The 72,089-nt window shown below is 38.5% G+C and overlaps 1 long non-coding RNA gene across 2 annotated transcripts; it reads right to left on the reverse strand.

Annotated features, from left to right (window-relative positions):
- Window positions 1–22,416: 22,416 nt before the first annotated feature.
- LOC146545808 (uncharacterized) lies at window positions 22,417–28,397 on the reverse strand. 2 transcript variants are annotated; one of them, XR_014881290.1, is made up of 4 exons: window positions 28,157–28,397; window positions 27,582–27,750; window positions 26,590–26,783; window positions 22,417–22,513 (listed from the first exon to the last, which is right to left on the reverse strand). It is a non-coding gene; the product is annotated as an uncharacterized LOC146545808 (long non-coding RNA). The 2 variants fall into 2 exon arrangements; XR_014881289.1 differs by having other exon boundaries at window positions 26,590–26,824.
- Window positions 28,398–72,089: the final 43,692 nt, after the last annotated feature.

The raw sequence follows: 72,089 nt of genomic DNA on the forward strand, positions 1-72,089 counted from the left end.
TTGAGACAGGGAGAAGAAAAATGTATAATAAAGGAGAAATTGGCAGCTTGACCCATCCCACCATCTGGTACATTTTTGACCAGATATCTGATTATTGTGGACAATACTCATTCATGGTTCAAAATATTGGCAAGGGATTCTATTGCAGGCATTCTGGCTTAGGTCACCCATTTCTGAATGAAGGAACGTCTAGTCATATTAATCCATGCAATGCTCTAGTGCTTGTCACCTTGGCCAGAAAATAAGCTCTGTGAACCTCAATAGCCCATATTAGCAAAGGGCTATTCTTTATACCACTTAGTATAGTTTGCTTTATTTTAGCTGGAGTGATTTAGGTAGCTCTCATGCAAACAGCCATCTGTGTATTAGAGCGGAAGGCAGTACCTGGTGTGGGAGCTGAAGTAAACAGCTAGTCATAACCCACTTGCTCATTTGATAGTACTCTTTTCAGTTAAAAAAAAAAAAAAACAAAAACAAACTCAATGTGAAAAAGAGCATCTGTACATAACCTAAATTCCAATACAAACTGCATAAACACAAGGATTACAGAACTCTTGAAAATGGATACATAAACAGAATATTCTAAGAGAAATGAAGTGGTGTTTTCATACATACAAATGTCTAACTTAGATCCTGTGATAGTTATAACATTTGAATTTAAGAGGGAACTGAGCTGTTCATATTGTCTGCTATTCAGAGATCGTCCTTTATGGTGTCCTGTTAGACATGCTGAGTCCCCAAGGTTTCTATCAAATATTTATTTGTTGGTAATTAAAAGAAGGTGCCAATCTCTACAGCTGTTTATGGATAGTGACAGGTGTGTCCACTGAGGAAAGACACAATACAAATCTGTACTGTCATTACTTTTACTTAATCTGTGACCTTTCTAAAATAGTAATTTACAAATACACCTTAATGATTGGCATTGTAGTGTTTCCAGATTGGACACTTTTTGACAGTAATATAAATCTTTAGTATCATCACTGACCTAGATGGAATTAAACTGATCTAATTTCACTGAATAATTCCTCTCTTACCCTCTATTTTTACCAAGTCTCGTGCCTACAAGAAGTGAGCTCTCTAGTAACATCTTTAGGAACCGAGAAGGAAAATGAAGGATTGAGCACATTATTTCTCATATAATTCGCTTTACCTGTGTATTTTTTCTTGTAACTGCAAAGAGTCAGGTAATTAAAGAACCCAAATAGTGTGTGTGTGTGCAAGTATATGCATGGAGCCACCAACAAGTATAAGATAGGAAACATTACTTAATGCCAGAAAAATGAGTGATGAGTCCAAAAGTCACACTAACAATGTCAAGCAAAGTTAAAACTGTCAAAAATACTCATAAAGCATTTCTATTAAAACTTACTGTAAGAATAATTGAAGACATTTAACAACCTAGTATAGAGAGCATTCAGTCTCCTAAAAATAATTTGTTCTACAGATAATTACCATTTGGCTGAACCATTTTTTATGGCTGTTAAATAATTATTCAAGTGTACAGCTTTGGATACCTAAATGTTCCATGCCTCCTGATGAAAAAGATCAGGTTAAATGCTAATTATGCACAACATAATATTCAATTCACTTACCATATTATGGAGCAGTAATAATCACCAAGATGAATGGCTAGTTTTCTATTTTCATTATGATTATTTTTATGGAAAGGAAAAATACTCCATTAGAAGGTTGCACTTTCTAACTTTATGAGTGGCATTTTACTTTTTCCTAAGACAAGAGACAAAATAATAAAAACTTTGTCCGAGTTAATCAAAAGAGCTATCAGTGAAAGGAAGTACTGACTCTTTATTTGATGTTCATTTTGTCTCCAAGCTCTCCTTGACTATTACTTTTGGACTTACTAGTTTTTGTTTTTTTATATATAAAATATTTTACCTCAAACAAATAACATCCCTCAAAGCTTAAGATATTGTTTTCTGACATCAGCATATTGTTAACAAATCCAAACTGTTTAATAGGCCTTCCACTTTTCAGTGCTCAATTCAAGTGTCCTTTTATCCCCTAGAACCTGGCAGCCAGTGATCAACTGAGTCACAGCAGTAAAGCATATTTTGGAGGAACAAGGAGGAGAAATCAGCAGAGATCTGTGTACATACATACGTGAAAAATAATTGACTTAATAGTACTTAATAGATCTTGGCTTTCTTTTTTTTTTTTTTTTTTTTTTATGTATCCAGACACCCAAACGAGTACACATTTTTTAATGTAAGAGTAGTGTGTCCAGCCATCTTATGTTCCATTATTATGCAGACATCATTGGTGTATTTTACGAAGTGTTCCTTTCCACTGAAGAGATCATTCTTACTATATATATCCTGTACAATACAGTTAAAATCACAGGGCCATAGAGAAGTATAGGCATTTCAAGTGTTTCCATAACTGCTTTTCATTCAATTTAGAACAGATTTATAAAGTTCGTGGAAACCAGAGAAACTCATAAAAATGGAAATACAAACATTAGAACAAATTAGCATGGCTTGTCTGAGAAAATCACATAATTAGCCATGCTTCTCAGCTTCAGGCTCAGCCATACTTTATTTACATAGCAACAGAGTATTTTAGCTTTTTGAAAGGCAGAGTTAAGAAAATGTTGCATCATTTATTTTCTTGCATTTTTCCTAATCAGTCAATTCTGTAGCATGTTTCAAATCATTCTATATCCAGTTAATCATATTTAGCTTATCTTACCATAAGGGCTAGAGTATTTTTCCCTATTTTCATGTAAAATTGGCTCCGAACATTTTTGACAGAATTTCTATCGACTAGACCGATTTTGTCTAAACCTTCAAGTACCTTCAAAAGAAATCTCTGTGATACATTTGAAAGAGAATGAGACAGTGATTATCAGAGAACAATAACACATATTGGCCTTCCTTTTCAAATTAAGCCCTTCTCTTCATAATCAAACAAAGCTCCTATTGAACACAACGCAAGTTCTGATTCAGAAAAAGAATGTGAAGAAAGATAGAGTCTGGAGTTAGCAATTTATTGAATGAGATAACCTGCAAGTAAGAGACGATGAGGATTCGTACCAGGGGTCTTTTCCATATTGATTGCAGGAACAAGTGAGCAAAATCCTGGCAAGACTGTCAGCCACCAGCACTAAAATCAGGACAGTAGCTCAGACTGAAACGAACAGCACAACAGACTGGTAGCTTGTTACTTTGTTCTAACCCCTAACTCATTCCTTAGGGCTTACTCCTCTTTCTCATCCTCCCATTCCAGCTCTGTCTGCTTGAAATCTGCGAGAACAGAGAGACGTATTCCAAAGCTCCCTGAGATCCATAGTCAGATTGCAACAATTCTTCTTTGTGCGTAAGTACAAAGCAAAAACATGGAGACAATTTTCAGCAGCAGCTGAATAGACCGAGACCAGAGCTAAAAGCAATGAAATCATCAAAAAGATAACTTTGATCCAAATTATGGCCAGATCCTGAACTTACCATCCTGAACGATAAGTTTCCTGATCTTCAAGGTGGTAAGCTCAAGACAGTGTGACACGTTCTGGGGACAACTGCTCATTCTGAATAAGAAGGCTCAGAACTGACTAATATGAATAACCGCTTCCTCAAACTACTGGCTTTGAAAGTCCCCCAACCTTCAGCTAACCCCTCTGTTTTCTGTTAGCAATAGTTACCGGCACTTAGGAGAGAACTCCCATCTTACTGCCTCTCCTTTGTCAACTCACTGCTTTCCTCCACTCTCTCACAACTGCCCCACATCATTAAGTACCATAATCAACACAATTGTTTTCACCTTCCAACTGTTTTAAAGGTTCTCTTTCAGGTTATTGCCTATCAGTTCCTTCATGTTTTCTATCTATCCTGTGCATTAATGGAAGTCACTTGTCACTTTCTAGACACTTTGGGCTGCTAAAATAAATTATGGAGGTTTACATCCTGAAGCGTTGCTTGAATTGGCATAAAGCTGTACTGGCACTGAAATGTAAGGTCAGATTTTCTGAAAAAAAATATTGAAAGGTCTTATTTCTTATCAGCTTAGAAGTAAATCAGAAGGTATTGTTCCAAGGACAGGACAGGAGACATTTTATTTTGAAAAGTGGTCCCAATGCTCTGCAGCACATTCTTTTTACATCCTATTTTATCCATTTCATTTAAGAGTTTAAAGAGAAAGTTATTACAGAAAATCTAATACTAAAAATATCCGTATATTCAGATATGTGTAGTATGAATTGTTCTTGGGGCTAACATTGTGTTTTTTTTCCTTGTGGCTAAAACTTACCCAGATTTTGGTAAGCCATCTGTCAAATAAAATAATATTGAACTCTTTCCAAATTGTAGGGATAGTAATAACAGCACATAGTAAGAAGAGATGAAATGTACACACTGAGCGAGGCTAGCAAAGTAATTATCAACTCCTAATATAGATAAGGTAGAAGATAATAGGAAACATTTTAAATGATTTCTTTTTTTTTTTTTTTTCCACCAATGAGAACAATTATCTGGACAATGACACCACAGATGAATCTGAGCACATTTGCCCACATTATCTTTAACATGAATCGCTGTTGACAGTGATACTGACAATAAAGTGGGAACACCTTCAATCTGCTTAATGGATTAAATGCAGTTTGTACAGAGGGCCAGCATGGGATAGACAAGAAATCTGACCACTGAAATTTTAAATAATGAAATAAAGAGGGATTCAGATTGAGTACACAGAGAATGCAGGCTCAAATTCCTCCTGAGTCTGACATATCACTAATTGAATGTTGTTTTTGAAACACAGTTTTCTGGATTCTTATCATGGCAGAATTTGCACTGGGGGCATATAGCTAACTCAGCAAAGCGAATTAATTTGTATATATTACATATAAATGGTCCCTAAACCTTAGCAAGGGAGCAGTATGTTCAAAAAAGGAGGAATTACATATGGCGCTTTTCTTTTTAATTTTTTTTTTTAATTTTTTTCTTGCACAGCCTTTTTATAGTGCCCTTCCAGTACCTGAAGGAGGCCTAAGGAATGCTGGGAGGGGCATTTTATGAGGGCATGTAGAGGCTAGATGAGCGAGAATGGCTTTGAACTGGAAAAGGGTAGATTTAGAGTAGATATTAAGAAGAAAATCTTGACTATGAGAGTGGTGAGACACTGGAACAGGTTGCCCAGAGAGGTGGTGAATGTCCCTTCTGTGGAAGTACTCAAGGCCAGGCTGGATGGGGCTGTGAGCAACATGGTCTAGAGGGAGGTGCCCCTGCTATAGCAGAGGTGTTGGAACTAGATGATCTTAAAGGCCCCTTCCAACCCTAACCATTCTATGATTTCGTTGTACTAAACTCTTTCTGTAAAACTGCTCACTGTCATTGAAGAAAATGCTGTTGAGTAGACTGAAGAGCACAGGAAGGAGTATGGCTTGTTCTGAGAGGGTTATTTCTGAGCAGACTCATCTGCTTCTGGTCCCAGGAAGATGAGCACGGGATGAGTGACATCATAGCACAGAACTTCGCAGGCACCTGGAGCATGTGGACAGCTGAAAACACTATTGAGGACATTTCAAAAAATACAGTTAAGCTAAATTGATGAAAAAATGCTATCTTAATTCAGCTGTATAATTCCTTCCTAATCTTAGTTATATTTGGCTTGTTATGTGACATACCTTTATGAGTCTCTTTAATTTCTTAGAAGTAATCATAATTTGAAACTTTCTGGAATTTAAATGTGGATGAGGGTACAGGAATTAGAGTTCATGAAAACTGCTTCTTACTCAATACATAAACATTACAGTATTCTCCTGAGGAAGCTGGCAGCCTATGGACAGATGCACTCTTTGCTGGAGAAAGAACTGGTTGGATGGCCATACCCAGAGAGTAGTGTTGAATGGAGTCACATCCAGCTGGCAACCACTTAAGATTGGTGCTCCCCAGGGGTTGGTGCCGGAGCCTGTCCTGTTCAATACCTTTATTGATTACCTAAATGAGGCCATTGAATGCACCCTCAGTAAGTTTGCAAATGACATCCAGCTGGGAGGAAGTGTTGATCTGCCTGGGGGTAGCAAGGTCCTAGACAGGAATCTGGACAGTCTGAATAGCTGGGCAGCCAATGGGATGAAGTTCAGCAAGACCAAGTGCCAGGTCCTGTACTTTGGTCACAACAACCCTAGGCAATGTTACAAGCTTGTGGCAGAGTGGCTGGAAGACTGCGTAGAGGAAGCAGACCTGGGGATATTGGTCGATGCTTTGCTGAACATGAGCCAGCAGTGTGCCCAGGTGGCCAAGAAGGCCAATAATATCCTGGCTTGTATCAGAAATAGTGCTGCCAGCAAGAGCAGGGAAGTGATCATCCCTCTGTATTCAGTTCTGATAAGGCCACATTTCGAGTACTGTGTCCAGTTTTGGGCCCCTCACTACAAGATGTTGAGGCACTGGAACATATTCAGAGAAGGGCCAGGAAGCTGGTGCAAGGTCTGGAAAACAAGTTTTATGGGAAGTGGCTGAGGGAACTGGGATTGTTCAGTCTGGAGAAGAGGAGACTGAGGGGAGTCCCTCAGTTGTTCCCTACAACTGCTGGAAGGGAGGTGGGAGTTGGCCTCTTCTCCCATGTAACTAGCAATAGGAAGTCAGGGAAAGGCCTCAAGTTGTGAAAGGGGGGGTTCAGGTTGGACCTTAGGAAATACTTTGCCAAAAGAATTGTCACACTGGAACGGGTGTTTTCCTTTTAATGAAAACAGCTCAGTTCTCTTGGCAGTCCTGAAAGTTCTCTCATTCACTTCTCCGAGTCTGAATTATCTTTTTTCCTTGAACACACTAAAAATTTCATGATATTCCTAAACTCACAGCTCCACTATGGCATATTTTTGTATATGAGCCCTAAAATTTTTTTTCTTTTCAGTCTCAAATGGATGGCTGAGTATTGTGATTGTCTCTGTGCTTGTTTTTTTTTTTTTCCTTCTCTGAATTATAGAAGATGAATTCTCCGTTTCTAGCTCAAACTTTTTGTTCCATTTCTGTGATTCCTCTACTTAAAGCTATTCCATTTTTTTTTCTGAATAATATTACTATTATTAGTCTCCATTTACCCTCTCACAGATCTATCATCAGACCATCACCTTCGAATTTGCAATTGTTTTGACTGTAGATTCACTGTGAAATTATATGGACCACTCCACAGTTATGTGAAGTTATTTCTTGTTCTCTATGCACAGCTTGGCACTGGTGACACAAGCTGATTGTTTGCATAATAAACAACAAAAATGTCTCATTGAAACATACACAGCAAAACTCCTCAGATTCCCTTAAGAAAATCTGCCATGAAAACCAGGAATAATGCTAAAAACTGCAAGCTGTGCAGTATTCTCTGTGCTCACTTTTCTTGTAAACTGTTTAGCATATTGCATTTTATGTTGTTGAATGGATATGCTATCATAAATATACATGGTAAATGCAGCACAACTATATTAATGTTCCTATTGGGATCCTAATTTTTTTTATTTTTCATTTAGGATTCTCTAAAACACTCTGGCATATGATTAGTGTTATTCATGTAAGCATTACCAGTGGAATGATTGAAACCAACCTCAGAGTGGAAGTTATGCATACCTACAAGTCCTTTCAAGACAAAGATATTACAGGAATCAACTCAGGAATCCACAGTCTGATCCAAATGAATTAAACTAAAAGGCTCAATGCATCACAATTTCTTATAACCTTCTGATGTTCCATAGGTTACTCTCACTGTGATGCCTCTCACTGTGAATTTCCTATTTGCTAACTTCAGTTTATGAGACTTCATGAAGAAAGTCATATATGTAACTTGAAATGACAGCAGAGAATGTTGAGAGCAAAGGCCATCTAATATATACCATAACAAAATTTTATGAATATTCTGAAATATCATTTGTTTTCTGTTTGTAAACAATAATTAAAAAAATTGATGAATTGACATGTAAAAATACTACCATGAATTAGTTAGCTTCTTATACTATTCTGAAAGTACCACATTGTAATGTATTATAGGCAAGAAAGATAATGAATGAATAACATACTGCCAGCATTCCAGATATGGATATGGAACTATGAAGTATGGCTATGAAAGTGCAGATTTTCAAAGGAAGTTTAAAATTGCACATACGAAGGTATAGAGATATAAATCCAATGTTGTGACAGTTTCTTGAATGAAAAGAGTGAAAAGAGTAGTGACTCTGAAGGAATTCCCTCATTCCATCACATTAGGAAGGAGGACAAAAATGTCGCATCTGAGAATATGAGGAGATAGCAAGCAAAACAATGGATGAGATGAGCTGTGAGCACAAAGCCTGGCCCTAGTTCTTCCAGAAGCTATTGTTGGAATCCAGCTCGGCTGTTCTCAGACATATAAAAGAGGGATTGATGTTTTCTGATCTATGGTAGAAAAAAAAGTATTGAGGCCTCAAGAGTAGAAATCCCTTTCTCACACTAGACTGGAATGATCAAAACAGAATTATTTTTTTCAGATACCCCAAAGGCAATTTTAGTAAGTTAGAAGTGAGTTAATCCTTCTTATTGCTCAGTGGGCATACAGTGTGGAGGAGAGACCCCTCGCATATCAAAAACAGAAGCAGACTGCAAAGAAGATTGACTATAAAATAAATGGGAGCTGAGACTAGGTGTACTGCTTCATTGAAGGTGAAGATACTTCTTCCCATGCTGAAAAATCATGCAGGAGGAGATAAGTGGGGCCTGAGATAGAACGTGTGTCAGATTGGGAAGGTCATAGGCTGACAATAGAAATGAGGAAGGGGTGAATAAGTGTCATGAATTTCTGCCTAATAATTCCCAGATAAGAATTATAACAACATGTCCAATCCTATCTATCACATCTTGTCATTTTTGTATGTGTCAAAGAAAAGAAAGCATGATACAGCTCCACAGTCACTAACTTTGCTGATATTGCTTAAGAAAAAACCTGGCCTGGGAGATTTTAGAGATCTGAAACTGAAAGAAAATTAATACCTCATGAAGATTCACAAAAACCCTTGCTCTTGCAAGATTGAGATACTAAAACTTACATGCCATGGCAATCCCATGTTGTCATGGTTTGTTTGAAATACTTGAATCTCAGGAAACACAGATTGTTTCAAATTCTTCACCCTAATTAAAATCTAATTATAAAAGATTTACTGGAAATTAAACACTTAAAACACATATGGATCTGAGCTTCAGAATTGGTCATTATATTGTTTTTGTTTATACCTTTGGGTAGAAAATAGCTTCTTCAGTTCTTCATGAAGAATGGTGAATCATCAGGCTGATGAGGCAATATAATGATACAACAGATTGATCATTATAATGCATGGGTCTCGCCTTCCTCTCCCCACCCCAACCCTGAATCTCTTCAGTTGACAATAATGTGCGCACTTTTGAACTAACGCTTAGCAGTTAGTTAAGAAGTTGACCCCTCACAGACTAAACTTCTGATCAAATGTACTGAGCCTCACAATAATAGTGCCCTCACTAACAGCCTAAGTGCCAGTTCTAAAATACTCATTGTTCTATCAATGATTCACAAAGGTCCTCATATCTACCTTATCTGTCACATTTTTAGTTTTCTTTCTATGCTATCTCAAAGGGTCATCCAACATTTTTATGTTTTGCTTAAAGTGCTAATAAGAAGCTTGTCTGAAAGCTCACTTAGATTTTATGGAAATGGGTATTACCCACAGAATCAGAGAATGAAATGACAGAAATTTAAAGCTAAAAAAAATAAACCAGGAAACCACTAGTCTAAGTCCTTGATTTTAACTGTGTCACTCTAGGACAAAAGTGATTTACCTGGTCCAGCATATGTCCACCTGGATCTGTCTTATGTCTGGATCTGTCTTATGTCTGTACGTTCCAATTTCTACAGCACTGAAGGCTCCCCAGCTCTTCCTTCTTAGCTTTGGACATGGTTGCACCAATAACTGTTGTAGAAAGCAATGGATTTCTCTCATCTCCATAATAGAGTTTCAGTATACAGAAGATTCTGACTGTGCTTTTCTGTAGTTTTCAGCATTTCACACTAACATAATCATAGCTTTACGGTTTTCTTCTAGGTCAAGTCTCCTTTATCTCTTCTTTTCTACATACACTCTAATTTGGCAACATGTTTGTCATGGTTCAGTTTTCCAGCTGAGATTTCACCAGTGGTGGAATTAGAGTGGATTAGTTGCCTCATTTCTTTCACAAACAGTATATCAAAAATTAGAGTCCAAAATAGCATTTGTCTTTGTGATAATGCAGAAATCCATGTATTTATCAGTCTTTGTTATCATTCTTTTTCCTTTTCAACCTTTCTAATTTCATGATGTTTTTATTGTTTCAGCAGACAAATTTTTATTCTGATTCTGAATTTTTTCTAATCCTAAAATTTTTTCCAATCCTGTCCCTGATATCACCTGAGAATAGCATCTTTACCCTCTTTAACGCATTCCATCACTATAGAGAGTTATCACGTAAGCTTAATAGAATACATTGTGAGACATTAAATGCCTTCTAATGCTGGTGACAAGCCATTGATAAGTATATGATCATAATGTTTTTTTTCTGGACAATGAATGCCTACCTGATGATAATATTGTCTTCAATATGCTTCCCTGGCATGCTTGAGAGAATGCTAGTTGAGACAATGCCACATAATTCTTACAAGATGCTACATTCATGTAACAACACATTATCTTACATTTACTATCTTTCCCTCCTTCTTTAAGTGATTTTTTTATCCAAACAAACAAACAAACCAACCAAACTAAAGCAAAACAAAACTGAGAACAAAATCCCCACAATTTGTTTGACTTGATTTATTCTTGAAGTATTAATGTTGGATAATTTCTATCATCATCTTACTGTCCAAATACTTAAACTGATTGTTTAATGATTTGTTCCAGGGATTAAGTTTAAGTGCTGTGAGATATAATTTTCCAAGTCCTCCACACTATAAATAATATGTTATTCAGCCCTTCACAATCCTTAAACATAAGTGCTAGTGATTCAGTTAATACATTGTCTAGCTCCTTTAATGCCTTAAGGTGAATCAGAACTGTCCTACTTCAATACCTTAAGCTCTTCTAAAATGTATTTATCCTAGATATTTTGTACAACTTATTTTTGAAATTATTGTCATTAAAGATCTGGTTAAAGTCAATGTTGTGTTTTGAAATGGAGACAACTGCATTTAATGTTTTATTCTGTCCCCTTCACTTACAGTTTCCCTTTCCTTTTTGTAACTGATCTACACTGGTTTTTATATTTTAGCTGTATTATGGAACTTTTTGGTCTGTTTCTTCCTAGAATGTGTAGAGGAATTAAATAAAATGTAACACCATCTTTCCACTTCTTTGTATTCCATATATGAGAGAAATATGTTGTGAACGACAGTATTGCCTCAATTGCTGTGTTGTCCTAAAAGATTAATCCTTTATATCATGAAATTAGTAGACTAACAACCTTTTACACTAAAAAATATACAAGAACACAGCCTATTGATTACATCGTTCTTCTGTGTAGTACTTCTCCACAACTGAGATTAGAATTGCATCAATTTACACATGAAGAAAATGTGTAGTTTTGTATCTTTCCAGAAGTGCATATCTGTTACTTAACAAAGAGAAAATATTAATATGCAGTTAAATAAAGGACTCTCTCCTGTATATTTCACATTTAACTTCTGGACCTTAAGCAAAGCATTTACAGACTGAATTCAATACAAAGCAAGCGTGACCCATAATTTGAAAGTACTTCGGAGTTTGTGCAGCTGTGCAACATAAAAGGCAATTAAATCAATTGGTTTCCAAGAGACATACAAAATTCTGAGTATTAAAAATCAAACTTTAATCCCTGGAAAGGCAAATAAGAACACAACTTCATTGTTCCAACTATCGCTTGAACGTCTTTAGTTTATTTTTCTGATCTTTTATTCTTACTTAGTGTGCCTATGGTTGTGGGTTTTTTTAGTAGTGTCACAGATTTTCCTCTGGACTAGAGAGATCTATGATGCTCTTCTGTGAAGAATAGGAAAGAAATATTCAAGGATATATCTGCCAGCTTAGATCTGTGCAGCTGCTGATGTGGACACTGATTTTGTCTATGTATGATAGATGCACTGCATCCATGCAGAGATATATTATACTTCAACTATATAGCTCTTTTTCAAGTCCATAACTTGGCTTAGGGAGTAACCTCCTTCCCCTGATTCCTTCTGCATACTTTCTTCAAAGCTCACATAAACTTGTACCGCATTCAACTTTGGGTCTTCCAGCACAAGAAGGAAATGGACTTATTGGAGACCAAAGGAGATCCGCAAGATTGGTCAAAAGGCCAGAACACGACTCCTATGAAGACAGGCTAGGAGAGTTGGGCTTGTCCGGTCTAGAGAAGAGAAGGACCCAGAACAGTATTACAGTACCTAAAGGGAGCCTACAAGAAAGCTGGAGAGGGCCTGATTATCAAGGAGTGCAGGGGTATGACAAGGTGTAACAGTTTTAATCTAAAAGAAGTAGATTTAGATTAAATATTGGGAAGAAGTTTTTTACTGTCAGGGTAGTGAGGCCCTTGGAACTTCCTAGATAAGCTGCAGGTGCTCCATCTCTGGAAGTGCTCAAGATCAGCTTGGATGGGGCTTTGAGCATCTTGGCCTAGTGGAAGATGCCCATGATAGGGGGCTGAAAGCAGATGATTTTTAAAGGTCCCTTCCAACCCACACCATTCTATGATTCTATGATTTTATATTACACCCTTTCCTTTTGCCGGTGAGAATTACACTACTAGATGAAAGTATTTAAGATCTTTTTACAAACTAAAGGGTTCAGCATAAATATATTGTGGGTAACATTTTAGTATGAACAGGACAGCATGCAGCTGCACTGAGGTATATGACTGGCATACATGAGTTCAATAGCAACATATGAAACAATATGAGACCAGGTCCAGGTCACAGACAAAAGCATCTCCTGCATAGGTAAGTTTCCTCCTTGAAACAGATCTGACCTTCCTAAAGGCTATAACCATTTCTTATCCAATTGAGTTGACAATGGGAGAAGTGAATGTGATAAGTTGAGGTACAGCAAGCACTGTTTGCGCTGTGCAAACATTACTGATGTAGGTTAAAACATGACCTAGAAAAATGACAAAGGCATGAAAAATTCAGAATCACAAGCTCAGCAAATCTGAAAGAAGCAAGAAAAATTCTTTTGCTATGTGAATCTACAAAATATGCTGAAAACTACATCAACATAATTCTATGGATGAGTACGGTGTATACTGCTTTAGGAATAGGTTTTATCCTAAGAACACATCATTCAATGTAAATACTTGTATGAAGTCATTTTTTGAGATATTGTTTTTGGTTCGGAAAGTATATATATTTATGTTTATATATATTTATAGTTCTGCTGGACTAGATGTCAAGCTACATGTAAGGAGTTTGTCCCTCATCAGATTTTTGTTATGTAAATCTATGTACTTAGTTCCTTAGAAATTTGTCTGCTACAAATTCCAGCTTCCGTTCTGAGCCAGCTACCTGATGAACTAAATTCCCATGCATGTTATCTATAGGTTAACATGATGGAGTTCAGAGATGTCTTTCCACTATGAGAGTTTTCTGAAAGAAATTTCATGAAGTTCAGCTAGGGTAAATGTTGTTCTTCTTCCTGCAGTACAAAAAACTCTCACAACAGTAGAGATTATTCTCCAGCTGACAGGAAAATACCTTTGTTGAGAATGACCTGGGGTCCATGTAGAGAATGAGGTGAACATGTGCCTGCAGTGTGTTTTTATAACAAACAAGATTACCTGCACAAAATACAGTGTTGACAAGGGAGCAATGAAAAGATCAGTGGAAGTGGTTATTTCCATCTTTTTGGCACTTATGATGCCTTGCCTGAAAACTATGTCTAGTTTGGGGCCCCACAGCTTAAGAGAAAGATCCAAAAAAAAGAGAGAGGCCCTGGATAAGTGGGCATAACATTGAAGTTAACATTGCTTTGGAGAAGACTTGGAAGTAAATCAGTCCCCAAAGTCACTTCCAATGCAAATTATTTTATGATATTAAATATGAAATCCTATTTGTCATAGAGAGAATTGCTCAGAGTTGTGGAGTGTCCTTCTCTGAAGACATTTAATACCCATCTGGATGCCTGTGTGACCTATTGGAGGATACTTGCTTTAGCAGGGCATTTGGACTCAATGATCTCTTGAGGTCTCTTCCAACCCGCACAGTTCTGTGATTCTGCAATTCTGACATTAATGGGACTTTTGAGGGAGGTGGCTATAACAGTTCCACACCAGCATGATGAGTTACTGTAAGGAAAAACCTGCTATTTTCATTTCAAGAGGAATATGGTAGCAAGAGAAGACATTCATGCATATGATAGAAAAACAACAACAGCAAAAAGCTGTTTGTGCCTAGCATGATGGAAAATTTGAGAGTTACTCATGCATGTGAATATGTATGCAAATCTGACCCTGGCAATACTACTAAGGGCAATGCATGGTGATTTGCTGAGTAAGAGCTAATCATTCAATTTGAAATGTGGCTTTATCAGAAAAGCAATTCTGTAAAAAAACATGTCATTCTCCAGTTCTTTTTCTCCTGTGATCTCTCATGCTTGCTCATTTATCAAGTTTACCTTCAATACTTTTCCTAGTGAAACATCTCTTTGTCAATCAAATCATGCTACTTGCTCTGTGTTGTTAATGCATCTGAGTTAACTTAGAGCTACTCAAGATCTTACTAGGGGAGTGACATCCTCCATAGGACATTAACATCTAAATAAATGGAAAAGTGATTGAACTTGAACAACTATTTAAAGTTCAAAACCAAGCTCTGTACTGAAAATGGGCAACACTAGACAATAGTCAGAATAATAAGAATGGTAATTCAGTTATTGATAAATGAAAACTGAAGTTTTACAGAAGAAGAGCTCATATAGTAGTGTGGTCTGGAAAATGTGACCACTGGGGAATCTAAATTCCAAAGCAAAAGGAACTGGGATAATTTATCCCCAAATACAGCAAAAATGAAGATTATTTTATTTCTTTGAGAGACTTAAGAACATCACTGTACATCATATTTAATGGCCTCTATTGTAGATCCACTTCAAGTAATATGGCAAAAACAATTTGTTATGATGAAATTATCTTTTCTCTACCATGTGATTATAGTAGAAACTAGGACCATGCTAGTTCCCTTTCTTAGGCACATTCACCTGCACATTCATGGCTTAGTTGTCATTGCTATTTCCTCCCAGGGAGAACTGCAGAGGCAAAGTAGGGTCCTCTTCCACAGCTATCCTGTTTCTTCGTGCTACAAATGCTTCTACACCAGTGGAGAACAGGAAAATAGTCCATTTATACATGCACTAACCCTGAAGAACTATTAGGAAGCGACTAATGTTAGTATTTACTGCCCAAAGCTCTGCGTACAGGAAGAAAGCTTGTGGAGCTGGGATGCAACTTCAACTGTTGAAATATTTTTCTCAAGAACTAGACAAAAAGGACACAGAAAAATGGTTGGCTGTTTTCATATTTAATGATGATTTGTCAAGATTCTGTGCTTAATAAATCTGAGTAGATAATTCCTATGTACTAAGTCATAAAACTAAAACCTCTTATCCAACATAAAACTATGAGACTTTTGAGCTGTTTTTTGTAGACTGTGACTGAAAAAACTAGCAGACAGGTTAAACTTGGAGGTGTGGATAAAATTTGAGATGCTTAAGTCATTGAATTTTTAAACAAAATGTTTACAACTTATCCATTGAATGAGATTAAGACAGGACTGAAATTATTAATGTATTAAAGCCAAAGTCTAGAATTTGAAGTAGCTGCAGGCTCTGAATACATACTTCAAGTACAGTATATTCATCACCAGAGATCTGAACAGAGACCAGCAGTAACCCTAAACAATGGTTGTTCCAAAATCCAACACACTTTTTAAAAAGGTGTGTTGCTGGTTTTTTTTTTTTTTTTTTTGCCTCTGCCATCATTTGGACTTCTAGAGACTATATAGATTAATAAGATTTCCAGTTGAATAAAAAACAAAACAGTGCTCAGCCAGGAGAGCAGACATAAAATTTGATGACATCTGTTTCTTCTACCCAAGGTATTACTTCTATCTTTATCCAACTTGATCTTCAGCTACAAACTTCTGTTTTGCTATGAATGCTTTTCTATACTCTCATGATTTAGCGTGAAAAATAGTTGTAAAACACACTTTACAGTTCAGGTTTACACAACTGAAGAAAGGAATATATTGAAAATGTTTGTGTAACAAAATTTCCTTTCCCTGCAGCTGCCAAGACTCCTTGACAGAAACAGTCTCAGGTACCAATTTATAGCCTCCTCCTGTTCAAAGAGTTATTCTCATAAATTCAGTGAACAGAAACAATATGACTCAACGTAGAATACTAGTCATACAGCCACTCTAAAACTTGCTTCCCATTTCAATTTTCATGTTGTTCTCATACAACAAGATCTGAAAAAGTAAGTGCCAATAACTCACAGAATAATTTAAGGAAATATCACATTTTCTGTATGATGTTTGTAAGTAACACTTAAGAAACACTTAACTAGATACTTATTTATGAGGACTGATCCAAAAGTGATGCCTTCTATTTTATGATGTTGGCCCACAATGTCAAAGATGGATGTTGATAGTATGGCAATACAGGTTGAACTTTCCTATCACTATTCCATTACATTTTTTTGCCATGTGACAGATGGAAGCAGAGGGGCAATCTGACAAAATGGGGTCTGACATGGAAATGGAGATGAAGCAAAGGTGTGGAACTGAATTCCTCCATGTGGAGAAATGGCATCCACTGACAGTCATTGACACTGAACATTTATGGAGACCAAACAGTGGATGCAAGCAAAAGGGAGATGGACGGTCCATTTAATCAGTGGTGATGGTGGGTCTCCTCCATGGGTTCAGATTTTTATGAGCTTAGTATGAAAGCTCTTGTTCATTACTGGCAAAAATGCATATCTAATGGTGATGGCTGTGCTGAGAAATAGTGTTTTGTAGCTGAGACTTTGCTCTATCAATTAGTGTTACTGCGCTCTTTGGATCTGTACCTGTGTACATTCAAATCTTTGGCTCTAAGATTAATAATTGCACAGTATTTGAACAGAAACCATGTGGGCCACAGAAGTAAAAATGTACTTGAACTGAGCAGTATGATGAACTATAACACCTCTATTAAGTGAACAATCTTAAATAGTTCTTTATAAGAAATTATTACATTATTAGTAACACACAGTATATACAGTATAACAATATAAAAATCATTCCATACAGATGAATATTAATGTAAAAGTTCTAAAAGATTAATGCTTATAATAGTTAATAAAGAAAACATCCTTTAAACCTCTTCACTTTTCACTTCCATAAATAAGAAAATGGTTCTGGAAACATATTTTTCTAATGTTTATTAAGAAGTTCTCTTTAAATATAATTTTTAATATATAATTAATAATTTAATTAATTAATTAATTAATATAATTTAATGGTATAAAAAAATTCTGGACTTTCTGTTTTGGAAGAACTGGAAAAATACAGCATATCACTGTCCCAGAGAGTCTGATGGAAGGGAGTCACTCACAGGGAGAGATCAGAAAGATATTTACCTCTATTAAATGCAGGCCTCTAGTCATTCTGTCAGACAATTTCTTTTGTATAAGAGAACATCGAAAAGCAAATGCTTTTTTAATGTGTAGCTCCATTTTCAATTATTTAGGAAAAGTGCATTTCCAAAGCCCATTTATCTTGAAAATGACATTGTCACCCTGTGCTGTTGTTTGCAGGGATGCAAAGAAAATAGCGATTAGAAATCAAAATACAGTTGGTTTTCCTTTGTTTAGGAGCTTTAACTCTAGAAAAACAAAACAATGCAAGAGGAGAAAAAACTTGTCTGAGTATTCTCCCTATGAACGTGAATAAGTCAGACTCTATCGAAGCAAAGTCATGTAATTAATTTCCCACCTGGTTCTCGTTCTCATTTAATGAGTAAAAAATCAAAATCTTTTGAGGAATATCGGAGTTAAAACTGGAGATGAGTTGCAGTTGACCCAGAAATTTTAATAGAGCTATTTTGTCCCTGATGGAATTGACTCACAACACCATAACTGTGCTTAAAAATCCTAAGAAGAAAAGACATACAGACATAGTGTCTCCATTTCACTAAGGGTAATAGAAGTCTTAACAATGTGATGGCAGTGCTTACTCTATACCTAGGTGATTGATATACTCAAGTGTATCATTATCTAGACTCTTAACAGTAGTCTAGTTCAGGAACAAGTACCCTAGATATTTCAGTTAATAAACCTTCAGATCTCTGAGATGATATCATTGATGGATTTCATGTGAGAATAAATACAAATATTTGAAGTGCAGAAACTTCTTAGTTACAAATTAAGTGCCTCATTATGTTTCCCAGGAGACATTCTGACAGGAGGGTACAAAATTGTCCTTGTCCATAGAGCTTTCATGGTGAGAAGTAGCAATGTCCTGTGAATCTTCCAGTTTTTAAGAACAGGGAGCAGAGGAGGAAGAATAACAGCAAAATAAAAATATACCAATATATTCTCAATGGATGAAAATATTTCTTGTATAAGAATATTAAAAATAACAATAAGATGCAGATATTAGGAGGGAGGGAAAGACCTTCAGACACTATCAAGAAGTGGAAAATCTCTGATTTAATTTTTCCTAGTGTCCTTAATTATTTATGTAAAAGGAAATACCTTGATTAAGATGAAGAATACTTTTCCAGTTCAGAGTATCCTACAATAAATTTGATTAAAGTCCTAATATGGATTAAAATTCTTTCCAGAAGGAAACTAAATTCAATAAGAGAATCCCACATCCTACATTAATGTCCTAATTAGTAGAACAACAGATGAAAAGGAGTTGATATCTTCTTGGGACGTTTTTAAATATTCTGTTTTCTCTCGGCAATCTAAAACTATCTGGCAAATTCGGGTAGCTTTCCCACGTTATTATTATTTTTTTCTGATTAAGGAAGAAGTTTCCCAGATTTGCCAGGAGAGCACCCTTATGGAAGACATTTCTGAGGCTTCTTGGTGGCACTGGAAGAACTGTTGTCTGAACCTCGTTTTCTTGGAAATTATGAACCAATATTTACTCTGAGTGAGCTGCTTTTTTGAAAAAATCAAAACCAAAAACTTTCTTGCGTACTTTCGTGAGGTTTATGTTACTGTTCACAGACTTTGTTCTGCACTAGGATGATGATAAATTTCAAAACCTCACAAGCTATCTCACACCTTTCCCAAAATTTGGTCACAGCTACAAATGAAAAGAAGCCCCAACAAGGGCTAGATTAAGTGTGTTGATCAGCTGCTTCTGATCAGTGACTGGCATACAGTATCCACATCCCTGCTCTTCAGCTATTTGTGTTCATTTTAATTCCTTTCTCCAGGTTGCTTCACACCTGGCCACCTCATCTAGGACACTGGGCCTCAATATAGGGCTTGCTTTCTGTGGCTGTACAACAACCAGCTTTGCATGATTAATGATGATGTTTCCTCAAAATGGAAACTATACAGTAGACTCTATGCAATGTTGATGAAGCATGCAACACAGCTATGGCTTTACCAAGACTCATGGAGCTCTTTGCTTCCCACTTGCCAGTGCTGTCCAGCATGAAACAAATATCAGATAAGAGAAAGACACCAAAACTCAACAGAGCTCTCACATCCATAATGAGGCTAGATCCTCCTACCTACAGCATGTGATTCTGAACTTTTCTTTATTCAGGTAAGTCCTCAATCTAAACATAAAGTCCGTGGAGCTCAACAAGACATACTGATAGAGCAGAAATAATGTAGAGCAAAAAGCTTTTATTTTCATCTTGTCTCTTATCAACCTAAAACTTATTAGACTGTAATGCAAGCTCAGCCCTTCTCTATTTGTTATTTATAGAAAAGATTTGTAGTTACTTTCTATAGCACAAAGTAGTACCTGATAGCATAAACTCCTTTTTGTTTTTACTCCACTGTCCAGAAAAAAAATAGGAAAACAAATGAGTTCCCTAAACTTCTGGCTTACTGTATCTTGAGTACATTTTTATGAAGAGTGAATTTATTACAGAAACTCAGCCATAGAATAAAGTCGCAGAGACTATAAAATGCCTATTTCAGTCCTACTCTGTTTTCAGATTTTTCTAACAAATAAAGAATTTGCTATGGCATGCATCCCTGTGGACTTGCAGAGTTCCCTGGTCTGGCAACCACTCTACCTCGTTCTGGAAATGATAGTAAAACACTCTGCATTGCTGATGGGCTGGTTTCTCTTTTATTTCTGTTCCTAAGAAGTCCACCTTGTCCCTTAGCACTTCAGACTACCCAGAACTCCTCTTGTCCTTCACAAAATCAGGAACTCCAAGAAGGGCGTGGGGAAAGGATTAGTAAATGCGCAGATGTGCTCTGAAAACTTGAGGAAATTTTTGAGTGAATGTTGTGCTAGCATGATGTAAAAGCAAAAATCTGAAATGGGAAGGTTGGAATAAAATTCTATGTATTATAGAAGTTCATTCATAAAGAAGAGCCGAGGCAGTGTAATGTAGAATGAAATTAAATAAGAAAAGGAAAATCACTAATGCATAGGATATCCTCATCTTTTCTTACTCAGTCGTTGCTCAGTTGTTGTTTTCTCACAGATCAATTCTTCCTTACTTAATGCATTTTGTTCTGGTGTTTTCTGAGTATATAGAGGTAATGCTGAAAGATCAAGACATTGAGGAGACATAGTGTGTGTGAAGGAGAATCAGAAATCCTAAAAGCAGTGCAAATGTGGAAGTCTGACAGGCTCAAAGCCAACAAATGAGCAATAAAACCAGATAATTTTATGCAAATACATTCAGATCCATGCAAATATATGCATTTTTAATACGTACCCCTTTGCTCGGTAGTATAACAGATGTATAAATCATAGAGCACAGAGATTTCTCATAAGCTGCTACCAGAGTGTTGAAAGAATGTGAAATGTTTGCACTTGCTAAAGAACGTTCAATACTAAAAAATGCTTAGGTAACTGAAAAATGTTGTCTCAGTGGACTCTTCAACCTATGTCCTTATCTATCTGTTCCCCTTTATGGCTTCACTCTTTCAAATCCCTCTTTAATGTATATTTTCCCACCACACCCTCCCAAGATGATGCACTACAAATTGAATGCCTACTATGCACCCTATACTTTAACGCCTTGTTGAAGCCAGGCCTGTACTCGATCTGAAAGAAATTTGTGTGCTTATATTATAGCACCTAACATAAAGTCTCCTGGGGAGCAGTATGTTTGTGCAGAGCTAAACACACAGTCTGCAGTCAATAAATAACATATTTTTTCTCTTCCATCTTTTAAGGTTTGCCAATAGCAACTTACAGCCAGTTCCCTCAAGAAGCCTTAAAGTGACATAACAGATGAAAGTTCCATTTAAACTACACATTTGAACAATACCTTGCTTTATAGTTCACGTCTTTAAGATAAAAAATGATACATTTCTGGAGGGGATGGAATACAATCCATATAAATATAAAATCAGGACACTTTCAACTTCTGTTTTCTTTTGCAAAGAATGCTGTTTACTTTCACAAATCTTTTTAGGCACATTTCCATATTTCGCAGGGGAGAAAAGGACACATCTACCATTGCAGAAGAGCTTTCAGCAGAAGAAATTAATCTCTTAAATGTGTTACTACTAGAGCTGGATAAGCAATTCCTCTACTGAGCCAAGTATTTTTTTTCTATTTTTCTTACTGAAAACTCTCTGGGAAATGATGTGATTTCCCTTAATGTATTTATGTGTAATTGTCCAAATGAATTGCAGTCCAGTGTTATCCGTTATTTGTTGTGTGTGTCTTGGTTGTTTTGCTTCAAGAAACCTGCTGAAATGCAACAATTTTCAGCATATAAAATGCCTCTTTCGATTATAGGAATGGGAAAATAAGAATAAAAATAATGTCTCTTTGAAGGAGCCAAGGAAAGCATACATTTTAATTTTTCCTTGTAAAAAGTGGCAATGTGTCTTTTTCTATTTCCTTAAACCATGTCTTTTCAAGAAACTCTTCTACATAAACTAGTGAGTCAGTGCAATGGAGAGGCCAGCCTCAGGCAGATGGAAAGATGGATGGAAAGAAAGGAGCTTCTGAAAGGGTGCAAAACAAAAAACAGGAATGATTTGATTATAATCTGTAAATGTGGAACCACTGCATTTGTTAGTGTTCCTGCTCCTTCCTTTGGAGTTTAACACCAAATATTAGATTAAATTGCCTGGTTCCTGTAGTACAGAAGGTTATCTGGGAAAGGAGTGGCTGAGAACTGCTGTCTGTTGTTCTGTCATAGTTCTTATGTAATAAAATAATACTTCATACAGCTTCCAAGTATACAGATAATTTGTTTTCTACTTACCAGCAACCATGAAGCTCAGGGTTTTTCCTTTTTTTAGGTGGATTTCTTGTTCATTGGAGAATGCAGCCTTCTAGATACTCTGAGGTTAGACATATTCTGAAGAAGGGACATTAAGATGATGACAACATTTTTAATGGGCCTAAGGTAAACTCTTGAATAGAAATAAACAATGGCAAGAAGACAATGCTTAAATTTTCCACCAAGGTGATGGAATGGAATGGAATGGAATGGAATGGAATGGAATGGAATGGAATCCTGCATGGCCTGAAAACTTCTGAGTATATCACCATTCTACTTCCTCCTAGTTCTTGTATATGCTACCTTACCACTATGTTTTGTTAGTCTAAATCAGTTTCTTTGCTGTTTTTCTCTCAAATAATGCATACTTTTCTAGACATATAGACTAGTAAAAATTTTGAGGTAAATATACCAATTATTTTGACACAAAAAGGAAACATCACTTTATTCTGATTAATGCAGTTCTCATTTCTCTATTACTCAGTCATCTCTGCTTTAATATTCAGAAGTCACATCAGCTGTTATTTATACACCAAGCACCTTTCTGCTGTCAAGGGATTTCAATGAATTATAAATTGATTTCAGTCAATCAACAATATGGGTTCATGAAAATGTTTGGATGATTAATGTGGATTAGCATCCCTGGTTCCTAAAGCTTATATTATGTATTCATAGTTGCAAAACTAAAAACCTCTTCTCTCCATCTCAGATCATTGTTCTGTGCCAACTGGGTTCCAGAAGCCTGATCTGGGGGAGGCTGTGCGAGGGATGTGTTTGGTGCAGATATGGATTTTCTGGAGGGAGTGAAGAGGGCTGCAGTCCCACCACCTCTCAAAAAATTGCACTGACAAATGTGTTAATGCATCAGTTCCAAACAAACCTTCCAAAAACACACAAGAGCCCATTTGGGGCATGCTCACTAGGATGGAGAATGAAAAAGATGGGATACACTGGGGGTTCCTGGCAGGAGCCAAAACGTCTGCGTGTTTGTCAGCAGAAAAGAGATCAGAGAAGCAAAAATATACTTTGTCCGATTTGTCTTTCTTCCAAAAGGTATTTTCTATGCTATCAACTTCAGCTATCATTATACTTGATGATTCTATGCAGAAAAATCTTTATATTCACATATTCAGAAAAGATTTTCACATATTCAACAAAGAATCTGACTAAGAAGCCCCAACAAGTTAAAGATGGTAGTATCTGAAATAAAATGAATCCCTCAAGTTGAGGAATAACTGGTTCTCTCTGGAAAAGGACAAAGTTAAAAACAGAGCAGCCCTGGATTACTAGCTAATTAATTTAAAGGTTTTCCTCTGAGGCAGATGCTTCCTTCTGTATAATGAGAATCATGCTACCAGCAGCTGCTGAAGAATGACAGCAGAAAAAAGTACATTCTGTTTGACTTTACCAGCAGGCACCTCAGGGTGTGGGGTGTGGGTGGTGTCCGGTCTCCTCTCACTAAGTCTAGCAGCTGGGATCAAGTACTGCACCCTTTGCAACCAGCAGATCAGGTCAAAGGAAAAGTGATCTAAACTAACACCAGTGGAAACATAAACACTTTAAATGGCACATTCTCCCATGGGAAGAGAGTTCTCCAGTGATTTTATAACAGCGTGTGTTGCATCTGAAATGATATTATTTAGAGCGATTCAACGAAAACAAATTTAAAATGAACAGCATCAGCCACCACATATACCCTGTGTTCTGAATACGAGCTTTCTTTCTGGCAATTTAATTTGTTCACTCTGGTTTAAAAGGAAATTTTTTTCACTTCTCATTTTGCAGGCTTGGAACAAATGAAGAATTGTGCTATGGCCATCTGGTTATTTCAGGACAAATTCAACAATGCAGCTGAAGTTTAAGTAACAAAATGTCTTTTAAGTATGCTTAAGAAAATTAATTAATTTTGTAAATCTAGACAGAGAAACAAGTTTGCAGAACGTTTTCACAGAAGTCCATCTTGACAACATAGTGGATTCTCAGATAAATTCTAAGAGAACTGGAGCACCTCACCTACAAAGAAAGGCTGACAGAGTTGGGCTGGGTTAGTTTGAAGAAGAGAAAGATCCTGGGAGAATCACTGCAGTCTTCCAGTGCTTAAAAGGAGCAGGAAGGAGACCAACTTTTTACGCTAGCAGGTAGTGATAAGACAAGGAAGAACAGTTTTAAACTAAAAGAGGGGAGATTTAAGTTAGTTGCTAGGAAGAAATTTTTTACTCAGAGAGTGGTGAGGCACTGGCACTGCTGCCTAGAGAGCTGTGGATGCCTCAAACCTGGAGGTGCTCAAGGCTAGGTGGGATGGGCCCTGGGCAGGTAAGCTGGTGGGGGGCACCCAGCCCAGGGCAGAGGGTTGAAAATGGGTTATCTTTGAGGTCCCTTGCAACCCAAACAATTTTATGATTCTGTGATTCTATGATTCTCAAATAAAAATATGGCTGAGTCCCCTACCAATTTCCTAATTCTTCCAGTATGTAAGAAGTTGTACACAGAGTGTGACACATCCATCTTGCTATCAATGAGCAAACGTTAAGAACTTCCACTAAATAGGAAACCAGACTTTTTGATACTTGTAAAATTATAATTGTAACTGTACTAATTTTGTCACATTGTAAAAACTTGGAAATTCAAAGTTAATCAACAACCCCTCCTCCTAAGTCAAATGCACCTTCAGGACAAGGCATAGACATCTGCAACTGAGTTACTCATCTCTTTTCATTGCACTTTTGAGGACACAATCCAATCTTCTAGATGTTTCCTTTGAGCTGAGATTAATCAGTCCTTGGAATTGCTTCTGTCTTCCTCTGGACTACAGAAGGCTACCAGGATGCTATCTCCAGAGCTGATGTCAATCATGTAAGGTCATTAATTTGGGACAGAGTTTTTTGTTTGTTCATTGCTGCTTTGTATTTGTTTGTTTGTTTGTTTGTTTTGCTTTTGCTGTTCTTTTCCTCATAATTTTAATTCCTTATGAATCACCGATCATTTTGAAGATATATACCAAATAGCATTTAGGAGCATGGGACTGTAGCCTGAAATCAGCATATACAGTATGTTAACAAGCAAACTCTTTATCTGTTTCTTGACTTCATTTCATGTTTCTGTCTTGCCGATGTGGCTTTCACTTCTTGCAAAGAATAAGTGGAATAGCATCACCTTCTGGTGGCTCAGTGAGAGCCTGCCATACAATGTGCTTTTTTTGTTAGACCTGCTTGTACTCTACTTTCATGCCTTCTGCATGTTCCTCTGGGCCCTGATTCCTCGATATCTCCTTTCTATTCTTTCTTGTGAGAGTTTCTGAAATTCCTATTTGTTTTATACTACACCATGACAGAATGGTTTAAGTGTAATACTATCCCCAAGAACTGGTGTTCAAATCTGTCTGCAAAAATTTAGGAGGAGATTTTTTTCCCTGATCAAGTCTTATAATCCACATATGGACTGAATCATCACTGCCTGCTGTATCTCCAGTCCTCCCACTTAAACTCCTGTTTTCTGTTCTTTGCTTTCTGACCTGTGGTTCCTGAAGCTTGAAAAAATGTCTTGCATATCTCATAAAGACTTGAAAATTACCAATGGAAAACAACCCAGAAATGTGGGGGTTTACATCAGTGCTATGGGTCAGCCTTGTGACTTTTTAATAGACTGATTCAAAGTTTTCTAGTACTTACAGAAAAGAGTACCATAATTTTCTGTGTCAGGAAGACACAGAAAGTCTTGAACATAACTATTCAGGCAAGATGGCATATTCAATATGTGTAAGCAACATCAAATGTCTATAACTTCCAATGTATGGGTAATAAAATCACAAGAAATTAAGCTACATTTGATTAAAAAACAGTAGGAATCAATACAACTAATATAAGCCCACACACAATGCAAGAAATTCCTACAAAACAAGAAGTTGGTTTCTTAGGTGCACTTTGGCACATGCATGACTTTTCAGAGTTGTTGCCAATATGAGTCTGTTATGGTTTAACCTGGCATCACATAGCTATTTGCTTATTACACCGCCAGTTGTACGGGGAAAAACTCGTGGGTTGAGATAAAGACAATTTAATAGAACAGAAAAGGAATGGATAATAATAATGATATTGATAACAATAATAGTAATAATGGAATATACAAAATGAGTGATGCACAACACAATTGCTCACCACCTACTGATTGATGCCCAGCGAGATCCCGAGTAGCAACAGCACCACAGCTAACTCTCCCAGTTTTATTGTTCAGCTCGATGCCGTATGCTTCGGGATATCCCTCTGGTCCTTTTGGGTCAGCTGTCCTGGTTCTGTCCTCCCACAGCTCCTTGTGCAGCCACAACTCCGTGCTGGCAGGGTAGCACGAGAAACTGAGATGTCCTTGAGTTAGTGTAACTATGCTCTGCAGCAACTGAAATATTGGTGTGATTATTTTTCTCCTAAATCCAAACCATAGCACGATAGCAGCCACTATGAAGAAAATTAACTCTATCTCAGCCAAAACCAGGACAAGTTCTTATTGTGATATTAATGCAATGCTTTGTATAAAAGATACAGGACACGGCTTTGCATTTCTGTAGAGCTGGAATTCATCTGGCATACACAATGCTGTATATTATGTCATTAAACTTAATCAAGAAAACGCTGCCTCTCTTTCAAAAATTCAAAACACATTTCTGCTTAAATAGAAAACCTGCTATATATTTATGTAGTGATTTTCTGAGCTGAAATTAAACAGGCCAATGACTTGTGTAATAAAAAGGGGATTGAAGTAATAAGTTCTTTAAAGTCAAGCCCACTTACTATTATCTGAATATCTACAGCATTAAATTGTGCAGTTCTAACAGAAGTATTGCTTTAATGCCCACATCTGAGAATGAAACTTCAGGGTGAAAACAAGGGAGACTGACAGGGCAATTCTTTGCTTAGAATGACTTTACAGAGACTAGGTTTAATTTCTGAATTAGCTAGCTCTTTTACTTCAATTCCCTACCACTTTTTGAGGGTATCTCAGTTCAAAATACGTTTAATTGCAGTTTCTCCAGACATGTTAAGCATGTTTTATTTGATGTAAACCTCAACAACATTCCCAAGTTTGTATCATACAGCCATTTCTCAAATAAAAAGATGAATCATGGTGAGCTTAAATGGAAACTTTAAACACATACCTTCAGCGCCACTGCAGTTACTCATGACATTTAGTGTTTTTTCTTGTCATCAAATTGTTCAAATCCAAGCATAGCGTACACTTCTTAGAGAGCAGAACATCTTGTAGCATTTTGTGAGATGTATCCAAACAGTTAGCAGACCTTACAAAGCATAGTTTGGTGAAGAAACCTGTGAAATTGTATTAAATATTATAATGCCTTATGATGGACATTATATACTATTGATATTATCCCCCCAAAAACAAGGAAAGTAATTATCACACAGTCCATTCAAGATCACGTATGTTATGTTTACTTTCTCATGTATACTTTTGTGTCCCACTGAAGTCTTTTTATGAGTAGGCTGTACACTTTTATATTGAATATTTCTTTACATCTAGGGGCCCTAATTTACTCCCCTATTGTCACTTTGCTTAACCTCCCACACGCAGACTAAAACAATAAGGGTAACGTTCATCTTTGAAGGAATAACACAAAACCTTGTGTATCAAAGGATATGAAAAGGATAAATAAACAGTTTGCATATACTTGTAGTAAATAAATTTATCTCCTGTCAGAATTTGTAAAGTTTTTACCTTTTTTTCTTGCTAAAACTCGCAGTAGAGCAAATATGAACAGATAAATATGAAGCTGTGATAGACCAATTAGTGTTCTGTGTTCCCTGTAGCCATTCTTTCTCTAAAAAAAAAAAAAGAAAAGGAATGGAAAGCGATTTTATAGAGCAGAAATTCTTAACACGCACTCATTTTGTTGCAATGGACAGCTGAAATGCATGAGTTATTGCTTGCTGGAGTTTCAAGCAGCATTCAGTTACGGAAGGCTCAGAGGTGGCACTCACTCTTTGCCCTGAAAAGGCTGACGTCAGAGCAGATGTGGAAGGAAAATTGTCAGATAACTCATCTCCTTCTCACATCTGCAGACAGGAACAAATCTGACAGAGCTCAGGAAAGAACATAAGGCAGAGTTGTTGGGAGAGAACATGTTCAGATAACTACCAAATTAAAATTTTCACAGAAACTGTTTCTTCAGATCCCCGCACACAGAAAAACAAGTCATAAAAATTCCCAGAAAAGAGCTTACAGCAGCTCTGTTTAAGGACTGCATCTCTGCCAAATGAGTATCAGGTCTAGTTCTCACACTGAAAGGGTAATGGTGTTGAGAAGTAAGCACACAGAAAGCTCGAAAGTACAGAACTGCTCATTTCCACCCTTTGAATTTATCTTGAACAAATTATGCCAGTTGTTTTCTTTTTCTCTTAGGAATGCTCACAGAACCTTTCTGGTCCTGAAACAAGCAATATAACTGCAAGATTACACATACAATTTAATCTATCTGATAGCGTTGGATTGGGTTTTCTCCTTTGATCTCTCTCCAACATTACGTTCTCTTGGGAAGCTTATAACCGCTTTGTTCTGTCTCAGAAACTAAGTGTCCTTTGCATATCTAAACTACGTTATTTATTTCTTCTGGGGAGATTGTGCAGATCTGATCAAACAGATAAATAATTAAGTATATTTCAGTGAGAAGTTGAAATACCTTCAGGAGGAATGTCAAATATGGACAAGCTTACTCCTGTATCACTGTGATTTATAGTGAATTAGAAAAGTGATGTGAAATGTATATATTATCCTAACAAACACATTGGGGGAGTAATTCTTTCTTTCTGATTGTTGCAGTAGGAAGCAACTGTATTTCTAGCACAATACTAATTACTCTGAAAATTAAGGATTGAGGGTGGAATTTAAATTTGTATTAATGAGGTTTTCCAATGCTCCTACCCAAATAAATGAGTATACATTACATTTCCAGATTTTTTTTTAAATATATGTAGCACTATTTGTTAAGGCTTACAGAAGATGTACTTGAAGAAAAATAAATATTAAAAAAGAAGTATTAAACAGATTTCTGTAAAACCACAGGATGCAAGTAATACAAATTTTCTGTGATCATTTAGATTTGTTTCTAATCTGAAATAGAAGACCTCAGACTTTGAGATTAACATCTAGGAGGTCATCTTGGAAAACAGAGGTTACTGCATAACACAAGGGATATCAAACACAGCTACCAAACCCAGCAGCCAGGCTTCCATAACCATTGTGTTACTTATTACCTTGATGGAAGATGGTGCATGGTGGGCGGTGGGTTGTGCAGACCTACTGCCAAAGCAATTTTCAAGTCAAGACTGACAGATCAGGAGGAGAGGAAGCACAGAGAGTCAGATTGCAGCAACCCAGCAGCAAAGGTACTTGGTGACAAGCAAGAGATGAGGTTTCCTCCTGGGGTACTATTGGTTTATTTCTGAAGTTTTTGTTTGGACCTTCATTTCACTGACAAAGGAAAACAAAAAAATTAAAGAGTATATATTTCTTGCAAAAATGGATTACTTCTTTAATGGAATGACATAACTTGCAGACAAAAAGAAGCCAGGTGATATAATATAACGAGGTTTTACTGTGAGTTCTATCTCATGAAATTTTGTTTATAGCATCATATTGCCACTGACAGTAATACTGACATGTAGACTGAAAAACAGTTGCTTGCTGGAAACAAGGCATAATACATAATGATAAATATCCATCCCAAAGGCAGATGGTGCATGTCTTGTCAAATACTGCAAGGGTTGCCTTTTTCTTTTGGACTTACTTAACATCTTAATGAATATATTGCGAAAGGACATGAATAACACGTTACACAAATCTTCTGATGAGAGCTATACAGATATTTTCTGAAGATTAAGCCTCCATGGTTCTCTGAAAGTCACATCAAGATGAAATTATTTTTTAGTAAACAGAGTTAAGATGGAAAAATGTGAAAGGATGCTCATAGGGCAAGAGGAACCTGGAAAACTTTTCATGCACAAACAGTACTATGGGTGGGATCACACAGAAGTTTTAGTCTGGGCAAATAAATTATTCCCCTGCATTAATTCAGCATTTTCTGTAATTGTGCTGCAGTTTGTCTTTCTAAATTTTCCTCTGTTTTATTTGTGAGGGTAAGCTAGTCTGAAATGGAGTGGGAATACAAGTATCTGGACAGTGTGAGCTCCCTGTATCCAAGGCAAGATACTAAATTATCTAAGGGCCTTAAGTGAACTGCGTTGTGGAGAGGGAAGGAGGAGGATCAGATGATGCTTTCACAACTCTTCCTTTGGCGTCTCTGACTACACTCTGTTTCTTAGTTGTTTACACAAGATTGAAGACATCTCTTTCTCTCAATCTCCTGTCCTTGAATAATGATACTGAATCTTTAATCACAGATATTATTCATATTGTTTGGGTGGTCAATTTCCAAAGTGATTACCAGCAATAAGCTGGCATTTTTAAGTGTTGCAAAGTACAGAGAGATTATACAATTTTTGCTTAGTCCTATTAAAACAAGGGCCAAATCATGTTTTGGCTTGATGCCACAAGTGTTAATAAGATTCATTAAGCAAAGCTGATTTTGTGACAGCAGTCATATGATAAAATAAAGGGATTTCACAAAATAAACATGAAATAAAAACACATCACATTAAATAGTTTATTTGAGAAGGTATGGAATCAGTTACTTTTTCTGTATGTTTGATTATGATTTATTTGATAAGCAAATGTGGATCTGTGTTCAGGGACAAACATACATTTCAGATTTGATCACTTTCTCCTTTTGTAGGCAAATTTCTGACATTTTCTGAGTGACAACTTGTTCCTATTTTTAATGGTTTCATATTTGCAGTCTGGAGGTACTGTATTCTGATACAGAAAATGAATCTCATAGCAGTGCCACTCTTTTCAAATCTATATCACAATATGAATTTCAGCAGGTTACTTCATAATCTACAGGCTGCACTGAAGAGAAGATAATAGTAAGGGCAGTAGGAAGACAGAAAAACTTCTGAAATGTAACAACAGGAATCCAGTTAACGCTTATGAAAGTGATGAGATAATTATCGCCATCCCATGCAATTTTCCATTAGGGAATAATTCTGTAGTCTGTGTGGTGCCAGGGTTATGAAGTTACCTGCATGGATTAAGAGTGGTAAAACTGCAGAGGCAGTGATTTTTTGGAGCGGAAGAATGGTGAGGAAAGGGCAGTGCAGCACACTACATGGGCTTTACTCACCACTTACTAAAACTAGATCGCATCAGTGTCCTTCTGCTCACTGCCACAGGCCAATTAAACCAGGGTAAGCAAGAGCAAATCTTCACTTCAAAGTGTATGGGCATGGGCTCTTTACATTCTGAGTAAGTCTGTGAGAGGGACTGCTTTCTTTGATTGTTTTTCACAGAAGGCAGAAAAAAAACAATGAAACCACCCAGCCTTGTCCTTTCAGCTGCTGTATGACACTGTACATACATCAGTTATCCTATTCCAAGTCCAACAAGCAAAGCACGATTCCCTGGGGAGACTGATGTGGTACTCACTCTGTAGAAACAGCAAGCCAAGGTGAGGTGGCTCCAAAACTGCAAAAGAGCAATATGACAGTGTTTACACACAAACAACATTAAATTCAGAAAAGTAAGGCAAAATGTAGGTATTTTGAATATTTTGGAGTATAATCTGAAAAAAATTAAAATCTCTTCCTAAGCCTAAATCCAGCCATCAGCAAGGCAATACATTTTCAGACTCTCCAGCCAGGACTATGAATGAAAATGTGCTCTGCCTCATGGCAGTGACATGTACCCTTCCAGCGTCCCCTCCCCAGCTTCTGCCAGCCCTTGACACCTTGAGACAACATGAGATCCACACAAGGAAGAATAGTTTTCTTTTCTTTTGGTAGAGAAACTGGCTTATTCCTTGGGGCAGCCAGTACCTCAGCTCAGTGACAGCAACAGTATGGCCAGCATAAGGAGAGGGCAGAGCTTTATACCAGCCATATAATCATACAATCATTTGAATTGGAAGAGACAATTAAAGGTCATCTAATCCAACTTCTCTGCTTTGAACAGGGACATCTACAACTCAATCAGGGTGTTCAGAGCAATGTCCAGCCTGAACTTGAATGTCTCCAGGGATGCTTCTTGGCCTGTGAAGGACAGAGTTGATTCTGTGAGTTGGGGTGTTCATGTGAATATGGATTTGGCAAGACAAGGGGATACATCCGGCAGATAGGAAAGCAGTTCTTATGCTGTGCTTTCATACCTTCTTTAACTGTAAGCTACCACCCTTGCAGCATTTTATTTTGATTTTCCTTGCAGTTTGGTTGCCATCCTCCTGAGCTGCTCACGTATATCTTTAAATAGAATTTCACAGAAATAAGAGAGATGACATACAAACCAGCTAGTGAATAGTTTTCCACCTGGAGAAAAACAGGAGAGGGTGGCAGTAATGATTATGATTAAAGGTGAATGGATAAAGTGGACAATTTGCTCTGCAGAATACCAAGACTGGATCAGATATCAGAAAACACACACAAGTCAAAAACAATGAAGGAAGAGATATGAGGTTGCATAAGTGATATAGAACAATGTTTTTCTCCCAAGTCTGACTCAGTTCACCAAGTTCTCATTAATGTGTTTTGTATGTCTCTCTTAAAAGGTTATGAAAGCAATGCTGGTGTGAAGAAACCAATCTGTACCCCAGCCAATGCTGTCATGATTCCCAGTGCACTTCTCTTGAAGTACAATGTAATAACAACAATCTGGTGCTGACATTTTAGTTCAGCTGATTTCAGTTAGGGAAGATTTGCATTCTTCAAGGCCTGACTTCATCAGACAGTTGTTCAGTCTTTCCCTAATATTGTGAGCTTTACTTTGTTCAGATAAGACTTGTTTAGCATGGCTGTGGTATAGCTGTATAGCTGTGCCCCAAAAACCTTTCAGCACTTTTTGGCATAGGAAATTCTGGTGGCTGAGAGGAGTCCTGAATGACTCATTCCTTTTCTTGGGACATGAACATTTTCTCTCCCTTCTTCTGAGGTTTCTCAGTACTTTTTGTTTCCTATCTCATTGATGAGAACCCTTTCCCAGTCCCAATATGCCACTATCTTCTCCAACATTCTCCTCTTTCAGATGCTGAGTAAGCCCATCTCACCTGTGATATAGGAAAATATTGATATCAAAATAGTTTAAGAACAATCCCATGATCCAGAAATGTGTATGACATCCACTAATGCAACTTTGCCTTGCTTTATTTAACTTTGTTCTCTTTTTTTTTTTTCCCCCTCTGGCTTCTCAATGTACTATATTGCCTTTTGTTATTTTTGTTCCATCTAGTTTTACCCTTCATCTTCTTCCTTCACCATGCCCCAGGCTCTGCACATTTTGGCAGGGCTTTGTTCTGTAGATTAGACCAGGCATCTTTGGATTGACTGCAAACTGGACCCTCTTGAATTTTTGCAAGGGAATACAACCATTGCTCATCTGTATTGTACTGTTTCCATAATTAGCATTTGAAAACTAATGACATAATTAATATTCAATGACTGAACGGTTAGAGGCAGTTTGATTTCTCCTAATCCATCAAAGATAGAAGAGTGTTAAATGTTACTTTGAACTTTTCCAATAATATTGACTCGTCAGCATCCCACAGCAGCTGCCTCTATTATCTAACCATTCATAGACTTGTGAGAATTTCTTAATATTGAACCTATCTTTTTTTCTCATACAAAGCAAGCCAATTATTTCTTATTCTATGCTATTTGACAAGAAAGAAAGGTGAGTTCTGTCTATTCACAGTGCAGTTACAAACTCCTTTTCCCGCTGTTCTCCTTTTATCTGTTTTCTTTATCCGTGTGCAGAGACTTCTCCCTCTTCTTTATATCATTGAATGCTGATGAAATAAAATATATTCTGAGTCAGCCTGTCATCCTGGGGACATTTTCTTGAATATCAAGTTTCCAATCCACGATTTTTCAAATACTAAGCAAGCAAAGCACTCTGGTTATTTGAAAGGAAGTAAGAAACAAACTGTACATTTGTGATTTTGCTAGCAAAGCTGGAGCTATGGCTTTGATGAATAAACCTTCCAGCTTCTAAAATAACATTTCCAGTAAGATAGAAAAAGAAACAGTCTTATACATAACAGAATTAAATCTTAAACAATTTGGGATTTTGTTAGGAATTTTCCAGAGGATCACTGAACCGTTTAATATAGCTATTGATTTTGAAGAATGTCTTCTGCAATATTTTATACAAATTACTAAATGAGGTTTGCATATAAATGTTCATGATGCAATAACATTTATCTTTAAACTCTTTTGTAAACTTTGTAGTAGAGGAAGGTAGCAGAGCTATAGCTGGAAAATGTAATTCAGTATTTATGTGTAACATAGTAGTAAAGCATCTGATAGATAGTGTTCCACCACCAAAACTTCTGATACATACTGCCTCATAACTATAACTCAGTCCTGACCTGTGAGGAAAACTAAAGTTTTGCCAGTCTTTCTGGATAATGCAGTTGCTGCCCTTACTACAGTTTGGTAGATAAAGAAAACCTGGGAAGTTTTTTTGTAAAGAATAAGCCAAAATTAAAGCACACCAAATTCATTGCACGCATGCAACAACCAGCATGTAAAAAGCAAATATTTTTTAATTCCTGTTAAACTGGGTAGAGTGAAAGCAGTCTTCAAATGAGAAGATGTACCTCAGAATAGATGCAATTTGAATTTTCCTGTTCATCCCCTAAATCCTTACCAGTCAGGTAGCCAATAGAAGATCTGTGTAGGCTGTGTAGGCTCTTAGGTTGCAACTACAGTTCCCAATGGTTTATGCTGCAAACTCTAGTCTCAGCATTTCGGGAGACTTTGACTTTTCTTCTCTTGACTTCTTTTTATTTTTTCCCCCACTTTGAAAACATTAGAGTTGGAAGCTCATATAATTCACAGATGTTGGCTATGGCTGCACTCAGATTTCTTCACTTCCCAGAAACATTAAACAAATCTTATCAGCTTCCATTTCACCTCGTAACAAAATTCTTCACTGTATTTCATTCATCTGCATTCTGTCTTCCCCCGAACAATACAATGATTGATGCTTTCTATCAGTATTTGGTAAATTACCTTCTACGATAATTTATTTTCTTAGTAAAAGTTAAGACCTGGTGGTTTGCTACTACTTCATATGTGCTGCTAATCATTCTGATTAGGAACCTGCCAAAACAATTCCTCCCTAAATCAGGGAAAATGTAGAAAGCATTTATGAAGACCTGTAAGCAGCATGCTAGAAAATAGAGGACTTATTTTAATGTGCTTGTGAATCTTCGAGAGATCTGTGTTGAACTATGAAGGCTACAGAAGCTTTAAGTGTACCTCATGGTTCGTAATATTTGGCCCTTGTGTGCTGCTATAAAATGTTCAGTATCCTTGCTCAGGCACCTCTTCTCAGATATGCTCTACTTGGAAACAATTTGTAAGAAGAAAGCAGGAAACCAAAGACTGAATTTAAAGAGAAGGATGCTTATGTCTCTACATTGGTGAGATGTGATTTCAGAGGTGGACCACTTAGTGAATAAGAAATTGGCTGAGTGGCCACATTCTAAGAGTTGTGGTCAGTGGCTCAATGTCGATCAGTGATAAGTGGTGTTCCTCAGGGAACCTGCACTATTCAACACATCATTTTTGTCAGTAATATGGACAGTGGGAATTTGTGTACGACACCGAGAAATGTGGTATGATTGACACACTAAAGGGAAGGGATGCCATTCAGAGAAACCTAGAGGTGCGCCCATGCAAAATTCATGAAGTTCAGCAAGACGAAGTAGAAAATCCAACACCTGTGCTGGCATTCCCAAGCACAAGGCAGAGTGGAGAATGAACTGAAAGCAGTCCTGAGGAGGATAACTTGGTGGTGTTGGCTGATGAGAACTCAACAGAAGCCAACACTTGCACTTGCAGACCAAAAAGCCAAACCATATCTTGGGCTGCACGAAAAGAAGTGTGGCCAGGAAATCAAGGGAGGTGATTCTTGCTCTTTCCTCTGCTCTCCCACTTGCAGTACTGTATTCAGTTCTGGGGCTCCCAGAATAAAAAGGACATCAAGCTGTTTGAGTTAGTCAGAAGAGGGCCACAAAGATGATCAGAGAGCACCACTCCAATGGAGACTGGTAAGAGCTGTAGTTGTGCAGTCTGGAGAAAGCTCCAGAGAGTCTTTATAGCAACCTTCCAGCATCGAAAGGGACCTACAGGAAAAGTGAAGAAGACGTTGTTATCAGGGTGTGCAGGGCTAAGAAAATGAGTAAATAGAAGAGGTTGATTTACATAAAATATTAGGAAAATATTCTTCACTGTGAGGGTGGTAAAGCACTGGTTAAGGTTGCCCAGACAGGCTGGGGATGCCACAGACCCAGAGGAGATCAAGGGCAGTTTGGATGGGGATTTGGACAATCTGGTCCAGTGGAAAGTATACCTGTCCATAGCAAGGAGGTTCTAATTGTATGATCTTTAAGATCCTTTCCAACCCAAACAATCCTATCATTCTATGATTCTAACTAATGTCCAATATAACATCAGTTTAGCTGGTTTATATTTTTGACAAATAGAAATCTGATGAGGAAGTTGTTTCTGAAGAGGACTTGTTTTCTCAGGGTGATTCATATGGTAGACCTTGTAACAAGTCAATAAAATTTTGAAAAACTGGCTGAAAACTAGGAGAATCTTTATGGTGCAGAGATGTTAGACTACGAGACAACTATGATGACTTCCCCTTTGGACAATATATTTTAAAATAAAGTTGAGGGGGAGGAGAGAAAAAATAAGAACTACAAATCCTTCATAGACAAGTGAGAAATATATTTTAGACACTTCTAAGGTGTTTTTTTTTCCTTTTTTTTTTTTTTTCTCGACTTCTTCAGACTGCACAGCATTTCAGTGGGATATAGAAATAACTATAGGGCCTGGAAGTGCAATGAGATTTATTTTTTTAGAAGGAAAATCCATGTGTTATTACATCTCACCTCAATCCACGTGAATACTGTGGAACAAGTTTTTACAGGAAATACTTCAGGCCCTTGAAGGTCAAAAACTGGAAACAAACAGATTAAAATTGCAATGGGCAAATTTCTCTGAGATTAAGTGGTCAATTTCTAATGGCAAGCTGGATATGAATAACATTTTTTTGTTGTTGTTTTAACATATACATGACAATGTTCAGAGATAAGCTACCACTATTTATCCTGTCAGAGTACCTCCTCAGTGCTGGCTTGGTGCCTCTGAAAAGTGCTTTTGAGATTTGTGGAGTATGCAGTTGAAGCTCGGATAGTGATAAATGTTTTGCAAACTATCTCCTCAGTACAAGGAATAATAATGACTAGTTGCACACACTTATTGCACTCGGAACAAAATGGTGGCTCAATAAGAAAGAGGTATTGGAACATTTTGTCAGAATGCAATCCATCTTGAAATTAAAATAATCACTTTTTTAATTTTAAAATTACATTGTGTATTTTATATTAACAAGAGCCTTCCAGATATATCTGTCCAGTATATAAACGTACAGATAAGATAGGAGAGGCAAAAGAATCATTATTTGAATTTTTTCAGCAACTTCTTGAATTTCCCATTCTGAAGTTAGGTCAAAATCATAAGAACTGATGAGCATTATCCAAAACAAAATGCTCTGCAGTGGTCTGTTTTTACTGCCCATCCTGCCAAAATAACAGAAGGATGTAAAAGAATTTGCTCAGTAGTATTTTATAACTCATTGCTTTGAGGCTTGCAAATCCCAGCTCATAAATGGTTTGTAAATAATTTATAAAAATCTGTTTTTCTCTACAAGCACCGAAGAAAGAAATGTACCTCGTTCTGAAAGAAAAACATTTTCTTATGTTTCAAATGCTAATTCTTAAAAATGACACTATAGTGAACTATGTAAAACTGTTATTTAGAGATGAATAGGAAGGATGTGTCTTGTAAAAAGGGTTTTATTAGTTCTTACCCAGCTTTAGTAAGCAGGTTTTATCATCTGAAACTTTAATGTGCTGTTGGCAGTTGTCTACATTTTAGTCAGCAGTTTTCTAGTTTGAGTGTTTTCTAGTTTGTCAGTCAAAATAAACTGGAATTGCAATCCACTGCCTATAGAATTAATTCACCTCTCATCATGTCTGGAATCTGAGTAAAAATAAAACTCTGCATGGACCTCAATGTAAACAATTTTAATTTGTTTTTAAAATAAAAGTATATATAACTGTTCAGTTATGTTTAGAAATGCATACTGGTACTTTATATATTGGCCATCCTCTTGCAACTTATTGCATCATTTACTTGATTCATTCAGACAGGATAGCTAAGGTATTGTTTCATTTCCTAACAGCTGACTGCACAAATGCATAAAGGAATTTCCAAATTATATAGCTAGACCTGTGCATCAAATACTTTTTTTTTTTTGACTTTTTTCTTAACTTGCATTCATCTCAAAGTAATTTTAAGATATCATAGGATAACAGAATCCTTAGAGTTGGAAGGAATTCCCAAAAGTCATCTAGTCCAACTCCTCTGCAGTTGGGCAGGGACATGCACAGCTAGATCAGGATGCTCAGAGCCTGATCCAACCTCACCTTGAAAGTCTCCAGGGACAAGGCATCTACCACATCCCTGGGCAACCTATGCTGGTGCCTCACCACCCTCATTGTAAAAGATTTTTTCCTTACATCTAACTTAAATCTACTCTTTTTAAGTTTGAAACCATTTCCCCTTGTCCTGTCATTACAGACCCTACTTAAGAATTTGTTCCCTCCTTTCCTGTATCTGCCCTTTGGGTTCTAACAGGCCATTATCAGGTTACCTCAGAGCCTTCTCTTCTCCAGGCAGAACAGCTCCGGCTCTCCCAGCCTGTCCTCATAGGAGAGGTATTCCATCCTTTGGACCATTTTTGTGGCCCTTCTCTGGACATGTTCCAACAAGTCTACGTCTCTCCTATGTCTCTCCCTATATCGCTGAACACTGGGGTAGCCAAAATTCTGACACAGGGACAATTACCAAAAAATAAGTTTAAACTATAGAACAAGTGTTACCTAACATAATGAAAGAATGACTGTGTTCTTCACTGTATGTGTGTGGGTGAGTAGAGGAAGTAGAATGAAGAAGAATATAGTCACATAGAAAATCCAGACTTGACACTTCCTATGCCAAATCCTTTTCCCACAATAAAGTGAAACTGTTGAGACAGAAGTAAAACTAAAGCTAGAATCAAAGAATTCCTGAATTCTAATGCATTTGCATTCCTTAAATTATGTCCTTCAAACTTTTCAAAACAAGAATTAACTGGGACATTTTTTTGTAAATTACATTTCAGTTAAATGTAATGTTTTGGAAAAGGTTATCCAGAGAAAGAAATACTGTCTTCTCTACAGTATATGAATATGAGTAACCCATGCCTAGCCAGGACAGTTGAGAAAATTATTTAAATTACGAATTTGCCCAGGATTGAAAAGCAAATGGAACAAGGACTAAGTAAACAAGCCAATAGATATTTCATGGTGTGCCTTCGCTGTACAGCTTATACATAGTTCTAGTCCCAAACAACTCCAAAACAGAAAAGCAGCAGTGAAAAGACATGAAATGGTCTCTGAGTACCAGAAGTCTACATGCAGAGAAGAGAGAACTTCCCAAGTATTACCAGAAATATCTGAAAAGTAATGAGTAGATTGGAAAACTTGGTAGGGAATGACTGTTTATAGTACCCATCAGTACAAGAACTAGAAGACATCAAATGAAACCAGCAGGTAGCAGGTTGAAAAGAAATGAAGAAAGACATATAAAATGCACAGTTACCTTGTGGATCTCTATCTCATGATGTGGATGTTAATTTCTGTGTGAGATCAAGAACCAACGGTCAATGCAAAGAGAGAAATTCACCAAGAGCCACTAAATGCAAAGATCCCCATGATATCATCTGGGAACTATCAGCCCTCAGTGGATGAAAGAGAGCTTGGGGGAACTAATTTATTGTGTCACTATAAGTATCTATCAGCCAGTGTCCTGCCTCTTCCCTGTTTTTTTCTTACGTATTTACTACTGGCTATTTCTAGAAACAGAGTACTAGTCTAATTAGTGCTAACTGGACATTAGATAATCATAGAATCATAGAATCATAGAATCATAGAATCATAGAATCATAGAATGGCCTGGGTTGAAAAGGACCACAATGATCATCCAGTTTCAACCTCCCTGCTACGTGCAGGGTTGCCAGCCACCAGACCAGGCTGCCCAGAGCCACATCCAGCCCGGACTTGAATGCCTCCAGGGATGGGGCATCCACAACCTCTTTGGGCAACTTGTTCCAGTGTGTCACCACCCTCTGAGTGAAAAATTTCCTCCTAATATCTAACCTAAACCTCCTTTGTCTCAGTTTAAAACCATTCCTCCTTGTCCTATCACTATCCACCCTCATAAACAGCAGTTCCTCTTTCTGTTTATATGTTCCCTTCATGCAGTACAGCCCTTCTTAGGCCTGGAACACACACATCATATATGTTTATGTGTGTTCCAAAACTAAAATATTTCATTTTTCATTTTAAAGTGCAGGAAAAAAAAGTCTTTCCATGAAATGCAAATTAATGCAGCCAGGAGCTTGCATGTTTTCTTCTCCATTTTTCCCTCCTTTCTCTGTTGTAAAACAAGAGGCAAAAGGTCTTTTAGCTGGTTCAAATGCATACAACTGCTGCATGCAGCAGATGCAAATCAAATTGACCTTTGAACATTCAAAGCAGATCAAAAGTGATGAGTTAACTGCTGTTAATTGTGCAATACCGCTACAAACAGCTTTACACAACGTGATGTAGCAGTTTTGATACACTAAATTTTCCATTAGGTTTCTTTGAAACACACCTAATATCTCAGAAGTTATCAGGAAAGTACTTGATAAGTAGACATACAAAGATGATACAAAAGGATAGAGAGCTTGACTTTTTAAGCTTTGTTCCTCTCCTTCTGAAACCTCAAAACTTCCATGAAGTAGTATTGCCCTCTTCCAGCCAGATTCTTAGCTTTATTATGTACTTTTTCCACTGATATACTAAGAACTACATTACACTCTGTCTCTGAATTACTATGCTTTTTACATGCTAAGGAGAACTGTAGAGAACAAAGTTAGCTGCCTCATTTGTCATGTCTTTTTTCCATTACAACCTGTTTGCTACTATCCATCTGTCATCCACATGAAACAGAGACTCCTCAGTCTCTTAAATCTGCTCTGACACACCAAAAAATGAGAGCTCCAAGAAAAAGAACCACTTACTACTCTGTGCAAGATGGGATGCTAGAATGCTAGGAACATGTGCCTTTTTGCTACAGTCTCTTCTAGGCAAGTCACTTCTAAAATCTGCTTTTCCTCTCCCCACAGTATATTCTCCTTTGCTCACAAAGAAGAGCTGATCACACCAGCCAGAAGGATAAATGTCTCTAGATCAAACAAGAAGGTAAAATCTATGTCAGAGAAAGGTGAGGTAGGCTGGTTTTGGCTTTATGAAGAAGACTTTTCTCTGGAAAGCAAGGAGTCCGTAAGCTGTCAAGCTTCTCTGAAATAGTGGCATCTGAGTTCATTAATGTCTATCTGCCACCACCATATTAGACTTTCAAACATTTCTTGCACTGCTACAGAAAATGGTTTGAGTGAGGGATCTGTCAAACCACGCTATAATAAGCCATTCATTCTGTAGGAGTTAAACAGTGAGAATCTTTTCTTTCAGGGAAAACTTCTCAAAGTATGTGTAAGCTAAATCATAGGATGTGGCCTCTGTTTATGAGGTAGAATTCAAGTATGTCTTGTTAGCCTGAGCATCTCTTGAGATGTAGCATAACTTTCACCAATGTTCCTGCAATGTCCTGAGGAACAACATTTTCTAAAGAATTTAAACAGTAATAAGTGCTTCCACGATCTCTGTCTTGGATTAAATACAGATTATGGGAAAAAAAAAAAAAAAAATCTGTATATCAAAGCATAATAATTACACTGTGTGTACTCATAATGTACTAGCAGAAATTGTGATGTTGTGAGTCGTATTAGCCATTTTTCAAGTTAAAGATTGCCCAGAGAATCACTAAACAAATGACAGTTTAATTGTACTACTAAATTAAGACAACAATATGATCTCAAAAGGATTAGCCATATCTGCCTACCAATTGCAACTTAATGGTTCTGAGAAAAAAGAAATAAACATCTACACAAGTTTGTGTAGAGTATTTCAAATGGAGAGTCAAAATATCCCTCATGTCTTCTTTGTTCGATGGAACTACTAAGGGCCATGGATCTGCACTTTTATGGAAATTTTGTGGGTATAATTTTCAGTGACCTCGCAGAATCACAGAATCACACAGAATCACAGAATGGCCAGGGTTGGAAGGGACCTCAAGGATCATGAATCTCCAATCCCCCTGCCACATGCAGGGACACCAACCTCCATATTTAATACTAGACCAGGTTGCCCAGGGCCCCATCCAACCTGGCCTTGAACACCTCGAGGGACGTGGCATCCACAGCCTCTCTGGGCAACCTATTGGAGAACCTCACCACTCTCTCTGTAAAGAATTTCCCCCTGACATACAATCTAAATCTCCCCTCCCTCAACTTAAAACCATTTTCCCTTGTCCTGCAGTTATCTACCCTTTCAAAGAGTTGATTCCCCTCCTGTTTGTAGGCTCCCTTTAGGTATTGAAAGGCTGCAGTGAGGTCACCCCCAGCCTTCTTTTTTCTGGGTTGAACAAGCCCAGCTCCCTCAGCCTCCCACAGGGGAGGTGCTCCAGTCCCCTGATCATCTTTGTGGCCCTCCTCTGGAGGGCTCTCCAACAGCTCCCTGTCTTTCTTGTCCAGACCTGGACACAGTACTCCAGATGGGGCCTCACAAGAGCAGAATAGAAGGGGACAACCAACTCCCTGTCCCAAGGGCACACTGCTGGCTCATGTTAAGTTTTTCGTCTATCAAGAGCCCCAGGTCCTTCTCCACAGGGCTGCTCTCAAGGACCACTCCTTACAGTCTATATGGATGCCTGGGATTCCTCTGACCCATGTGCAAAACTCTGCACTTTGCTATGTTGAACATCATCAGGTTCGTCCGGGCCCATCTTTCTAGCCTCTTGAGGTCCCTCTGAATGGCATTCCTTCCTTCTACCGCATCACTCAGCTTGGTGTTGTCAGCAAACTTGCTGAGGACGCACTCAATTTCGTCATCGATGTCATTGATAAAGATGTTAAAGAGCACCGGTCCCAAGACAGACCCCTGGGGGACGTCGCTCATTACCAGCCTTCACCTGGACATGGAACCAATAATTAACCCTCTGTCTGCGGCCTTTCAACCAGTTTCTTATCCATCTGCCCATCAAATCCACATCCCTCCAATTTGGAGATAAGGATGCAGTGGGGGACCATGTCAAAGGCCTTGCTCAAGTCCAGGTAAATGACATCAGTCGCCTTTCCCTTGTACACCAGTGCTGTCACTCCATCATAGAAGGCCACCAGGTTGGTCAAGCATGACCTTCCCCTGGTGAAGCTGTGCTGGATGTCTTGATTCAAGGACCTCAGTTCAAGGTCTTTCGGTGTAAGATTAAGAATCATATAAAGTTGGCCCTGAAATTCCTGCTTTTCTCTTAACAAAAAGGAGTTTGTTTTGTCATACTTTCCTTTCTCTTGCTACACATGGAACCACTAGTAGGCATTTCACAAGGGGACGTTGTGGACAGCAGATATTCTTGCTTGAAAATTGTTTGATGTATTTTCCTCTTCATTCCTCTTTCTCCTCCCTTTTCCCTTTCCCTTTCTTCTCTCTTCTCCTTCCCCTTCCTCTTCCTCTTTATCTTCCCCTTCCCCTTTATCTTCCCCTTCTCCTTTTCTTTTACCTTTCTTTAATACTTTTTTCACATCTGCTCACCATTTATCTGCATGCTAAGTCCCTGTTGCCAAGTGCTGAACAAAGATTCTGAGTGTTTGGAATACATTAGCTAAACCTGATATGTCAGTAAATTGAGATGTACAAGAGACAACCTTAACATCCCTACATCGTTCCAGTACATGTACACATACTCACACATTTATCTATTCCCTTGGAAAATCACCTCATCCTACATTGTGACCACAACAGTAGAAAATCAAACTACTGTGCTTAAATCATAATCCTGCAATTAATGCAGCGGGGAGCAGATCCAGCATCGTCTGTCATCCATGCACAGTAGAAAGTAGAAAAGCAATTGAAGTAACTAAAATACTGGTTAAGCTCTTTTTATCAGTCTACAGCAAATTTATTTCAAAGATTCACAAACAAGGTGAAATAGTTCATTCCACAGTTGTTATTCTTCAAGGGATATAGTGTTTAAGCTCTACTGTAATTAAATATGAATACACTGAAAATCTTTGTAGCATATTTTACCTGTGTAGTTTCTACAGTGCCATCGCTGCTAGCTGAAATGCTTCACCTTCTCCATGAGATAGTTTTTCATTTGGCCCCATGAAGTCCCAGTGGGCATATTTCTGAATGGATTTGAAAGCAACAGAACCAGCTGTGCACCTCCATATGTGAAAGGTCTGATCAGACCAGTCTCACTTTAAAATTGACAGAAAGATTGTTTTGCTACAGCAGAGTGATTCACAGCTCCAGTGCAGGTTGTAATGCCAAGTTTTTTAAAAGCTTTAATAAGCCAAGCCGGCCAGGAGTCAGAACACGATGTAGCTGTGTGGCATTGCTGAAAGGCCTGACAACCTCAATCAGCCATAAATTAATTTTTACAAAGGGTAGAGGAACACACTTGGAAAGGAGTAATGTGCCCTGATACTATCAATATTATCAGCATGATGTTGAATTGACATTCTAACCATCAGCTATGAACCTATGTAATGGTTACGAATTAGGTAATGTAATGAATTTAAGAAAAGGTAAATTTTAAAATGAGGTGCTGAAAATGAGTTATGTCTGCAAGGGAGGAACAATCATCTGAAAAACAGCTATACAAAATCTGATTTCCAAGACATTTAAAACTACATTGGACAAAGAGCTGGACAGCACATATAGGCATTCTGGGGCCCATCCTCTTTAATATCTTTATTGGAGATGCTGATGAGAAGATTGAGTGCACCCACAGTAAGTTTAGAGATTACACCAAGCTGGGAGGAACTGTGGATCTGTGTGGGGGAAGGAAGGCCCTGCAGAGGGATCTGGACAGGCTGGATAGCTGAGCTGAGGCCAATGGGATGAAGTTCAACAAGGCCAAGTGCCAGTTCCTGCACTTTGGGCACAACCCCAGGCAATGCTACAGGCTTGGGGCTCCCCAGTACAAAAAAGACAGGGATCTCTTGGAAAGAGTCCAGCGGAGGGCCACAAAGATGGTGAAGGGCCTGGAGCATCTCCCCTATGAAGAAAGGCTAAGTGAACTGGGTCTGTTCAGCCTTGAGAAAAGAAGACTGAGAGGGGACCTGATCCAGGTTTATAAATATCTGAGGTGTGGCGGCCATAGTGGTGAGGCCAGTCTCTTTTCAGTGGTACGTGGAGACAGGACGAGGGGAAACGGACATAAGCTGCAGCATAGGAAGTTTTGCACGAATGTGCGTAAGAACTTCTTCACGGTGAGGGTGACGGAGCACTGGAACAGGCTGCCCAGGGAGGTTGTGGAGTCTCCTTCTCTGGAGATATTCAAGTCTCGACTGGACGCCTACCTGTGCGACCTGGTGTAGGGAACCTGCTTTGGCAGGGGGGTTGGTCTCGATGATCTCTAGAGGTCTCTTCCAACCCCTACAATTCTGTGATTCTGTGATTCTGTGAGAGTAGCTGGAAGACTGTGTAGAAGAAAGGGACCTGGGAGTGTTGGTCAACACTCAGCTGAACATGAGCCAGCAGTGTGCCTAAGTGTCCAGCAAGGCCAATGGCATTCTTCCTTGTATCAGAAATAATGCAGCCAGCAGGAGCAGGGAGGTGATCATCCCCCTGTACTCAGCTCTGGTCCTATCTTGAGTTCTGTATTCAGTTTTGGGCCCCTCACTGCAAGAAAGACACTGATACCCTAGACATATTCAGAGAAGAGTAATGATGCTGGTGAGGGGACTGAAGCACAAGTCTTATGAGGAGAGGCTGAGGGAACTGGTATTGTTCAGTTTGGAGAAGAAGAGGCTTAGGGGAGACGTTATAGCTCTCTACAGTTCCCTGAAAGCAGGTTGTGGAAGTGTGGGGGTTGGCTTCTTCTCCTGGCTAACTAGTGATGAGAGGGAATGGCTTCAAATTTCACCAGAGGAAGTTCATGTTGGATATTAGGAAATATTTCTTCTCTGAAAGATGGGTCAGGCAGTGGAACGGGCTGCACAGGGAGGTGGTGGAGTCACCATTCCTGCAAGTATTCAACATGTAGAATTGGTACTAAAGAACATGTTTTAGTAGGAAATACTGGTGGTAGGTGGACAGTTGGACTAGATGGCCTTAGAGGATTTTTTCAAACTTAACTATACTTTTTCTTTAGAAGCAAATTAGTTTTGATGAAAAACTGGTGAATAATTTTTTCTCCAGTCTAGAAAAAAAGGACAGGTAAACATCTATGAAGGCCATTACTCAGCACAGGACATGGGGCCACTATTTGTCCATGGTGACACCAGTATGAGACAAGAGAGAAAACATCTGAAAGGAGCAGAAACCTGTATGTGTAGTCTGCTTACAGGGACAGACCCAAAGAGAGGCGAGTTCTCAGGTTCTGGGCCCTTTCCTGCTGACATTCATGTTTTTTGTAAAGGTGAGATGTCAGAGAAGATTGAACTGAAACACTTCTTCTTACCACCTGGATTCAGACAGCCTGAATTGTAGGGAGCTGGAACTTAGGACTTAAATACCACACAGGTCCTTCAAAAGTCTCTGGTAATCAGAAGCCAATATTTTAGTTTTATGAATAGAGACAATCACAAATAATTAGACTATCCCTCATCAAATTAAGCTGGCCTATTAAAGGTGCAAAATCAATATAATCCATATAGTAAATTAGCTGTGCATAGTTACCCATGTTTTCTAAAAGCAGAGGAGTAGTAGCCTATTTTATTCTAAAGCAAACAATGAATGTGTGTGCAGCTATGAAATTCAGCAGTATGGAACATTGGCAGTGATTCCTCTTCTCACAAAAACATGTACATGACTTCCAGTACAACCAATACTTTACAGAATGTGGTCCATACTGATTCCTTGGGAAAGAAATTCTTGTACATACATAAAATAGTGTCAAAGCTTTCGGGTCCACCGGACTACTAGTAATCTGCTGCTGAAGGACTGACACCAGGCTCAGGAATAACCAATAAATAAGCCTTATCCCTCATCCAGCGGGAAGGTGGCTGGGAACTGGCTCCCACACATTCGAAAGTCTTGTGGACACATTCATCAACTGCAATCCCTATACAGACAGCATATAGAGGATATCAAGGCTCAGGTGTTCACTGTGGGGTGCTTCAGCTGTCCTGTCAAGACAGGGATTAGTGACCATCTATTCCAAGTATGACACTTGCTTGATATTTCTTAAATATTAGATCACTTTGACAACCTTAAAATCAGATTGCCTTGAAGTGACACTGTATACAACAGAGTAAATTGTGTGTAGTCACTTCCAGACAAAAATTTAGTTGTTCATTATAGCATTTTGTCTTTTTTTAAGAAGTGTAAATCTAGACAAATTTAGAACAGACCCCAAACCTTAAAACAGTCTAAATAAGCTTAACTGGATGCTCCTCTATTGGAGATTGGTATGCAGTTTTCTTGAATGGCACTGGTCTACTTTGTTTCTTTCAAGATCTTATGTATTTCCCATTTATAAGTGTCCACCCACTGTAAATTCTCAGGGCTGAACTTCTTCTATGACCTAAAATAGCTTAGAAGCTCATTTGGACTGCGTAACCAATAGATCATATGCCCTTTGATTATATGTTTTGTGGAACCAAATAGATATTTCATTTTGTCCAACTTTACTGCTACCAAATACATGAATATTCATTATTCTAAGATACAGCTACTAATTTAAATTATTTATGCATACATAAAAAGTTTTTCCTTAACAAAAAATAGCTTTTATAGTGCAGTTCTATTACATACAGACTATTTGCAGATCTTGGAGCATAGGGTCAATAGATATTCAGACTTTTTATGAGCATCTCACCACCTCACCAGCTAGTGCAGAAATTTAATGTTTTTGTTTCCCAGTATCTAAAAAAAAAAAAGAGAGAGAGAGAAAAAGAGAGAGAGAGAGAGAGAGAGAGAGTGAGAATAAAAAGGAAATGTTTTCTGTTTCTCTGTTTTTTAATATCCTTGAACAGGAATTAAGTATGCAATGGACTCTTTCCTCTAGCACATGCTTTTAAAAATGTGTGCTACTCTTTCTCACACTCCATGTGTGGTAAAAGTTACTTCTGTCACTGACTGTCACTGACATTCGCTGTTTGCTTTAGAATAAAAAAGTTGCTCCTTTTCACCCTTCAAATTTAAAAAAAAAAGGAGATACAGATGAAGACTTTATTGAATTAGGGGAGTAAAATAAAGCCAGATCCATCTTCAGATATATAATGCTCATTTGTGTGTGTGTTTGTGTGTGCAAGTCCAAAAATATCTTATCAAAACGTAGAGGAAAGCTATTCCCAGCACACCTGAGTAGGTACAGAATATATTTTGTCATCTTCAGTGAGGTCTATAAATCACAGGCACATAGAAAATGCACAATAGATAATTATCTTTTGAGCACATTAATCATAAAAGCTGGTTTGCACTATACTATACAATATTATATGCACAGTCATAAATTTAAGTTTTAACTAACATCCACAAAGCTTACCATTTGCTTAATTATTCTCTATGAAAGGCTGAGTAGAGCAGCAGATATCCTTTTGTCTCCTAGAGATGTTAGAGCAAAGCCATTGCACTAACACAGTATATATCAATACCACATACATACTCAAAGGGCTTGACTCAAGTGTCACATGCAGGTGACATACATAAAATCACAGAATTCTGGAATTCTTAGAGTTGTAATGGACTTTTAAAGGCCACCTAGTCCAGCTCCCCTGCAATAAACAGTGACTCCACAGCTAGATCAAGTTGCCCATGAGCTAGACCTGTCTCATCTTGAAACTCTCCAGGGACAGGAAATCCCTGGGTACGATGTCAAAGGCTTCACTGAAGTCCAAATTGATGATAACAGTGGTGCTTCCCTTGTCTATTGATGCAGTTATGCCATCAGAAAAGTCCACTGGGCTGGTCAAGCAGGATTTTCCCTTGGTGAAACCATGCTGGTTCTCCTCTATCACCTGTCTGTGATGTGCCTTGGCATAGCTTCCAGTAAGATCTGCTCCATTATTTTCCCTGGCAGAGAGGTGAGGCTTACCGGTTGGTAGTTCTTGGGGTCATCCTTTTTAGCCTTCTTGAAAATGCGTGTAATGTTGCCTTTTTTCCAGTCACCAATGACTTCATCTGATCAACACAACTTTTCAAATATAAATGACAGTGGCCTTGGCAACTACATCAGCTAATTCCCTCGGCCTCTGGAATGCATCTAACCAGGACCCACAGACTTGTAGGTGTTTAGGTTCCTCAGGTGGTCATGAATCTGATCTTTGCTTACAGTGGGAAGGACTTTGCTTCCCCAAACCGCATATTTAACTCCTTTTCTATTACACAAGTGAAGGCTTAGAAGCAAAAATAATCATGGGATCTCTTCTGCAAAGCATATAACATGTTTCATTAGAGGAAAGGCACTTCTAAGACTGAAAAAAGACTACAGTGGATTATCAACAGTATTTAGGGCTTTCAGACTCTGAGTCATGAGGCAAGATTAGCAGCATAAAAAGAACAGAGATTTCGCAGAACTCTATTCCATCTGGAAAACAGCATAATAGTCATGTTGGGAAACGCTTTGATACTGGAACAAGTTTGAAAACATGACGCCTTGATGTTAGCTTGCGCTTGGGAAAGTGATTTTAGTAGAAGATCTGTAAATCTGCAAGTGCTGCAGTTTATCCAGGCAGGAATGAGCTCTCACTATGTCAGTGAGAGGAATAGCTCCAAGAAAAAAAAATCCCCTTTCTCCTTAAAACCTTTTGATATGGGGCCAGGCTGGATAGCTGTCACTTTTATGGGTAAATGTTTTTGTTGTCCGAGGTTCCATTCAGGAAAAATATTCTACAAATAAATTCCTTTGCAGATATATTTTCCCCTTTCCCTCCTGCAGACAGTGTTTTCACAGCAATGGTGGCAGAAGACACTTGATTATTTTCTCTTGCCTTTTCTGCCTCTGTGAACTCACAGGATAAAATAAAAGGCAAGAATAGACATAAGACATAAGAAAGAAGGGGAAGTAGAAAAACAGAATAAAAAGACAAAATACAGAAAGGATGAAAGATTTCTGTGTAATTCATGCATTTTTCTTTCTTTCCACACTGAAGAATGATGTCCAGAATGGCAAAATGAGACTTTAGGAACTGTTCTGGAAGGGAAAAAACCAGGTGGTATCCTCTTCTACTATGGCTACAAGTCTACAGTGAAAAGAACGTAAAATCACAGTTAAGGTGTGGAAACAGTGAGAAACAGGATTACCAGAACAATTTCAACATTTTGTGATGATTTCTACTTCTTTTATTTTAGTCACATTCTCACTTAAACTTGATGTTTTTATGTCAAAATCAACTTGCAACCTACTACTATTGCTCCTGACTTTTATTTTCTTCTCTTTTGAAGGAGATTGAAGGCAAAGTTAAGTAATCCAACAAATGCATAAACAAGGGAGAAACTGTACAAACTGAGCATATCCTGTCAGACACAAAAGTATATTTAGGAGTAACTGGTTTTGGAAGGGAATTAGGCATAAAACAACAGAAGAACATAGAGCCAAAGGGATGAAAGGCTGTTGGATACGTTTTGGGAGAGTGGGCAGTATATCTGTTTTTAGCTCTTTCTTTTCTTTTTGTGCTATTTTTTTTTTCTTATTTCTTTTCTCTCTTTTCCTCTCCTATCCTCTCCTATCCTCTCCTTTAGATGATTTATTATTTTTATTTTAAAATTCTATTTGAAGATGAAGAGAGAAAGAGGTATCAAGCTCAGGAGCAAAATCAAATTGAACGGATAAGGGTACTGACAATTGGACAACTGACCTCCTATAACTTTAAACAAAATGGCTCCTAAGGAAACATTTCTGGGAAGCCAGCAAAGCTTTTTAACATACAGGTTTCTTTCTATCTCTCTTCAAGGCATGAGATTCTCTGGTAAAAAATTTGGCTTGTGGGGTTTTGGTGTCATATCTCATCAGCTTTAGCAATCATTATGCATACCTCTCAGCCATTTGCACAGCATAATTTCTCCTCCTGCAAAAGGTCTACCTGTGAGGCTGTAATAGGGAATCAAGGTTACAACATTCTCAAACCAAAACCCATGTGCATAGATTTGAGTATAATGCATTGTCCTAAGAGCTATGGATGTTGGAAAAAGGAATCCTTCAGGAAATAAATCCTTGAAAACTTTCATTTAAATGAAGCATATTTTTAAAGCTTGATTTATGGAAAGAGATTGCCAAGGTTTCTTCTAGCTGAAAACATTTGAAGATCAGAAGTAATTCTGAGAGCATTACTGAGTGTAGCAGATTTATATTCCAAGATGAATTTATGCAGATTTCAGGCATCAACAATAAAACTGAATAATTAAGAGACTAGGAACAGATTCTGTGGATTAACACATCTTCGTGTCATTTTGTGGCACACTGAATAAGTTATAAAATTATTAAATCAAAGTAAGCTGGGATGGAAATATTTTCATACTACAGATACATCTCTGATAGAATGTTCCTAAAACTAGCAATGTCATGCGCCCAGGTTCCCAGATCTGAAGTACATTAGAATTAATGATAAACTTCTATACTATTTACATTGCTCTAATGGCTCTAGAAGCATGAGACCAACTGAATGCATTAAAGTAATTAAAGAACTGCCTGATCTGTCTTTGCCTGTAAAGTAATAATGTGATTTTTAAGAAAAGTTATGACTATATGTACTTGTGAGTTCTGTGAGGAAAAAGACAAACTTCTTTTAAAATTTGAAGTAGCTTCCAGCTACTATTGAATGGCATGAAACTTCTAAAATCCAACTTGTTATTAAAATCTCTTGTACTGGGTTTCTGTGCCAAGGTTTTGGTATCCGATTTGTGTCAGCCCTGCCCTGCTCTGCTGTGGCAACTCCAGGTCAGGTGAAGCTACACAGCCCATGAATTGATGCTGCAGGTCCTGGTGGCCCAGGGCTCTGGGCCCTGTTCCATGCAGCCTGGGTGGGCTGCCTGTCCACAGACAGAATGTTGGCAGAATGTTGGTGGTTGCCCAGGGGGTATATAAAGGGCTGTGCCAGTGAGCCAGCCAGTCCAGGGTAGAGGCAAGCAGGGCGTGAGCAAGGGCTGAGGTAGAGAAGAGGGAAGAGTTGGCCAGGCAGGTAGGGAGGTAGGGTTGTCTCGTCTCACCACCTGATGCAACAGGTGGTGGCTGCTCCTTCTTTGTCTTCTAGAGGTGGAAGCTGGGACAGGGGACATGACATGCCACATTCCTTTCCTCTATCATCCAGCTAGAGGGATTTGCTGCCTTCTGCAAGGACATCAAAATAAAGACAAGGAACAAATGTTATCTCTGGGCACCAACTCCAGTGATGTAGTGCCCGTATCACTGAGGGCAGCAGACTGGCAGTAGTCCATGTCACCATGGGATGGGTGACACAGCTATCCCCAGACAGGTATCTTCTGGATGCCAGAAGACATGGGACTGACGTGGGACAGCCTTGTCCTGAGGCAGGGAGAGCCCCGGTGGGGAGGGGAAGGGGGTATAGGGGCTGCCGATGGTGACAGCATATGTCATACATATGTCACCATAGGGCTTCCTATGTATGTTGGTACTGTAATGCCTTCTACATCTGCAGGCCCAGGCTGGGAAACCACGGCACACTCCTGTCCCTCCTCAGCCACTCTGCCTGAGGTCACTGCAGCTCTCTGGAGTGACATTGCCCTAGGGATGAGAAAAGCCCCCAGCCCCAGCCTGCACTGCACTGTAGCCTCACAGGGGCTGAAGGTGCCCCACGGACATGGGTGAGGGAAACTCTGTGCCACTCGCCCTCCCTGTTCTTGTGTGAAAATCTCAAAATTTACCTCAAAATAAAAATTCTGATTGATGAACTCCTTGGCTGGTTGTTCTGATTCATATGGTCCTAATTACTTCATTAGAATTATTTTAAAATCTTTATACATGCGTAATCATATAAATCCATATATAAATTACGTATGTAAAGTGTAATTATGTTTAAATATATTTATGAATATTTTATATTTCTTTCTGATATATGTACAGAATCTGTATGTAAATATATAGTTATGTACACATAAAGACATAAAGAGAGTGTAGAACTGTATTGGATTTATGTGGCAAGGTTTAGCAGTGCCCGTGGGGCTGTGCTGGAGCAGCGCCAGAAAGGTAGGCCCCACGAGATGGAGCTGCGATGGAGCAGTGCAGTGGTGCCAAGCTACATAAACGTGTGAGACCAGTACACCTCAGACTTAAGAGTTTTGTAGCACCTAAGATTTACTCTATATTCCCTGTGTAGACTGAAAAAGTTACTAGATTTGATGTCCATTTCAAGTACTCAGTGAGTGAGAAATAATTAATTGAGAAGGTCTAGGCACATGACGTAACTGCTGCTACAATTATTTCTATTTTACCGATTTCTCAGATATCAATTTGTGAATGCACAGAGTACCAATAACTTGTCTGTCATACACTAGAACACATTAAATTGCTTGTTCCATAGGAGACTAAACTAATCAAGCTGTACTGTAGCATTCAGAAAATATGATGTCCAGTTCTTAGCTTTTCTCTTTTCAGATCATTTTGCATGTCATGGAGCCAGTGTCACAGTATTCAAAAATATTCGACCCTAGAGATTTGTCCCAACGGAAGGGAAGGGAAGGGAAGAGAAGGGAAGGGAAAAGGGAAAAGGGAAAAGGGAAAATGGAAAGGGGGGGAGGAGGGGGATGGGAGGGGGAAGGGAAAACAGTAACTGCAAATATTGCTGCTAAATATGCCAGAGTGTCAAACCAGAGTCTTAGCAAATGTTGCGCAGATTCCTCAGAGACTGAACTGAGGTGAATAATCTCATTTCTTTTCAGAATTCATCATTGCAGAGCATTGGATCCTGGATGATCCTAAGTAAACCTGGGACTCAAGTGACAAGAAAAATGCAATAACATCACATTATCTCTTACTCACTGAGCATGTGTTAGCGCTATAATGTAGCCAGAAATCCTGCTACTGCTGTTTCCTTAAGCTAAAGAAATAAAACATAGAGTTTCCAGAAGGCTATGAGGGAGACAAGCCCCTCTCTTTCTTATCTCCTTTGGCCTAAAGCAGCACTAATTGTGGACACTCTTTGTGTAAACAGTAGAGAAATCATTTCTTCATGATTCTTCTGCAGGAATCACAGCAACCAGCTAGCACTAAAATTATGCTTTTATTTTGGCTGATCTCAGAGCAAAAGAATTTTGGCAACGTGAGGTGTTAAGCACATAGATTTGAGATACTGTGATTAAATAAAAGTCATCATAATCATTTCAATTGCATTGAAACAACAGGGGGAAAAGAAATAAAATTTGTCATATGGGGAAAAAGTCTGTAGAGAAAAATAATTTTCAGACTTCTCGCAGGGCACAATCAACACTAAAGAGAAAAAAAATCTATTTAAAAAAACACTTGAGAACATGCTTTCAAATTAAATTATTCAAGTTCCTTTCATAATGAAAGTCTTGTAAAACTGAAATGCATTCATCTCTTCTAGTAGAATTCCACAAAGATTTCTTCTTGACTGATGAAATAGACTTTGCCTTGAAGGACTGTCACATTAACAATCTCCTGCATTCTTTTTATGGGAACATGCTGCAGAAATAAAACAGAAGCAGTTCTGTTGTCTGTGCAGATTTTGCTAACATGTAAAGGATTTAACAAGGACTTGCCAATGTGAGTTCATACCAAGATAAATCAATTTAAGAAAATAAGTAGTTATTTGAAAATGAGGGAACCCATGAAGGCTCTATCATTTGTGGTCTATTTTACATGGAGTACATGTTTATTCATCATATAATTTCTATGTTATGACTCACAGCATTGCAGATACTGTTCACACAGTTGTCCTCCATGCCCTCTCAATGATGGATCTGAGTTCAAGTAAATTTTCCTTTTGTACAGGTGTATGTCCCCCCTTCAGTGATGCATACTTCAGCGCATTGGTTCAGATTACTATCATACATTTAGCAAATGCCTCCCTTTGCTTTCTCTTTCATGCAGATATATGAGGGCTGCTCTGAAAGTAATGTCTCCTATATTATTATGTTAGCCCACAGCGTCAGAGGCAGATGTTGGTGTATGGCAGTAGAGGTTGAACACTCCCATCAGTATTTCATTCCATTTTGTTGCCGTGTGACATATGGCAGCAGAGGGGCAGTCTGATAGGATGGACTATGACATGGAAGTATGGATGAAGAAAAGGTATACAACTGAATCCCTCCATGTAAAAGGACATTTATCAGTGATTGTTGAACATTTATGGAGAACAAACATGGGATGTAAACACAGTGAGGTGATGGGTGCTGTGCTTCAGCAGTGGCAACAATGACAGCAGCTCACTTCCAATGGTGTGGGTATTTAGGAGGCTCTTGTTTCATCACTGGTAAAAATCCATAGCTAATGCTAGTTATTACACTGAAAATCAATGCTTTGTAGCTGAGAATTTTCTCTATCAACTGGTGTTATTGTGCTCTTTGTTTCTGTTGTATTTTCCATCAAAATAAATAGGAGGCATTACTTTTGGATTAACCCATGTAGAAACTCAGATACTGCATCTATCTTGCTCTTGTTTTTTAAGTCTGTATTGTTTAGATGTTGAGCATCTTAAATAAGGTCCTACTACTAATCTTGGCTTTAACACAGTGGCAATAAAACCACCCACACATATGCATTGCCTGCTTTCATTTTTCTAGATTTTAAAACTAAGGAAAAAAATTACATCTACATCATTATTCAATTTCAAGCTGCAGACTTCAAGTCTTTAGGCTACAGACACTTCACTGGCATGCTAAATGAGAAAACTATGAGGGAAAGCAGCCCCCCACCTCAAGTGTGAAACTTCAGCTGAGTTTTAAATGGACCTTGGCAGATAGGCTCTTCCTATGAAGAACATTTACTTCTGTCTGTTCAGAGTTAGACAGCTCAGTCATGTATTTCTGAAGGACTTCTCTGATGGGTAACTGATAATTTAAGACTGCAATCTTGGCTGACTGGATCCCAGCTTAGGATCTTGGCTGGGACACCTTAGTTAAGTGAATAAATCTCAGCCATAACCAGTCTTTATTATTTTACGTCATTATTATGCTCTTCTGCCTCCTCTTTAACCTTATTCAAATCTTTGTCTCTGCTTTAATTCTATTTACTTTCTAGTTATCATTCACAGAGGTGACTATTAGGGGGTTAGTCTGATCAATTTAATATAAATAACTCTGCAGCTGCATGCTCCGTGTTATTACCCATACCCATTAAAATACACTTACTTAGTTGAAATTACTGTGTTTTAAAAAAATGCTGTTATTCACTTATTTGTATCAAAAGTGCTCCTTTTATTTCCATTTAAAATAATGTTTCTTTTATTCTTTTCAACTTTTCTGTCACCTTTTGAACTGCAAAGCTTTTATAAACTGTGTTTGAAGTATCTCCTCAGAACTCTGCTATTAGTCATACGGAAAAGTCATTTGTGCTTTTGTTTTTTGGGGTTTTTTTTTGGTCTTTTATAAGAACAGAGAAAAATCTCTTCACAGCTGTACATGATATACAGTTCCTAGGACAAACAAAACCATATTACAGTACCACGGACCTTTAATGTTCTGTTTTGTCCCTTTTGGATGACTCTGGAAAAGGACATAACCTAGTGTTTTCAACAGTCACATGGGTAGAGGTAGCGAAAAGACACGTGCAGCCCATTAGGAACCTCACACTGCAGAGAGTATTCTTCACATTGTACATTTAGGGGTAAGGGAGTCGAGTCATACTCATTCCTGATTTACCAGAAATAATAAGAAGAATCTTTAGTGTTGATTCTTTCAAAAAAGAAAAGATGATAATATGATGATTAAAGTATTATTCAAATTTTAATAAGCACTAAATTAGTTGAATCACGTAGGTCTGAAACCACATAATTTTGTGTATAATTTGCATTCTCTTAGTACTTATATCCTCTGTTACACTAATACCCATGTCAATAACCAAGACAAATTCCAATCCAAGGGTTAGTCTGAAGTCTAAAGGGAAAAAAAGTCAAAGATTGAGAAGACAAACTGGAGCAAAAGAAGTGAAGAGACTCATAACACACAGGCCAGTGATAGTTGTTGATCTCAGCAGAAATCTTCACATAAAAACCTGGCAAGTTCTTGTTATAGATAAGACTGTACAGGGCACGCAGTCTCAAGTTGCATTTGAGCTAATTTCCAAACCAGTTGATTTTCCTGTGCATTTCTTTTTTGAATCATGACTGGGCACACCCAGGCCTTACTGTATATAAAGTTTCAATATAAACCACATCAAATCTTCATTTAGCATGCTTAGAATTTAGTCACAGTTGGTTTGTATAGTTACAGCAGCTTCTATAGCATTACCAAAATAAAGTCTTGGATTTAATTCTGCTACAACCTTATTTGTCTTATAATGCACATTGAAATGTGGGTGTTAATTCCGAAACAAATACTTTTTATGATGCTTACTTTGCTTTTAAGTGGGGCAGGAAGACTAGTTTTAATTTTTTTCTCTAATTTAGATACAAACATCCAGGTCTGTCTTGTGGTTTTCTTTCTGTTATTTTCACATGCAAATACTTGGAAAGCACTAGTGATGAAGGACTGTTTGAAAGAAAAAAAACAAACAAGAAAAGGAGTATTTTGGGGGGAATTTCCTGCAGTCTCTTGCCTATAACTAAAATACAGAAATAAAGTTGAGCACAAGGACTTCAAGATATTATATTTTCCTGTAACAAAATACTTAAAAAGCAAATCACATGATGGCTGTTCAAATGCTTTTGGAGCAAGTGTGTACCTTGTGTGTGATGTTTTGTTATTTGTCTTATTAAACTCCTTATTTATGGTTCTGGGTAAGGAATTTTGTTTAAAAAGGAAAACAAATTAAATGCTCCTTGGCCACCTTCTACAAACACAAAACTTTAAGTCAAGAATTATTGTAATTTCTACAAAAAATCTGTGTTCAAAACATTGGGATTTTTCTCCAGAATGTCCTTTTCTGTTCACTACAGGTTTTTCTTGAATATCAATTAGTCCCAGAAGCAGCTGCACTCATGGCCAGTTAGTGCATGTAACTGCTTCCTTCAGGGACTCCCTTGCTGCTCTCCTGTGCTGCAGCATGTTGTGGTCCTGAGTCCTCTCAGTGTGAATGTAGCCACAATGATTTCTTCTCCTTCATCTTCCATCCTGCCAAGCACTTCATTACACCAACCATACATTCTTCTGCTAATAATATCTTTTGTAAATTTTATGAACACATCAGAGTAGCAAATTGTTCAGATGCTACTGAGGGGCTCAGCAGTGTCTTTAAGAGAATCTGCAAATTTTACTGAAGCAAAACACCATCTGGAATAAACAATATACTTGCCTACTCAAACCCACTCTGCTTGCTTCTATATCCTTTTAGAATTTCAGTATCTATATCACAGACATATTCATTCCTCCTACTATCTCTGGGACTATCTCATTTAGCTTCAGCTGCCTAGAAGTTAGGAATCTGTTCTAAGGCAGCAAGTTAAGCTCACCTTATATTTGCAAGAGTGACAAGTCTTCTGGATGAGGGTTGGATGGAGAGGAGTTTCCTTCTCCAAAGGTACAGCTACCACACTAATGCACAGAAATAGCCTGAGCATCAAGCTCAATAACTGTAGTAGAGGATCCCAAGTATTAAGATTTTCCAAAGTATTTCTTAAGTAAGACCACTGATTTCTTTCCATAAGTAAGAGGACAAAAATTTTCTGCCTGGGAGATATACTAAGGCTTTAGCACAGCTTCCGGGCAGCAAATTTTATTGAGTAGATAATTTTCTGCTACCTTTAATGTAAATGTCATTTTTTGTTCTCTTACTTATGGAAATAAATCAGAAACAAACCAGACAGAGAAGTGATAGGAGACAACCAGATAGCTACACCATGGGCAAATACTGCCTGACCAACTCATCAGCCTTCAACGATAGCGTAACTGCAGAAACTGCAAGGGAAGACCTGTGTCTGGACTTCAGTAAGGCCTTTGTCATGGTCCACTACAATATCCTTTTCTCTAGACAGGAAAGATATAGATTTGATGGTTTGACTGTTCAGTGGACAAGGAACTGGCTGTGAGATTACACCCAGAGAGTGGTGGCTAATGGCTCAATGTCTGGATGTAGATCAGTGACAAGCATCCCTCAGGGGTCAGTACTGGGACGAGTGCTCTTCAGCATCTTCATCAATGACATCAGCAGTGGGACTGAGTGCACACTCAGCAGTTTTGAGTGTGCACTGCTATGCAGTGTGATGCAATTGACACATCCATAGGATGAGATGCCATTCAGAGATACTTAGGGAGGCTGAAGTTCTTGGAACTCTTGGAACGAGCTCAGAGGAGGACTACTAAGATGATCAGAGGGTTGTAGCACCTCTCCTATGAAGAAAGGTTGAGGGAACTGGGCTTGTTTAGCTTGGAAAAGAGAAGGCTCTGGGGAGACCTCAGTGTGGCCTTCTAGTACTTGAAGGGAGCTTATAAACAGGAGGGGCAACAGGACAACAGCTGTTTACTAGGGTGGATAGTGAGATTACAAGGGAGAATGGTTTTAAACTGAGACAGGGGAAGTTTGGGTTAGATATTAGGAGGAATTTTTTCACTCAGAGGGTGGTCTCGCATTGGAACAGGTTGCCCAACAAGGTTGTGGATGCCCCATCCCTGGATGTATTCAATACCAGGCTGGACGTGGCTTTGAGCAGCCTGGTCTACTTGTTGGTGACCCTGCACATAGCAGGGGGGTTGATGGTCCTTTTCAACCCAGGCTGTTCTATGATTCTATGGTTCTATGATTCTCAAGCAGTGAGCCCAAGTAAATCTTATGAAGTTCAACAAAGCCAAGTGCAAGGTCCTGCACCTGGGTTGTGGCAACCTACACTACCAGTGCAAGCTGGAGAATGTAAGGACAGAGCACAGCCTTGCTAAAAAGGACTTGGAGGTAGTGGTGGATGGGAAGGTGGACATCAGCCAGCAATGTGACCTCACAGCGAAGAAAGCGAATTGAATCTTAGACTCCATCAAAAGAAATGTCCCCAGCAGGTAGAAGGATGTGATCCTGCTCTTCTACTCTGCACTTGTGAGACCTCACCTGGAGTACTGCATCCAGATGTGGAGTCCTTGGTACAGGAGAGACATGGACGTGATGGAGTGTATCTAGAGGAAGCCTACAACAATGATCCAAGAAATGGAACACCTTCCCTACAAGGACAGACTGAGTGAGCTGGGGCTATTCAGCCTGGAGAAGAGAAGGCTCAAGGGAGAGTTGAGAGCAGCCTGTCAGTATCTAAAGGGGGACTATAAGAAAGAAGGGTACAGACACTTTAGCAGGGTCTATTGTGACAGAATTAGAAGAAAAGGTTTCAAACTAAAAAAGGGGAGATTAGATTGAATATAAGGAAGAAGGTGGGTAGTGAAGCACTGGCACAAGTGGCCCAAAGAGGTGGTAAATGCCCTGTCCTTGGAAACATTCAAGTTCAGGCTTGACAAGGTTCTGAGTAACTTGATCTAGCTATGGATGTCCTTGTTGACTGCAAGGAAGTTGGACTAGATGATATTTTCCAATTCAAATAATTCAATAATTATGTTTTCAAAACTACTGTGGAACAGTAGCTTGTTTGTCTAGAGAAAGATATTAGAAAAATAGGAGAAAAAGTTTAAAAAATCTTACTCGTAGTTCTTCAATATTTTTCTAAATCTACAGACCATTTTCGATTAGGACAATTCAGGCCAAGTGGGGACAATTCAGGAAGAATGTGGCATGTTCCCTGCTCAGTACATCGGTGACTATTTTTTATTTTACAAAAGCATGATTCCCACATGCCAGCCTTTCCCTTACACCTTTACTTTTTCTTTACTAAGGTAAAATATCCCATTAAAAACTATATTGCTGAGAGTTCTGTCTTCTGCAAGGTTTAGGTTCCAAATGGGAGAAGAGTGCACAGACTTTACAACAGCATCATTAAAGGGCAGAAAGGAATCAAGTAACATATTGAGGGCTATCAGCCATGTGAATCTCACTGGGTTATATTCCCTAACACAGAAATCTTAGATCTGCTTAACAACTGCTAAAGAAAGAGCTAGTTATGAAATGCTATCTTTTAACTATTCAAAATTTCACTGGATAGAAAGTCTATCTGTTAAAAGATCATAAAATCATAGAATCATAGAATGGCTTGGGTTGGATGAGACCTCAAGGATCATCAAGCTCTGACCCACCTGCTGCAGGCAGGGTTGCCAACCTCTATATCTAATACTAGACCAGGCTACCGAGGGTCCCATCCAACCTGGCCTTGAAGATCAAATGTTTGCATTTCTTTTCCTTCATTGTACATTATTTTATTGGGCATATTAACTATGTAAGTGTTGTTATTTTGTTTTTATCACATTATTTTATGTACTCCTCTTTTCTCTACTTTTGAGTGAAACCTTTTTCTTTCCAGCCATCTTCTTTTTGGGCAGTCACTTGGAAAAATAACAGCTTGCATCACTCTTATTGTGGTACACTGTATTCCAGAGAGCACCATTCACAAAAACAAACAAGAAAGTTGCTTTCCAGTATGACCATTATTCACTGACCTGGAGGTAGTGAGAAAGAGACTCCACTCCCCACATCTCTGTCAGCCTCCAACCCACACGGTGGTTTAGGCAAAGAGGTCTATTGGAGGAGATCTGGACCCCAGGCACTGTGGCCATCTTCAGCCATGAGAGGTTTCTCTTAATTTCAGTGGGAATTATTCCAAGTTTTGGTGCCACAGAAAAGGAAGGAGAAAAAAAGAGAATATCTGAATCCTCTACCTGTGCTGCATTGGGCATATGAGCTGTAAAGCTCATCACAGTTACTCACATTACTGTGAGCTGTAAAAAACAGCACCAACACATTTCAAGGCATTTTACAATACAAAAGGGCAAACTGTGTAATGAAGGTGTGTTGTAGATCTTTGTTTTTTTCACATATATCATCATCATATTTTCTGATTAATCTGTTTGAAGTCAAATAATTTGCCAGAGGAACAAGGGCTTCATTCATATGCTTAAAAGCACATGTTTTAAAAATATATTTGTTAGATTTTTCTGACCATTGTGCTCTGGCTAGTTCTTGTGTTTCATCAGATATCTACCAGCAAAGGAAAGAAAGAATACATCTTGGCTCTCTCATGATAAATCTTCTAATGGCATTGTCTAGTAGCAGAAGTTCTGCAAAATCCAGAACATTTAGACTAGCCTAGCAACTAGGAATAGAAAAGGAATAATAAATGAATAACAAATAAAGATAATTTAAAAAAAAAACCTGAAATAGAGATAAATTAAAAATACATCTGCCAGAAAGACAAATGCGCTACTTAGCTAGATCCAAACCTGACACTTAACATTTTTCAACAGTCAAAATGAAATTTTAAGACAGCACTTCTGTGCTACCTACTGCTGCCAAATAATTTGCTTTCAAATTGAAGGAAAAGTTGTAACAGCCAATAGAAGACTGAAAGATATAAAGTAATGAGTGTCCAACGAAAATTAATGAGAATTTAAAAATTAATTGCAATTTTATTTATATTAAAATAAAGTTAATGTTTTTCAATTGTTTAATGTCTAGCTATATTAGGCTGCCTAGAATAGGATCTATAAAATTCATTTTTTACCTTTTAAAAATTTCTTTTTAGTACAGCTCTCTCTCTATATTTTTTTTTTTTTTGCCTTAACAATAGGAGATACATTTCAGCATTTAAATATTAACAATTCTCTTTAAATATTAAGTATTAGCATTACTCCTGTGATTTTTAAATCATTTTAAAAGCTTATTTAAAATAAATAAATAAATAGTCTCTTTCTGGGTTTACAACCAGTTTTTAGTTTTGAGAGAAATCAAAGTTTTAATATTTATGCCATATATTTAATTCTTAATGCCTAAAATTCCTTTTAGGATTGTTAAGCAAGTTTGAGAGGAGGATTAGGGTGGAGTATTTGAATTTAAAATATCAAAATTTCATGTTAGCAATGCAATTGTAGACTGTGCATTCAAACTCAAAGTCTAAGAAGAGAAAGATTGCAAGCAGTTACTTGAAACATCAGTACCTCACTCAAACTGCCTGCTGCACACATACATCTTGCAAACACTTAAAGATAGTCAATTGTTTAAATTCAAAAGGAAATTCACATTAGCCCATAAATGTAAAGATTATCAGGGATTATTGCTCTGCTCTGGTAAATCGTTCTTGCTAAGGAACGACAACCACTGATGTTTTCCTTCAGACCTTTGAATGCATTTTGAGAGGCAGTGTATCATTTAAAAAAGTGATCTAACCTTAGACATTGAAGATAGCTGTCCCTATGGCTGATAAGCCTCACCATTGAAATGTGTTTATTTCTATCATCAAGGTGATTTCTGTCCAAAGACTTTGGATGCTGTATATGTGAAAGTTGCCCCAGCAAGACAGGAGAAATTCTGCTGTTAAGGAAGCTGTATTTGCACATAATGAAAAGTCCCAGGGCAGCCTATAATCACTTGAGCTGCTCAGCCCGTGGAGCTACACCAGCATCTCTGGGTTGAGTTCATCCCTATGCTCTCTCTGCTCTGAGGGCTGGATATTACATTGGCTTTGAATACTTCTGAAATACCTGTTTCAAAGAGCCATTGATAATTCCAGACAGAAAAATAATACAGGAATCATCGTTATAAATTTTCAGCAGAGACTAATCACTAAGAACACTTGTGATTCTTCTTTATCCAGCTTGTCCCAGTGTCTCCTTTTCACCATGGAATCTTTACACATCTATTTTCTCTTTTATAATTGGTATTATCTATCTGCCAGCTTTTAATATAAGAAATCACTCAAGCTCCAAGCATTATTATAATGTTGAATATTTTTAGCAATTTTTAAAAGAAGCACAAAGATAGAGATTTATAGCTAGGTTAATAGAGTTCAGATTTGGTTATATACACATACTGTATTTCAAATGAAGTCCTAAAGTAATAAGAAAAAGAACTTAAAAGAAGAAATTCTACTAAAGCTAATTGTATAAAATTAATACAGGTCTGGATTTATCAGTGCTAACTTAATGTATTTGGTTGACTCCTGATCGACCTGAGCTAAAGCTCATAAGTGTCTGAAGAACTTATTACAAAAATATTGGCTCCTGCTTCAAACCACAGAGATTGTTCATGTTGTATCAGAGAAGAAAAAAGGAATCTGGAGGTTTAACTAAAAGCACAGCAAACCTCCACAGAGCCACCACGAGCTGTAGGAGGAGGCTACACATAGAGGCTGGCTGGAAGCCAGACATCCTATGGGCTCTTTACAGTAGTGATGTCCATTTCTGTGTTAAAGCCATAAGCACTTGGAATTGTTGCAAACGAAGCACATGCACTCTGCAGTCTTACTGCACTGTGAGGAGTCTGACAAGCCCCAGCCGTGCATGGAGGCACGTATGGAAGCTCTGTGGGAGGGTGCAGCCTCAGAAGTGATCCCTTTTGATCCCCCTCCTCTCACAGGGATGCAGGATCTGGTGTGACTGCAGCACTGCTGTGCACGAGGCTCACCCTTACCGTGGGCCTGGAATCCTACATAAAGGCAAGTACAAAAAGATGTTGTATTCATCTGTGCCTTCTTGTTTTCCTGCATTTGTCAAGCAGATAAAAACTTCATCTCAAAACATTTACAATCAGCCTGAACACTGTGAATTCTCTACTTGCGTAGCTTAGATATTTAAAGCATTTAAAGGCAATCTCTATGGAAATAAGTCATTAAGAGATAATGGGAATATTTTTGCCTGCTTTCTAAGGAAATGAAGCTGATACAGTCTTTCTTACTATTAATTCTCCCACAGCTCCCATAACTCCTGAAGCTGTCAGCCAGTGTCAATCACATTTGACAGATGTCTCGCATTTAAGAAAATGAGGAAGCGCCTCCCAGCTCCCATCATGGCACACCTTGCTACTGGAATCCTGTCTCAGTTAGAGGCAGCAGGAGAGACAGTTTAAGGAGAGCACAAGCCCTTCCCACAAAATCCACCATTGCAGCAGCATTAGAGGGCTCATTCTTGCCTGTACCTTGCTTTGTTAAAAGCGGCAGAAGGGCAGAAGAGAGACACTCCAACCAGAGCTCCCTTTATTTTACTCCTGTGCAATGAAACGTGATCAAACCTCCCTAGCAGCAGTGAGCCGGGAAGCACGTGTGTGCTGGATGCCAGCAAGCACATGTGTGTGTTGAAATAGATCAGAGCTAGCAGGGCAGAGAAAGGCAGCCGAGGGAGAGTTGCTGGTGCACAAAGCCACAGGAATGCCCTCTGTCTGTTATCTGTGCTTCCCACATTCCTCCTTAAAAATATGTATTCTTTCTAATTGGCAAGTATTCAGTTGGGGCATTTTAGCTTCATTAGAAGAAACAGATGATAAACTCAGATTTTTTTTAATTTTATTTTATTTTTAAGCAATTTGGTTTATTTGTCACACAAACTGACAGTTACTTTGATTATGCTGACAGAAAGGGGCAAAGCCTCCCTTCTCACAGCACTAAGCCTCTTCTTCTAGACATGAAAGGGAGGAGATGTTTCTTAAATTCCTGACAGGAAACTTGTCACTGCAACGTCTGTTTGGGTTTTGAGTTTTCAGCTGTGTCGGTCACAGTTCTGCAGCTGCAACCTTTCACAATACTGGTCATTGACTGAGTAATTTTGCATATGCTTGATCAAATTCAGTTGTATTAAATAGTTAATTACTTCACACTGCACTGTTGCAGCCTCACCTCAAACATTGTGACTCAATGATCCTTGTGGGTCCGGTCCAACATGGGATATTCTATGATTCTATACTTCTGTGAGTACTCATGAGTGAAGAACAGTTTTCTTGTTTTGTGTTCCAAAACAAGCCTGCTCGTAGATATCTACCTTCTCCAAGATAACATCATGCAAAGGCTCAATGTATTTGCTTCACTTTCTAACAGAGCTGAGCTGGATGAAAATAAAAGAAAATATTTTGCATATTTTGCATAAGTGCAAAATATCTTTTTTAACTAGGTAGGGATAGATGCTTTAAAAGCCAAACCAGCTTGCAGCAAGTAATTCCCCTCCATTTACATTAAAAAGATAAGAGAACAAAAGCCAGAACAAAGTGCAGTATATATTTTGGAATCATAGAATATTTGAGTTAGAAAGGACCCATATGGATCATGGAGTTCAACTCCCGCTTCCGCATAAGACCATCCAAAATTCAAACCCAATGTCTGAGAGCACTACTGAAATACTCCTTGAACTCTTGCAGCTTGGGACCATGCCTACTGCCCAAGGCAGCCTGTTACATGCCCATCACCCTCTGGTGAAGAACCATTTTATAACAACCTGACCCTTCCCTGATGCATCTCTGTGCTGTTTCCTCGGGTTCTGTTGTTGGTCACCAGAGAGAAGAGATCAGTTCCTGACCCTCCACTCCCCCCTGTTTGGTCCTCCCTGCCTAAGGCCTTCTGAAATATCATGTCAAGCAGTTCATAGAGCTGATTCCAACACAGCTAAGGTACCTTCTAACCCATAGTTCTGAATGCCAAGAAAATTAAAACCAACCTGATGTGAAGAATGAAGGTAGAAGTCTAAGGAAGAAAATAGTACTGCTGAAATCCCCTCTCAGGAGTTGTGTTATGATCTCTTTACGGAGCAGAAGAAACCTTGAGGAAAGTAAGTGAAATGGTAAAAAACGTGCAAAAACATATACCAGAGAACATTCCCACAAGGTGCTGTGGTGTGGATATTTTAATTTCTCTCATTAGTGATCTCCTATGTATTTTTTTTTCCATATGTATTAGAGTATTAGGGTATTAGAAATAACTTATACTCACAGAATAAATGCGAAGACATCATTCAAGTTTCAGAGGGTCATCTGCTTTGGCTTCCATCTTTTCATTAAGAGAAAAGAAAAAGAGGATCTGTGATCTGAGCTGCAAAAATTGGAGTCACCAGTCATAGTGACCCACAGCACTGCCCATAATAGCTGATGTACATAGGCAGTGGTGCCCCCTATAAACATAAATCAAGCCCAGGTCACAGATGTGCACCTCATCTCATTTCCCAACTAGCCTATGCCACTCTTTCTCTACAGTCAGATGATACTTATCTTCCTCTTCAGTTTTCCTTTCTTGGCTCCTGCCAGGTCCAGGACAGAGCAGCGAAATGGGTAAACCGTCCATAGACTTACCACATTTTGTGCTGATACCTCATCAGACTCAGACCTCAGGAAGAAGCAGCTCAAATCTCACTCAGGAGCAATGCTCCTGTATGTTTTGCAACAGTTTAAAAATATTGGTTGCATACATATGGTTTTGTGAATCTCAGGGTTCTTGTCAAGTGATTTATTAAATGACAATAAATTATGTAAATGGGAGTATAGGATTTGTGAGTTGCTGTACCTGCCATTTAAAAATGTCACCCAGGATTCAATACTTGAACTCCCTCCTCAAGGATACGTTTAAGTCCCACAGTGTTTTTGATGAACACACAGCATAATTGATAAGAAGAACACTCTTCTGTTTCCTGCCAAGAACATTTTTTCTTTAAATGATATGCACCAATTACTGAGTGAAGTCAAGAGTTGCAGTGACTGAATCTATGAATCTGTATTGAATTTCACCAGTGCAGTGTTTTTATCTACAGCTACACTTAGAGATGCTCAGAGGTGTGCACTGGCCAGGTCAGAGTGATGCTGTAATTCTATGCCATTTATCACCATTGTTTTGGGAATGGGTACTGTGTGCTAGATGCCCAAAGCCCATTTTCCTAGGTGCATTTTGGCTTGATTACGCACACTAAGGCCCTAAATGCCATGAAGGCTAACTTAAATAATTGTTTCCACTGCTTTTTCTTCCTTTACCCGTGCTACTTGAGCACCAAATTGTCCTGGCCGGAGGTGGATATCTTAAAGCCTGGAAACTGCCTGTAAGTTATCTGGGCAGTGGAAATCTATCTCCACCTGATCTGAAGCAGATAATTCCCCTGACCACTACAGCAGCATGAGGAGTGAATCTCATCCTCAGACTTTGAAAGAGATCCCTGAGGCTTAGGGGGAATTAGCATTTGTAAGCAAAATGAGGAATATCCATTTAGTACGTTTTTTATCAGGTCCATGGAACATTCTAGCTGTGTCACAATAGAAATACATACAAAAAACCACAATTATATTTTGACATGTCAATGACAGTTAGATATGTAAATAGTTGGGTAGTTATGTATAAGCTATAAATAAATGTGTACCATCCATCAAATAAGCATACAAGCACACTGTCACTGAAAAAAATACACACTACATTAATCCCATCTCTGATGAAATAATGTTTTTCCATCTGTCACAGATTTTCTCATAATATATAGTAATGGCATGCAGGGTTTATTTTAAAGTATGATTTAACACAAGGCTTTTTACATTGTAAGTTGTTAGTAAAAACAGTCTTTCAGTGAAGTATTATTGTCTATTTATTTCAATGCATAATCTCTAATAATATCTGTTTCCTCTTTCAGTAAAAGTGAGGCAGCACTTGCTTTAACGTGCATCACAGCACGTTACAAACCTCATCTTTATTCTCCTGTGCAGAGGATATGGTATCCTCAGAGGTTCTGTCAGCATGGCATCCCTTGAAGATGAAATGAAGGGATAGCGGTGGCAATAAGACTCCTTGGTCAGTCTGGGTAGGACATAAAAAGGGAAGTCAGGCTCTCATGGTTCGTTTAACCAATTCCATTGTGTTGCTGTGCTGAAGAGTGAATTTCCCACTCCTGCCTGTATATCATTATCTTGTTATGTCAAGACAACAATTGCCAGTTCTCTGTCTTCGAGAAGTAGGCATGAGTTAAGTATTAATTCAATAACAAATGTTTCTTTGGTTTTGCTGTTCAAAAAGTGTTCAGGAGCTTTGGCATATTTCTTCTGGTTAAGTTCACTTCTCTGCAGGACAGTACTCAATGCCTACTGTTATGCTGTAGGATTGGGACATTTTGCTCCCAAGTTATCCCAGCAATGGACCTGATCACTCATCTTTTATATTTTGATGATGAAATAGATAAATTTCCAAGAATGTTTTGGTATTTTGTGATTATGCTCTGAGCTGGCCAGCAACAGTATGGTCAAAAGCCAAAATTCAAAAATCTCAGAATAATTAGAACTAAAAATCCCAGGAGAACACTTAAAGATACATTATAAATAGAAGGAAAACATAATGTCGCAGCAGTGACTCATTTTTATTGGGGCTGTTAAACTTTAGTACTGTAAAATTTCTTTAGCACATTATTTTAGAATGACTTCCATGAGCACAAACTAGGGAAGTGGCTGCTCTTGCAATCACTACAGAAGCAAAGAAAGCTGAGGATTAAGATTGCAATACTAAATGATATGGAGTCACACTTGAACCTCTTCTGGAGATAAAGGTAGAAAATTATAGCATTTTTTCCACAGAGTTCTAGATGATAAGACAGTCAGAAAAATAATGTTCTTTATGTTTATCTCATTTATACATTTAAGTATTTCAGACTATAAATCCCTCTATAGCTAAGTATAATGTTTCTTTGCTACTGTCCCCTGAATTTACTCTTTAAGTTTGCTTTATAAACTTCTGGCTCTCACAGAATCACAGAATCACAGAATTGTAGGGGTTGGAAGGGACCTCTAGAGATCATCGAGACCAACCCCCCTGCCAAAGCAGGTTCCCTACACCAGGTCGCACAGGTAGGCGTCCAGGCGAGACTTGAATATCTCCAGAGAAGGAGACTCCTCAACCTCCCTGGGCAGCCTGTTCCAGTGCTCCGTCACCCTCACCGTGAAGAAGTTCTTACGCACATTCGTGCAAAACTTCCTATGCTGCAGCTTATGTCCGTTTCCCCTCGTCCTGTCTCCACGTACCACTGAAAAGAGACTGGCCTCACCGCTATGGCCGCCACACCTCAGATATTTATAAACCTGGATCAGGTCCCCTCTCAGTCGTCTTTTCTCAAGGCTAAACAGACCCAGTTCACTTAGCCTTTCTTCATAGGGGAGATGCTCCAGGCCCTTCACCATCTTTGTGGCCCTCCGCTGGACTCTTTCCAAGAGATCCCTGTCTTTTTTGTACTGGGGAGCCCAGAACTGGACACAGTACTCCAGATGAGGCCTTCCCAGGGCAGAGTAGAGGGGGAGGATCACCTCCCTCGACCTGCTGGACACGCTCTTCTTCATGCACCCCATGCCATTGGCCTTTTTGGCCACGAGGGCACACTGCTGGCTCATGGCCAACCTGTCGTCCACCAGGACGCCCAGGTCCCTCTCTGCAGAGCTCCTCTCCAGCAGCTCATCCCCCAGTCTGTATTGGTGCATGCAATTATTCCTCCCTAGGTGTAAGACCCTACACTTGCTTTTGTTGAACCTCATCTGGTTTCTTACTGCCCAGCTCTCCAGCCTGTCCAGGTCTCGCTGAATGGCAGCACAGCCTTCAGGCGTGTCAGCCAATCCTCCCAACTTCGTATCATCAGCAAAACTTGCTGAGGGTGGCCACTATCCCCTCATCAAGGTCACTGATGAAGATGTTGAACAAGACTGGACCCAGCACAGAGCCCTGGGGGACACCACTGGTTACAGGTCTCCAGCCAGACTCTGCACCACCAACGACGACCCTCTGCGCTCTGCCAGTCAGCCAGTTCTCAACCCACCTCACTGTCCACTCGTCTATCCCACACTTCCTCAGCTTTGTTATAAGGATGCCGTGGGAGACAGTATCAAACGCCTTTCTAAAATCAAGGTAGACTACATCTACCGCTCTTCCCCCATTCATCCAGCATGTGACAGCAACATAGAAGGCCACCAAGTTGGTCGAGCACAACCTCCCCTTGGTGAACCCATGCTGACTACTCCTGATAACCTCCTTTTCTCCCAGTTGTCTGGAGATGGTATCCAGCACAAGCTGTTCCATCACCTTTCCAGGGACAGAGGTGAGGCTGACAGGCCTATAATTACCCGGATCTTCCTTCTTGCCCTTTTTGAAGACCGGAGTGACATTGGCTATCCTCCAGTCTTCAGGGACCTCCCCTGTTATCCAAGACCTCTCAAAAATGATGGAGAGCGGTTCGGCAATGACCTCTGTCAGCTCCCTCAGCACACGTGGATGCACCCCATCAGGTCCCATGGACTTGTGGACCTTAGTACTGCCTAGGCGCTCACGCACGTTCTCTTTCCTGACTAAAGGGAAGTCTCCCATTCCCCAGACCCTCTCACTAACCTCCAGGGTGTGGGAAACCTGAGGGAGAGCCTTTTCACTGGAGACAGAAGTAAAGAAGGCATCCAGTATCTCTGCCTTCTCA

This window comes from Meleagris gallopavo, chromosome 1 (assembly GCF_905368555.1).
Source record: "Meleagris gallopavo chromosome 1, MGAL_WU_HG_1.1, whole genome shotgun sequence".
Lineage (NCBI taxonomy): Eukaryota > Metazoa > Chordata > Aves > Galliformes > Phasianidae > Meleagris > Meleagris gallopavo.